At 42.7% G+C, this 71884-nt stretch overlaps 1 long non-coding RNA gene across 2 annotated transcripts; it reads left to right on the forward strand.

The window, feature by feature from the left end:
* The first annotated feature begins 20974 nt into the window (after positions 1-20974).
* LOC133244060 (uncharacterized) lies at positions 20975-56196 on the forward strand. 2 transcript variants are annotated; one of them, XR_009735280.1, is made up of 4 exons: positions 20975-38774; positions 51856-51973; positions 52323-52379; positions 52590-56196. It is a non-coding gene; the product is annotated as an uncharacterized LOC133244060 (long non-coding RNA). The 2 variants fall into 2 exon arrangements; XR_009735279.1 differs by having other exon boundaries at positions 51856-56196.
* The last annotated feature ends 15688 nt before the right edge of the window (positions 56197-71884 follow it).

The raw sequence follows: 71884 nt of genomic DNA on the forward strand, positions 1-71884 counted from the left end.
GCACCACTCACGGCTCCCACACTCCCGCAGCCTGCTCCTTCCCGGGCGCGAACGCTAGAAGCTGGGCAGGGCTTGGGGAGGCTCGCCCAGCACAGAGCAGCCTCTCGGCCGGGGCTCTGTGCTATCGCGCCTGGGCGCAGAGCTGGAGCTCCGCCGGTGTGGAAGCTCACTCGGTCCTTCCCAGTACAGGCTTGCAAGCACCCGCCGGCAGCCAGCCTCTTCTCTCCCGCGTTCCGGGCATTGGGCTCCAAACCTGGGACCAAAGGACTGCCCGGAGCTCACTGACCATGGGCTGGTTCCCCTGCGCTGCGGCTGTGCTAGGGAGCCCAAAGGCACAGGGGAAGCCCGCACAGCACATCCACCTGCCTCTAGGCGGGAGGACAGCTCCAGGGAAGGCCCGGTCTGGCAGGCGCTTTCTGGGCACAAACGGAGCAACACTCTGGCTGTGGAGCTGCCTCCCCAAGCCAGGGGCACCGGGACCCTGATTCCCTCCGTGCGGCGCTTAGTCTGGGCGGGGAAGCACCAGCTTGGGAATGCAGCCTGGGGCGCTTCCTTTCCCTCGGACAGAGCTCTCCCCGCGGGAGGCTTTGGCAGTGTGCACACCCCCAGCCCCTAAGCCCTCTGCAAGGACGCCTGGCTCCTAGGTCCGAAGGGAAGGCGAGAGCTGAGCTGAGGCACCGGTCAGGCACCACTCACGGCTCCCACACTCCCGCAGCCTGCTCCTTCCCGGGCGCGAACGCTAGAAGCTGGGCAGGGCTTGGGGAGGCTCGCCCAGCACAGAGCAGCCTCTCGGCCGGGGCTCTGTGCTATCGCGCCTGGGCGCAGAGCTGGAGCTCCGCCGGTGTGGAAGCTCACTCGGTCCTTCCCAGTACAGGCTTGCAAGCACCCGCCGGCAGCCAGCCTCTTCTCTCCCGCGTTCCGGGCATTGGGCTCCAAACCTGGGACCAAAGGACTGCCCGGAGCTCACTGACCATGGGCTGGTTCCCCTGCGCTGCGGCTGTGCTAGGGAGCCCAAACGCCCAGGGGAAGCCCGCACAGCACATCCACCTGCCTCTAGGCGGGAGGACAGCTCCAGGGAAGGCCCGGTCTGGCAGGCGCTTTCTGGGCACAAACGGAGCAACACTCTGGCTGTGGAGCTGCCTCCCCAAGCCAGGGGCACCGGGACCCTGATTCCCTCCGTGCGGCGCTTAGTCTGGGCGGGGAAGCACCAGCTTGGGAATGCAGCCTGGGGCGCTTCCTTTCCCTCGGACAGAGCTCTCCCCGCGGGAGGCTTTGGCAGTGTGCACACCCCCAGCCCCTAAGCCCTCTGCAAGGACGCCTGGCTCCTAGGTCCGAAGGGAAGGCGAGAGCTGAGCTGAGGCACAGGTCAGGCACCACTCACGGCTCCCACACTCCCGCAGCCTGCTCCTTCCCGGGCGCGAACGCTAGAAGCTGGGCAGGGCTTGGGGAGGCTCGCCCAGCACAGAGCAGCCTCTCGGCCGGGGCTCTGTGCTATCGCGCCTGGGCGCAGAGCTGGAGCTCCGCCGGTGTGGAAGCTCACTCGGTCCTTCCCAGTACAGGCTTGCAAGCACCCGCCGGCAGCCAGCCTCTTCTCTCCCGCGTTGCGGGCATTGGGCTCCAAACCTGGGACCAAAGGACTGCCCGGAGCTCACTGATCATGGGCTGGTTCCCCTGCGCTGCGGCTGTGCTAGGGAGCCCAAACGCCCAGGGGAAGCCCGCACAGCACATCCACCTGCCTCTAGGCGGGAGGACAGCTCCAGGGAAGGCCCGGTCTGGCAGGCGCTTTCTGGGCACAAACGGAGCAACACTCTGGCTGTGGAGCTGCCTCCCCAAGCCAGGGGCACCGGGACCCTGATTCCCTCCGTGCGGCGCTTAGTCTGGGCGGGGAAGCACCAGCTTGGGAATGCAGCCTGGGGCGCTTCCTTTCCCTCGGACAGAGCTCTCCCCGCGGGAGGCTTTGGCAGTGTGCACACCCCCAGCCCCTAAGCCCTCTGCAAGGACGCCTGGCTCCTAGGTCCGAAGGGAAGGCGAGAGCTGAGCTGAGGCACCAGTCAGGCACCACTCACGGCTCCCACACTCCCGCAGCCTGCTCCTTCCCGGGCGCGAACGCTAGAAGCTGGGCAGGGCTTGGGGAGGCTCGCCCAGCACAGAGCAGCCTCTCGGCCGGGGCTCTGCGCTATCGCGCCTGGGCGCAGAGCTGGAGCTCCGCCGGTGTGGAAGCTCACTCGGTCCTTCCCAGTACAGGCTTGCAAGCACCCGCCGGCAGCCAGCCTCTTCTCTCCCGCGTTCCGGGCATTGGGCTCCAAACCTGGGACCAAAGGACTGCCCGGAGCTCACTGATCATGGGCTGGTTCCCCTGCGCTGCGGCTGTGCTAGGGAGCCCAAACGCACAGGGGAAGCCCGCACAGCACATCCACCTGCCTCTAGGCGGGAGGACAGCTCCAGGGAAGGCCCGGTCTGGCAGGCGCTTTCTGGGCACAAACGGAGCAACACTCTGGCTGTGGAGCTGCCTCCCCAAGCCAGGGGCACCGGGACCCTGATTCCCTCCGTGCGGCGCTTAGTCTGGGCGGGGAAGCACCAGCTTGGGAATGCAGCCTGGGGCGCTTCCTTTCCCTCGGAAAGAGCTCTCCCCGCGGGAGGCTTTGGCAGTGTGCACACCCCCAGCCCCTAAGCCCTCTGCAAGGACGCCTGGCTCCTAGGTCCGAAGGGAAGGCGAGAGCTGAGCTGAGGCACCAGTCAGGCACCACTCACGGCTCCCACACTCCCGCAGCTTGCTCCTTCCCGGCCGCGAACGCTAGAAGCTGGGCAGGGCTTGGGGAAGCTCGCCCAGCACAGAGCAGCCTCTCGGCCGGGGCTCTGTGCTATCGCGCCTGGGCGCAGAGCTGGAGCTCCGCCGGTGTGGAAGCTCACTCGGTCCTTCCCAGTACAGGCTTGCAAGCACCCGCCGGCAGCCAGCCTCTTCTCTCCCGCGTTCGGGGCATTGGGCTCCAAACCTGGGACCAAAGGACTGCCCGGAGCTCACTGATCATGGGCTGGTTCCCCTGCGCTGCGGCTGTGCTAGGGAGCCCAAACGCACAGGGGAAGCCCGCACAGCACATCCACCTGCCTCTAGGCGGGAGGACAGCTCCAGGGAAGGCCCGGTCTGGCAGGCGCTTTCTGGGCACAAACGGAGCAACACTCTGGCTGTGGAGCTGCCTCCCCAAGCCAGGGGCACCGGGACCCTGATTCCCTCCGTGCGGCGCTTAGTCTGGGCGGGGAAGCACCAGCTTGGGAATGCAGCCTGGGGCGCTTCCTTTCCCTCGGAAAGAGCTCTCCCCGCGGGAGGCTTTGGCAGTGTGCACACCCCCAGCCCCTAAGCCCTCTGCAAGGACGCCTGGCTCCTAGGTCCGAAGGGAAGGCGGGAGCTGAGCTGAGGCACCAGTCAGGCACCACTCACGGCTCCCACACTCCCGCAGCCTGCTCCTTCCCGGGCGCGAACGCTAGAAGCTGGGCAGGGCTTGGGGAGGCTCGCCCAGCACAGAGCAGCCTCTCGGCCGGGGCTCTGTGCTATCGCGCCTGGGCGCAGAGCTGGAGCTCCGCCGGTGTGGAAGCTCACTCGGTCCTTCCCAGTACAGGCTTGCAAGCACCCGCCGGCAGCCAGCCTCTTCTCTCCCGCGTTCCGGGCATTGGGCTCCAAACCTGGGACCAAAGGACTGCCCGGAGCTCACTGATCATGGGCTGGTTCCCCTGCGCTGCGGCTGTGCTAGGGAGCCCAAACGCCCAGGGGAAGCCCGCACAGCACATCCACCTGCCTCTAGGCGGGAGGACAGCTCCAGGGAAGGCCCGGTCTGGCAGGCGCTTTCTGGGCACAAACGGAGCAACACTCTGGCTGTGGAGCTGCCTCCCCAAGCCAGGGGCACCGGGACCCTGATTCCCTCCGTGCGGCGCTTAGTCTGGGCGGGGAAGCACCAGCTTGGGAATGCAGCCTGGGGCGCTTCCTTTCCCTCGGAAAGAGCTCTCCCCGCGGGAGGCTTTGGCAGTGTGCACACCCCCAGCCCCTAAGCCCTCTGCAAGGACGCCTGGCTCCTAGGTCCGAAGGGAAGGCGAGAGCTGAGCTGAGGCACAGGTCAGGCACCACTCACGGCTCCCACACTCCCGCAGCCTGCTCCTTCCCGGGCGCGAACGCTAGAAGCTGGGCAGGGCTTCGGGAGGCTCGCCCAGCACAGAGCAGCCTCTCGGCCGGGGCTCTGTGCTATCGCGCCTGGGCGCAGAGCTGGAGCTCCGCCGGTGTGGAAGCTCACTCGGTCCTTCCCAGTACAGGCTTGCAAGCACCCGCCGGCAGCCAGGCTCTTCTCTCCCGCGTTCCGGGCATTGGGCTCCAAACCTGGGACCAAAGGACTGCCCGGAGCTCACTGATCATGGGCTGGTTCCCCTGCGCTGCGGCTGTGCTAGGGAGCCCAAACGCCCAGGGGAAGCCCGCACAGCACATCCACCTGCCTCTAGGCGGGAGGACAGCTCCAGGGAAGGCCCGGTCTGGCAGGCGCTTTCTGGGCACAAACGGAGCAACACTCTGGCTGTGGAGCTGCCTCCCCAAGCCAGGGGCACCGGGACCCTGATTCCCTCCGTGCGGCGCTTAGTCTGGGCGGGGAAGCACCAGCTTGGGAATGCAGCCTGGGGCGCTTCCTTTCCCTCGGAAAGAGCTCTCCCCGCGGGAGGCTTTGGCAGTGTGCACACCCCCAGCCCCTAAGCCCTCTGCAAGGACGCCTGGCTCCTAGGTCCGAAGGGAAGGCGAGAGCTGAGCTGAGGCACCAGTCAGGCACCACTCACGGCTCCCACACTCCCGCAGCCTGCTCCTTCCCGGGCGCGAACGCTAGAAGCTGGGCAGGGCTTGGGGAGGCTCGCCCAGCACAGAGCAGCCTCTCGGCCGGGGCTCTGTGCTATCGCGCCTGGGCGCAGAGCTGGAGCTCCGCCGGTGTGGAAGCTCACTCGGTCCTTCCCAGTACAGGCTTGCAAGCACCCGCCGGCAGCCAGCCTCTTCTCTCCCGCGTTCCGGGCATTGGGCTCCAAACCTGGGACCAAAGGACTGCCCGGAGCTCACTGATCATGGGCTGGTTCCCCTGCGCTGCGGCTGTGCTAGGGAGCCCAAACGCCCAGGGGAAGCCCGCACAGCACATCCACCTGCCTCTAGGCGGGAGGACAGCTCCAGGGAAGGCCCGGTCTGGCAGGCGCTTTCTGGGCACAAACGGAGCAACACTCTGGCTGTGGAGCTGCCTCCCCAAGCCAGGGGCACCGGGACCCTGATTCCCTCCGTGCGGCGCTTAGTCTGGGCGGGGAAGCACCAGCTTGGGAATGCAGCCTGGGGCGCTTCCTTTCCCTCGGAAAGAGCTCTCCCCGCGGGAGGCTTTGGCAGTGTGCACACCCCCAGCCCCTAAGCCCTCTGCAGGGACGCCTGGCTCCTAGGTCTGAAGGGAAGGCGAGGGCTGAGCTGAGGCACCAGTCAGGCACCACTCACGTCTCCCACACTCCCGCAGCCTGCTCCTTCCCGGGCGCGAACGCTGGAAGCTGGGCAGGGCTTGGGGAGGCTCGCCCAACACAGAGCAGCCTCTCGGCCGGGGCTCTGTGCTCTCGCGCCTGGGCGCAGAGCTGGAGCTCCGCCGGTGTGGAAGCTCACTCGGTCCTTCCCAGTACAGGCTTGCAAGCACCCGCCGGCAGCCAGCCTCTTCTCTCCCGCGTTCCGGGCATTGGGCTCCAAACCTGGGACCAAAGGACTGCCCGGAGCTCACTGATCATGGGCTGGTTCCCCTGCGCTGCGGCTGTGCTAGGGAGCCCAAAGGCACAGGGGAAGCCCGCACAGCACATCCACCTGCCTCTAGGCGGGAGGACAGCTCCAGGGAAGGCCCGGTCTGGCAGGCGCTTTCTGGGCACAAATGGAGCAACACTCTGGCTGTGGAGCTGCCTCCCCAAGCCAGGGGCACCGGGACCCTGATTCCCTCCGTGCGGCGCTTAGTCTGGGCGGGGAAGCACCAGCTTGGGAATGCAGCCTGGGGCGCTTCCTTTCCCTCGGAAAGAGCTCTCCCCGCGGGAGGCTTTGGCAGTGTGCACACCCCCAGCCCCTAAGCCCTCTGCAAGGAGGCCTGGCTCCTAGGTCCAAAGGGAAGGCGAGAGCTGGGCTGAGGCACCAGTCAGGCACCACTCACATCTCCCACACTCCCGCAGCCTGCTCCTTCCCGGGCGCGAACGCTAGAAGCTGGGCAGGGCTTGGGGAGGCTCGCCCAACACAGAGCAGCCTCTCGGCCGGGGCTCTGTGCTATCGCGCCTGGGCGCAGAGCTGGAGCTCCGCCGGTGTGGAAGCTCACTCGGTCCTTCCCAGTACAGGCTTGCAAGCACCCGCCGGCAGCCAGCCTCTTCTCTCCCGCGTTCCGGGCATTGGGCTCCAAACCTGGGACCAAAGGACTGCCCGGAGCTCACTGATCATGGGCTGGTTCCCCTGCGCTGCGGCTGTGCTAGGGAGCCCAAACGCACAGGGGAAGCCCGCACAGCACATCCACCTGCCTCTAGGCGGGAGGACAGCTCCAGGGAAGGCCCGGTCTGGCAGGCGCTTTCTGGGCACAAACGGAGCAACACTCTGGCTGTGGAGCTGCCTCCCCAAGCCAGGGGCACCGGGACCCTGATTCCCTCCGTGCGGCGCTTAGTCTGGGCGGGGAAGCACCAGCTTGGGAATGCAGCCTGGGGCGCTTCCTTTCCCTCGGAAAGAGCTCTCCCCGCGGGGGGCTTTGGCAGTGTGCACACCCCCAGCCCCTAAGCCCTCTGCAAGGACGCCTGGCTCCTAGGTCCGAAGGGAAGGCGGGAGCTGAGCTGAGGCACCAGTCAGGCACCACTCACGGCTCCCACACTCCCGCAGCCTGCTCCTTCCCTGGCGCGAACGCTAGAAGCTGGGCAGGGCTTGGGGAAGCTCGCCCAGCACAGAGCAGCCTCTCGGCCGGGGCTCTGTGCTATCGCGCCTGGGCGCAGAGCTGGAGCTCCGCCGGTGTGGAAGCTCACTCGGTCCTTCCCAGTACAGGCTTGCAAGCACCCGCCGGCGGCCAGCCTCTTCTCTCCCGCGTTCAGGGCATTGGGCTCCAAACCTGGGACCAAAGGACTGCCCGGAGCTCACTGATCATGGGCTGGTTCCCCTGCGCTGCGGCTGTGCTAGGGAGCCCAAACACACAGGGGAAGACCGCACAGCACATCCACCTGCCTCTAGGCAGGAGGACAGCTCCAGGGAAGGCCCGGTCTGGCAGGCGCTTTCTGGGCACAAACGGAGCAACACTCTGGCTGTGGAGCTGCCTCCCCAAGCCAGGGGCACCGGGACCCTGATTCCCTCCGTGCGGCGCTTAGTCTGGGCGGGGAAGCACCAGCTTGGGAATGCAGCCTGGGGCGCTTCCTTTCCCTCGGAAAGAGCTCTCCCCGCGGGAGGCTTTGGCAGTGTGCACACCCCCAGCCCCTAAGCCCTCTGCAAGGACGCCTGGCTCCTAGGTCCGAAGGGAAGGCGAGAGCTGAGCTGAGGCACCAGTCAGGCACCACTCACGGCTCCCACACTCCCGCAGCCTGCTCCTTCCCGGGCGCGAACGCTAGAAGCTGGGCAGGGCTTGGGGAAGCTCGCCCAGCACAGAGCAGCCTCTCGGCCGGGGCTCTGTGCTATCGCGCCTGGGCGCAGAGCTGGAGCTCCGCCGGTGTGGAAGCTCACTCGGTCCTTCCCAGTACAGGCTTGCAAGCACCCGCCGGCAGCCAGCCTCTTCTCTCCCGCGTTCCGGGCATTGGGCTCCAAACCTGGGACCAAAGTACTGCCCGGAGCTCACTGATCATGGGCTGGTTCCCCTGCGCTGCGGCTGTGCTAGGGAGCCCAAACGCACAGGGGAAGCCCGCACAGCACATCCACCTGCCTCTAGGCGGGAGGACAGCTCCAGGGAAGGCCCGGTCTGGCAGGCGCTTTCTGGGCACAAACGGAGCAACACTCTGGCTGTGGAGCTGCCTCCCCAAGCCAGGGGCACCGGGACCCTGATTCCCTCCGTGCGGCGCTTAGTCTGGGCGGGGAAGCACCAGCTTGGGAATGCAGCCTGGGGCGCTTCCTTTCCCTCGGAAAGAGCTCTCCCCGCGGGAGGCTTTGGCAGTGTGCACACCCCCAGCCCCTAAGCCCTCTGCAAGGACGCCTGGCTCCTAGGTCCGAAGGGAAGGCGAGAGCTGAGCTGAGGCACCAGTCAGGCACCACTCACGTCTCCCACACTCCCGCAGCCTGCTGCTTCCCGGGCGCGAACGCTAGAAGCTGGGCAGGGCTTGGGGAGGCTCGCCCAGCACAGAGCAGCCTCTCGGCCGGGGCTCTGTGCTATCGCTTCTGGGCGCAGAGCTGGAGCTCCTCCGGTGTGGAAGCTCACTCGGTCCTTCCCAGTACAGGCTTGCAAGCACCCGCCGGCAGCCAGCCTCTTCTCTCCCGCGTTCCGGGCATTGGGCTCCAAACCTGGGACCAAAGGACTGCCCGGAGCTCACTGATCATGGGCTGGTTCCCCTGCGCTGCGGCTGTGCTAGGGAGCCCAAACGCACAGGGGAAGCCCGCACAGCACATCCACCTGCCTCTAGGCGGGAGGACAGCTCCAGGGAAGGCCCGGTCTGGCAGGCGCTTTCTGGGCACAAACGGAGCAACACTCTGGCTGTGGAGCTGCCTCCCCAAGCCAGGGGCACCGGGACCCTGATTCCCTCCGTGCGGCGCTTAGTCTGGGCGGGGAAGCACCAGCTTGGGAATGCAGCCTGGGGCGCTTCCTTTCCCTCGGAAAGAGCTCTCCCCGCGGGAGGCTTTGGCAGTGTGCACACCCCCAGCCCCTAAGCCCTCTGCAAGGACGCCTGGCTCCTAGGTCCGAAGGGAAGGCGAGAGCTGAGCTGAGGCCCCAGTCAGGCACCACTCACGGCTCCCACACTCCCGCAGCCTGCTCCTTCCCGGGCGCGAACGCTAGAAGCTGGGCAGGGCTTGGGGAGGCTCGCGCAGCACAGAGCAGCCTCTCGGTCGGGGCTCTGTGCTATCGCGCCTGGGCGCAGAGCTGGAGCTCCGCCGGTGTGGAAGCTCACTCGGTCCTTCCCAGTACAGGCTTGCAAGCACCCGCCGGCAGCCAGCCTCTTCTCTCGCGCGTTCGGGGCATTGGGCTCCAAACCTGGGACCAAAGGACTGCCCAGAGCTCACTGATCATGGGCTGGTTCCCCTGCGCTGCGGCTGTGCTAGGGAGCCCAAACGCACAGGGGAAGCCCGCACAGCACATCCACCTGCCTCTAGGCGGGAGGACAGCTCCAGGGAAGGCCCGGTCTGGCAGGCGCTTTCTGGGCACAAACGGAGCAACACTCTGGCTGTGGAGCTGCCTCCCCAAGCCAGGGGCACCGGGACCCTGATTTCCTCCGTGCGGCGCTTAGTCTGGGCGGGGAAGCACCAGCTTGGGAATGCAGCCTGGGGCGCTTCCTTTCCCTCGGAAAGAGCTCTCCCGGCGGGAGGCTTTGGCAGTGTGCACACCCCCAGCCCCTAAGCCCTCTGCAAGGACGCCTGGCTCCTAGGTCCGAAGGGAAGGCGAGATCTGAGCTGAGGCCCCAGTCAGGCACCACTCACGGCTCCCACACTCCCGCAGCCTGCTCCTTCCCGGGCGCGAACGCTAGAAGCTGGGCAGGGCTTGGGGAGGCTCGCGCAGCACAGAGCAGCCTCTCGGGCGGGGCTCTGTGCTATCGCGCCTGGGCGCAGAGCTGGAGCTCCGCCGGTGTGGAAGCTCACTCGGTCCTTCCCAGTACAGGCTTGCAAGCACCCGCCGGCAGCCAGCCTCTTCTCTCCCGCGTTCGGGGCATTGGGCTCCAAACCTGGGACCAAAGGACTGCCCGGAGCTCACTGATCATGGGCTGGTTCCCCTGCGCTGCGGCTGTGCTAGGGAGCCCAAACGCACAGGGGAAGCCCGCACAGCACATCCACCTGCCTCTAGGCGGGAGGACAGCTCCAGGGAAGGCCCGGTCTGGCAGGCGCTTTCTGGGCACAAACAGAGCAACACTCTGGCTGTGGAGCTGCCTCCCCAAGCCAGGGGCACCGGGACCCTGATTCCCTCCGTGCGGCGCTTAGTCTGGGCGGGGAAGCACCAGCTTGGGAATGCAGCCTGGGGCGCTTCCTTTCCCTCGGAAAGAGCTCTCCCCGCGGGAGGCTTTGGCAGTGTGCACACCCCCAGCCCCTAAGCCCTCTGCAAGGACGCCTGGCTCCTAGGTCCGAAGGGAAGGCGGGAGCTGAGCTGAGGCCCCAGTCAGGCACCACTCACGGCTCCCACACTCCCGCAGCCTGCTCCTTCCCGGGCGCGAACGCTAGAAGCTGGGCAGGGCTTGGGGAGGCTCGCGCAGCACAGAGCAGCCTCTCGGCCGGGGCTCTGTGCTATCGCGCCTGGGCGCAGAGCTGGAGCTCCGCCGGTGTGGAAGCTCACTCGGTCCTTCCCAGTACAGGCTTGCAAGCACCCGCCGGCAGCCAGCCTCTTCTCTCGCGCGTTCGGGGCATTGGGCTCCAAACCTGGGACCAAAGGACTGCCCGGAGCTCACTGATCATGGGCTGGTTCCCCTGCGCTGCGGCTGTGCTAGGGAGCCCAAACACACAGGGGAAGCCCGCACAGCACATCCACCTGCCTCTAGGCGGGAGGACAGCTCCAGAGAAGGCCCGGTCTGGCAGGCGCTTTCTGGGCACAAACGGAGCAACACTCTGGCTGTGGAGCTGCCTCCCCAAGCCAGGGGCACCGGGACCCTGATTCCCTCCGTGCGGCGCTTAGTCTGGGCGGGGAAGCACCAGCTTGGGAATGCAGCCTGGGGCGCTTCCTTTCCCTCGGAAAGAGCTCTCCCCGCGGGAGGCTTTGGCAGTGTGCACACCCCCAGCCCCTAAGCCCTCTGCAAGGACGCCTGGCTCCTAGGTCCGAAGGGAAGGCGAGAGCTGAGCTGAGGCACCAGTCAGGCACCACTCACGGCTCCCACACTCCCGCAGCCTGCTCCTTCCCGGGCGCGAACGCTAGAAGCTGGGCAGGGCTTGGGGAGGCTCGCGCAGCACAGAGCAGCCTCTCGGCCGGGGCTCTGTGCTATCGCGCCTGGGCGCAGAGCTGGAGCTCCGCCGGTGTGGAAGCTCACTCGGTCCTTCCCAGTACAGGCTTGCAAGCACCCGCCGGCAGCCAGCCTCTTCTCTCCCGCGTTCGGGGCATTGGGCTCCAAACCTGGGACCAAAGGACTGCCCGGAGCTCACTGATCATGGGCTGGTTCCCCTGCGCTGCGGCTGTGCTAGGGAGCCCAAACGCACAGGGGAAGCCCGCACAGCACATCCACCTGCCTCTAGGCGGGAGGACAGCTCCAGGGAAGGCCCGGTCTGGCAGGCGCTTTCTGGGCACAAACGGAGCAACACTCTGGCTGTGGAGCTGCCTCCCCAAGCCAGGGGCACCGGGACCCTGATTCCCTCCGTGCGGCGCTTAGTCTGGGCGGGGAAGCACCAGCTTGGGAATGCAGCCTGGGGCGCTTCCTTTCCCTCGGAAAGAGCTCTCCCCGCGGGAGGCTTTGGCAGTGTGCACACCCCCAGCCCCTAAGCCCTCTGCAAGGACGCCTGGCTCCTAGGTCCGAAGGGAAGGCGAGAGCTGAGCTGAGGCACCAGTCAGGCACCACTCACGGCTCCCACACTCCCGCAGCCTGCTCCTTCCCGGGCGCGAACGCTAGAAGCTGGGCAGGGCTTGGGGAGGCTCGCGCAGCACAGAGCAGCCTCTCGGCCGGGGCTCTGTGCTATCGCGCCTGGGCGCAGAGCTGGAGCTCCGCCGGTGTGGAAGCTCACTCGGTCCTTCCCAGTACAGGCTTGCAAGCACCCGCCGGCAGCCAGCCTCTTCTCTCCCGCGTTCGGGGCATTGGGCTCCAAACCTGGGACCAAAGGACTGCCCGGAGCTCACTGATCATGGGCTGGTTCCCCTGCGCTGCGGCTGTGCTAGGGAGCCCAAACGCACAGGGGAAGCCCGCACAGCACATCCACCTGCCTCTAGGCGGGAGGACAGCTCCAGGGAAGGCCCGGTCTGGCAGGCGCTTTCTGGGCACAAACGGAGCAACACTCTGGCTGTGGAGCTGCCTCCCCAAGCCAGGGGCACCGGGACCCTGATTCCCTCCGTGCGGCGCTTAGTCTGGGCGGGGAAGCACCAGCTTGGGAATGCAGCCTGGGGCGCTTCCTTTCCCTCGGAAAGAGCTCTCCCGGCGGGAGGCTTTGGCAGTGTGCACACCCCCAGCCCCTAAGCCCTCTGCAAGGACGCCTGGCTCCTAGGTCCGAAGGGAAGGCGAGAGCTGAGCTGAGGCCCCAGTCAGGCACCACTCACGGCTCCCACACTCCCGCAGCCTGCTGCTTCCCGGGCGCGAACGCTAGAAGCTGGGCAGGGCTTGGGGAGGCTCGCGCAGCACAGAGCAGCCTCTCGGCCGGGGCTCTGTGCTATCGCGCCTGGGCGCAGAGCTGGAGCTCCGCCGGTGTGGAAGCTCACTCGGTCCTTCCCAGTACAGGCTTGCAAGCACCCGCCGGCAGCCAGCCTCTTCTCTCCCGCGTTCGGGGCATTGGGCTCCAAACCTGGGACCAAAGGACTGCCCGGAGCTCACTGATCATGGGCTGGTTCCCCTGCGCTGCGGCTGTGCTAGGGAGCCCAAACGCACAGGGGAAGCCCGCACAGCACATCCACCTGCCTCTAGGCGGGAGGACAGCTCCAGGGAAGGCCCGGTCTGGCAGGCGCTTTCTGGGCACAAACGGAGCAACACTCTGGCTGTGGAGCTGCCTCCCCAAGCCAGGGGCACCGGGACCCTGATTCCCTCCGTGCGGCGCTTAGTCTGGGCGGGGAAGCACCAGCTTGGGAATGCAGCCTGGGGCGCTTCCTTTCCCTCGGAAAGAGCTCTCCCCGCGGGAGGCTTTGGCAGTGTGCACACCCCCAGCCCCTAAGCCCTCTGCAAGGACGCCTGGCTCCTAGGTCCGAAGGGAAGGCGAGAGCTGAGCTGAGGCACCAGTCAGGCACCACTCACGGCTCCCACACTCCCGCAGCCTGCTCCTTCCCGGGCGCGAACGCTAGAAGCTGGGCAGGGCTTGGGGAGGCTCGCGCAGCACAGAGCAGCCTCTCGGCCGGGGCTCTGTGCTATCGCGCCTGGGCGCAGAGCTGGAGCTCCGCCGGTGTGGAAGCTCACTCGGTCCTTCCCAGTACAGGCTTGCAAGCACCCGCCGGCAGCCAGCCTCTTCTCTCCCGCGTTCGGGGCATTGGGCTCCAAACCTGGGACCAAAGGACTGCCCGGAGCTCACTGATCATGGGCTGGTTCCCCTGCGCTGCGGCTGTGCTAGGGAGCCCAAACGCACAGGGGAAGCCCGCACAGCACATCCACCTGCCTCTAGGCGGGAGGACAGCTCCAGGGAAGGCCCGGTCTGGCAGGCGCTTTCTGGGCACAAACGGAGCAACACTCTGGCTGTGGAGCTGCCTCCCCAAGCCAGGGGCACCGGGACCCTGATTCCCTCCGTGCGGCGCTTAGTCTGGGCGGGGAAGCACCAGCTTGGGAATGCAGCCTGGGGCGCTTCCTTTCCCTCGGAAAGAGCTCTCCCCGCGGGAGGCTTTGGCAGTGTGCACACCCCCAGCCCCTAAGCCCTCTGCAAGGACGCCTGGCTCCTAGGTCCGAAGGGAAGGCGAGAGCTGAGCTGAGGCCCCAGTCAGGCACCACTCACGGCTCCCACACTCCCGCAGCCTGCTCCTTCCCGGGCGCGAACGCTAGAAGCTGGGCAGGGCTTGGGGAGGCTCGCGCAGCACAGAGCAGCCTCTCGGCCGGGGCTCTGTGCTATCGCGCCTGGGCGCAGAGCTGGAGCTCCGCCGGTGTGGAAGCTCACTCGGTCCTTCCCAGTACAGGCTTGCAAGCACCCGCCGGCAGCCAGCCTCTTCTCTCCCGCGTTCGGGGCATTGGGCTCCAAACCTGGGACCAAAGGACTGCCCGGAGCTCACTGATCATGGGCTGGTTCCCCTGCGCTGCGGCTGTGCTAGGGAGCCCAAACGCACAGGGGAAGCCCGCACAGCACATCCACCTGCCTCTAGGCGGGAGGACAGCTCCAGGGAAGGCCCGGTCTGGCAGGCGCTTTCTGGGCACAAACGGAGCAACACTCTGGCTGTGGAGCTGCCTCCCCAAGCCAGGGGCACCGGGACCCTGATTCCCTCCGTGCGGCGCTTAGTCTGGGCGGGGAAGCACCAGCTTGGGAATGCAGCCTGGGGCGCTTCCTTTCCCTCGGAAAGAGCTCTCCCCGCGGGAGGCTTTGGCAGTGTGCACACCCCCAGCCCCTAAGCCCTCTGCAAGGACGCCTGGCTCCTAGGTCCGAAGGGAAGGCGAGAGCTGAGCTGAGGCCCCAGTCAGGCACCACTCACGGCTCCCACACTCCCGCAGCCTGCTCCTTCCCGGGCGCGAACGCTAGAAGCTGGGCAGGGCTTGGGGAGGCTCGCCCAGCACAGAGCAGCCTCTCGGCCGGGGCTCTGTGCTATCGCGCCTGGGCGCAGAGCTGGAGCTCCGCCGGTGTGGAAGCTCACTCGGTCCTTCCCAGTACAGGCTTGCAAGCACCCGCCGGCAGCCAGCCTCTTCTCTCCCGCGTTCGGGGCATTGGGCTCCAAACCTGGGACCAAAGGACTGCCCGGAGCTCACTGATCATGGGCTGGTTCCCCTGCGCTGCGGCTGTGCTAGGGAGCCCAAACGCACAGGGGAAGCCCGCACAGCACATCCACCTGCCTCTAGGCGGGAGGACAGCTCCAGGGAAGGCCCGGTCTGGCAGGCGCTTTCTGGGCACAAACGGAGCAACACTCTGGCTGTGGAGCTGCCTCCCCAAGCCAGGGGCACCGGGACCCTGATTCCCTCCGTGCGGCGCTTAGTCTGGGCGGGGAAGCACCAGCTTGGGAATGCAGCCTGGGGCGCTTCCTTTCCCTCGGAAAGAGCTCTCCCCGCGGGAGGCTTTGGCAGTGTGCACACCCCCAGCCCCTAAGCCCTCTGCAAGGACGCCTGGCTCCTAGGTCCGAAGGGAAGGCGAGAGCTGAGCTGAGGCCCCAGTCAGGCACCACTCACGGCTCCCACACTCCCGCAGCCTGCTCCTTCCCGGGCGCGAACGCTAGAAGCTGGGCAGGGCTTGGGGAGGCTCGCCCAGCACAGAGCAGCCTCTCGGCCGGGGCTCTGTGCTATCGCGCCTGGGCGCAGAGCTGGAGCTCCGCCGGTGTGGAAGCTCACTCGGTCCTTCCCAGTACAGGCTTGCAAGCACCCGCCGGCAGCCAGCCTCTTCTCTCCCGCGTTCGGGGCATTGGGCTCCAAACCTGGGACCAAAGGACTGCCCGGAGCTCACTGATCATGGGCTGGTTCCCCTGCGCTGCGGCTGTGCTAGGGAGCCCAAACGCACAGGGAAGCCCGCACAGCACATCCACCTGCCTCTAGGCGGGAGGACAGCTCCAGGGAAGGCCCGGTCTGGCAGGCGCCTTCTGGGCACAAACGGAGCAACACTCTGGCTGTGGAGCTGCCTCCCCAAGCCAGGGGCACCGGGACCCTGATTCCCTCCGTGCGGCGCTTAGTCTGGGCGGGGAAGCACCAGCTTGGGAATGCAGCCTGGGGCGCTTCCTTTCCCTCGGAAAGAGCTCTCCCCGCGGGAGGCTTTGGCAGTGTGCACACCCCCAGCCCCTAAGCCCTCTGCAAGGACGCCTGGCTCCTAGGTCCGAAGGGAAGGCGAGAGCTGAGCTGAGGCACCAGTCAGGCACCACTCACGGCTCCCACACTCCCGCAGCCTGCTCCTTCCCGGGCGCGAACGCTAGAAGCTGGACAGGGCTTGGGGAGGCTCGCGCAGCACAGAGCAGCCTCTCGGCCGGGGCTCTGTGCTATCGCGCCTGGGCGCAGAGCTGGAGCTCCGCCGGTGTGGAAGCTCACTCGGTCCTTCCCAGTACAGGCTTGCAAGCACCCGCCGGCAGCCAGCCTCTTCTCTCCCGCGTTCGGGGCATTGGGCTCCAAACCTGGGACCAAAGGACTGCCCGGAGCTCACTGATCATGGGCTGGTTCCCCTGCGCTGCGGCTGTGCTAGGGAGCCCAAACGCACAGGGGAAGCCCGCACAGCACATCCACCTGCCTCTAGGCGGGAGGACAGCTCCAGGGAAGGCCCGGTCTGGCAGGCGCTTTCTGGGCACAAACGGAGCAACACTCTGGCTGTGGAGCTGCCTCCCCAAGCCAGGGGCACCGGGACCCTGATTCCCTCCGTGCGGCGCTTAGTCTGGGCGGGGAAGCACCAGCTTGGGAATGCAGCCTGGGGCGCTTCCTTTCCCTCGGAAAGAGCTCTCCCCGCGGGAGGCTTTGGCAGTGTGCACACCCCCAGCCCCTAAGCCCTCTGCAAGGACGCCTGGCTCCTAGGTCCGAAGGGAAGGCGAGAGCTGAGCTGAGGCACCAGTCAGGCACCACTCACGGCTCCCACACTCCCGCAGCCTGCTCCTTCCCGGGCGCGAACGCTAGAAGCTGGGCAGGGCTTGGGGAGGCTCGCGCAGCACAGAGCAGCCTCTCGGCCGGGGCTCTGTGCTATCGCGCCTGGGCGCAGAGCTGGAGCTCCGCCGGTGTGGAAGCTCACTCGGTCCTTCCCAGTACAGGCTTGCAAGCACCCGCCGGCAGCCAGCCTCTTCTCTCGCGCGTTCGGGGCATTGGGCTCCAAACCTGGGACCAAAGGACTGCCCGGAGCTCATTGATCATGGGCTGGTTCCCCTGCGCTGCGGCTGTGCTAGGGAGCCCAAACGCACAGGGGAAGCCCGCACAGCACATCCACCTGCCTCTAGGCGGGAGGACAGCTCCAGGGAAGGCCCGGTCTGGCAGGCGCTTTCTGGGCACAAACGGAGCAACACTCTGGCTGTGGAGCTGCCTCCCCAAGCCAGGGGCACCGGGACCCTGATTCCCTCCGTGCGGCGCTTAGTCTGGGCGGGGAAGCACCAGCTTGGGAATGCAGCCTGGGGCGCTTCCTTTCCCTCGGAAAGAGCTCTCCCCGCGGGAGGCTTTGGCAGTGTGCACACCCCCAGCCCCTAAGCCCTTTGCAAGGACGCCTGGCTCCTAGGTCCGAAGGGAAGGCGAGAGCTGAGCTGAGGCACCAGTCAGGCACCACTCACGGCTCCCACACTCCCGCAGCCTGCTCCTTCCCGGGCGCGAACGCTAGAAGCTGGGCAGGGCTTGGGGAGGCTCGCGCAGCACAGAGCAGCCTCTCGGCCGGGGCTCTGTGCTATCGCGCCTGGGCGCAGAGCTGGAGCTCCGCCGGTGTGGAAGCTCACTCGGTCCTTCCCAGTACAGGCTTGCAAGCACCCGCCGGCAGCCAGCCTCTTCTCTCCCGCGTTCGGGGCATTGGGCTCCAAACCTGGGACCAAAGGACTGCCCGGAGCTCACTGATCATGGGCTGGTTCCCCTGCGCTGCGGCTGTGCTAGGGAGCCCAAACGCACAGGGGAAGCCTGCACAGCACATCCACCTGCCTCTAGGCGAGAGGACAGCTCCAGGGAAGGCCTGCTCTGGCAGGCGCTTTCTGGGCACAAACGGAGCAACACTCTGGCTGTGGGGCTACCTCCCCAAGCCAGGGGCACCGGGACCCTGATTCCCTCCGTGCGGCGCTTAGTCTGGGCGGGGAAGCACCAGCTTGGGAATGCAGCCTGGGGCGCTTCCTTTCCCTCGGAAAGAGCTCTCCCCGCGGGAGGCTTTGGCAGTGTGCACACCCCCAGCCCCTAAGCCCTTTGCAAGGACGCCTGGCTCCTAGGTCCGAAGGGAAGGCGAGAGCTGAGCTGAGGCACCAGTCAGGCACCACTCACGGCTCCCACACTCCGGCAGCCTGCTCCTTCCCGGGCGCGAACGCTAGAAGCTGGGCAGGGCATGGCGAGGCTCGCGCAGCACAGAGCAGCCTCTCGGCCGGGGCTCTGTGCTATCGCGCCTGGGCGCAGAGCTGGAGCTCCGCCGGTGTGGAAGCTCACTCGGTCCTTCCCAGTACAGGCTTGCAAGCACCCGCCGGCAGCAGGCCTCTTCTCTCCCGCGTTCGGGGCATTGGACTCCAAACCTGGGACCAAAGGACTGCCCGGAGCTCACTGATCATGGGCTGGTTCCCCTGCGCTGCGGCTGTGCTAGGGAGCCCAAACGCACAGGGGAAGCCCGCACAGCACATCCACCTGCCTCTAGGCGGGAGGACAGCTCCAGGGAAGGCCCGGTCTGGCAGGCGCTTTCTGGGCACAAACGGAGCAACACTCTGGCTGTGGAGCTGCCTCCCCAAGCCAGGGGCACCGGGACCCTGATTCCCTCCGTGCGGCGCTTAGTCTGGGCGGGGAAGCACCAGCTTGGGAATGCAGCCTGGGGCGCTTCCTTTCCCTCGGAAAGAGCTCTCCCCGCGGGAGGCTTTGGCAGTGTGCACACCCTCAGCCCCTAAGCCCTTTGCAAGGACGCCTGGCTCCTAGGTCTGAAGGGAAGGCGAGAGCTGAGCTGAGGCACCAGTCAGGCACCACTCACGGCTCCCACACTCCCGCAGCCTGCTCCTTCCCGGGCGCGAACGCTAGAAGCTGGGCAGGGCTTGGGGAGGCTCGCGCAGCACAGAGCAGCCTCTCGGCCGGGGCTCTGTGCTATCGCGCCTGGGCGCAGAGCTGGAGCTCCGCCGGTGTGGAAGCTCACTCGGTCCTTCCCAGTACAGGCTTGCAAGCACCCGCCGGCAGCCAGCCTCTTCTCTCCCGCGTTCGGGGCATTGGGCTCCAAACCTGGGACCAAAGGACTGCCCGGAGCTCACTGATCATGGGCTGGTTCCCCTGCGCTGCGGCTGTGCTAGGGAGCCCAAACGCACAGGGGAAGCCCGCACAGCACATCCACCTGCCTCTAGGCGGGAGGACAGCTCCAGGGAAGGCCCGGTCTGGCAGGCGCTTTCTGGGCACAAACGGAGCAACACTCTGGCTGTGGAGCTGCCTCCCCAAGCCAGGGGCACCGGGACCCTGATTCCCTCCGTGCGGCGCTTAGTCTGGGCGGGGAAGCACCAGCTTGGGAATGCAGCCTGGGGCGCTTCCTTTCCCTCGGAAAGAGCTCTCCCCGCGGGAGGCTTTGGCAGTGTGCACACCCCCAGCCCCTAAGCCCTTTGCAAGGACGCCTGGCTCCTAGGTCCGAAGGGAAGGCGAGAGCTGAGCTGAGGCACCAGTCAGGCACCACTCACGGCTCCCACACTCCCGCAGCCTGCTCCTTCCCGGGCGCGAACGCTAGAAGCTGGGCAGGGCTTGGGGAGGCTCGCCCAGCACAGAGCAGCCTCTCGGCCGGGGCTCTGTGCTATCGCGCCTGGGCGCAGAGCTGGAGCTCCGCCGGTGTGGAAGCTCACTCGGTCCTTCCCAGTACAGGCTTGCAAGCACCCGCCGGCAGCCAGCCTCTTCTCTCCCGCGTTCGGGGCATTGGGCTCCAAACCTGGGACCAAAGGACTGCCCGGAGCTCACTGATCATGGGCTGGTTCCCCTGCGCTGCGGCTGTGCTAGGGAGCCCAAACGCACAGGGGAAGCCCGCACAGCACATCCACCTGCCTCTAGGCGGGAGGACAGCTCCAGGGAAGGCCCGGTCTGGCAGGCGCTTTCTGGGCACAAACGGAGCAACACTCTGGCTGTGGAGCTGCCTCCCCAAGCCAGGGGCACCGGGACCCTGATTCCCTCCGTGCGGCGCTTAGTCTGGGCGGGGAAGCACCAGCTTGGGAATGCAGCCTGGGGCGCTTCCTTTCCCTCGGAAAGAGCTCTCCCCGCGGGAGGCTTTGGCAGTGTGCACACCCCCAGCCCCTAAGCCCTTTGCAAGGACGCCTGGCTCCTAGGTCCGAAGGGAAGGCGAGAGCTGAGCTGAGGCACCAGTCAGGCACCACTCACGGCTCCCACACTCCCGCAGCCTGCTCCTTCCCGGGCGCGAACGCTAGAAGCTGGGCAGGGCTTGGGGAGGCTCGCGCAGCACAGAGCAGCCTCTCGGCCGGGGCTCTGTGCTATCGCGCCTGGGCGCAGAGCTGGAGCTCCGCCGGTGTGGAAGCTCACTCGGTCCTTCCCAGTACAGGCTTGCAAGCACCCGCCGGCAGCCAGCCTCTTCTCTCCCGCGTTCGGGGCATTGGGCTCCAAACCTGGGACCAAAGGACTGCCCGGAGCTCACTGATCATGGGCTGGTTCCCCTGCGCTGCGGCTGTGCTAGGGAGCCCAAACGCACAGGGGAAGCCCGCACAGCACATCCACCTGCCTCTAGGCGGGAGGACAGCTCCAGGGAAGGCCCGGTCTGGCAGGTGCTTTCTGGGCACAAACGGAGCAACACTCTGGCTGTGGAGCTGCCTCCCCAAGCCAGGGGCACCGGGACCCTGATTCCCTCCGTGCGGCGCTTAGTCTGGGCGGGGAAGCACCAGCTTGGGAATGCAGCCTGGGGCGCTTCCTTTCCCTCGGAAAGAGCTCTCCCCGCGGGAGGCTTTGGCAGTGTGCACACCCCCAGCCCCTAAGCCCTCTGCAAGGACGCCTGGCTCCTAGGTCCGAAGGGAAGGCGAGAGCTGAGCTGAGGCACCAGTCAGGCACCACTCACGGCTCCCACACTCCCGCAGCCTGCTCCTTCCCGGGCGCGAACGCTAGAAGCTGGGCAGGGCTTGGGGAGGCTCGCCCAGCACAGAGCAGCCTCTCGGCCGGGGCTCTGTGCTATCGCGCCTGGGCGCAGAGCTGGAGCTCCGCCGGTGTGGAAGCTCACTCGGTCCTTCCCAGTACAGGCTTGCAAGCACCCGCCGGCAGCCAGCCTCTTCTCTCCCGCGTTCGGGGCATTGGGCTCCAAACCTGGGACCAAAGGACTGCCCGGAGCTCACTGATCATGGGCTGGTTCCCTTGCACTGCGGCTGTGCTAGGGAGCCCAAACGCACAGGGGAAGCCCGCACAGCACATCCACCTGCCTCTAGGCGGGAGGACAGCTCCAGGGAAGGCCTGGTCTGGCAGGTGCTTTCTGGGCACACTGACTCCCTTCGTGCGGCGCTTAGTCTGGGCGGGGAAGCACCAGCTTGGGAATGCAGCCTGGGGCGCTTCCTTTCCCTCGGAAAGAGCTCTCCCCGCGGGAGGCTTTGGCAGTGTGCACACCCCCAGCCCCTAAGCCCTTTGCAAGGACGCCTGGCTCCTAGGTCCGAAGGGAAGGCGAGAGCTGAGCTGAGGCACCAGTCAGGCACCACTCACGGCTCCCACACTCCCGCAGCCTGCTTCTCCAGGGGCAGTAAGGACTCTTTTTCCATGTAGGAGGCTCATTTGATTTCCCTCCTATGAACTGCCTTTCCCAACCTGGGTAATAGCGGTTTCTGGAGATCTTTCTCAGGGGCTGTTTCCCCAGAGCTGAGGTGGAGCTCGGAGACCCAAATCACATGGGAATGCAAAACCACATTGATAGTTCTATGTTCTGTACTAAAGCTCTAGTTAACTTTGGTCTGTCAGGAAAATTCTTGGTTCCTACGGAGACACCTCTGTGTGATAAGTACATATTCAACATAAGGGCACAGGGAGCCTGATTTTCTCTGTGGGGTGTTGAAATGCGTGACCATGCACCTTCTTGGGAAACCATCCTCCTAGTCTTCCCTTACCTCTGACACAGGTCTCATTGCTGTAGCCCTTGGCAGTTTGGAAAGAAGAAGACCCTTGCCCTTCACCAAAATGTCCTTTGTCCTAGTATGAATGGAAAGGCAATATCTGAGCTGAAGCCAGTAAGGTACCAGTCATACTGACATATTCCCAAAGCCTAATCCTTCATGGACAACAACTCTAGAATCTAGGAATATCTTTGCAAGGCTGGCAAAAAGCAGGTGAGAATCGATCCAGACTCTGAAATTTCCGTTTTCTGAGCAGATCTAGAGGTCTCCTTCTGGAGAAGCCAACCCATTCCTTCCAAATAGAGGCTTCCAAACACAGGCCAACTGGGTGCCTCTTCTTGCCTGCAGGAGGCTCGCTCTCTGAGCCTCCTGTGAAGTGCACTTCCCAGGCTGGGGGAAAAAGCGGTTCTTGGAGATATTTTCTCAGGGGCTGTTTTTCCCGAGCTAGGCCTGAGCTTGGGGAAGCATACTGACAGGGAAAGGCAAAACCACATGGAGAAGTCTTTGCTCTGTAGGAGAGCTCTAGTGAACCTCAGTCTGTGAGGAATATTCTTGGTTCCTCTGGAGACACCTCTGTGTGTGAAGCTGCATACTGAGCATCTTGGCACAGAGAGCCTGATTCTCTCTGTGCAGCTTTGAAGCTCTCGTTCAAGCCACAGCTTGAGAATCCATACAGTGCTCTCTCTCCCTTGAGATAGTTCTCATTGTTGTAGCCTTTGGCGGTTTGTAAAAATCTGCACCCATATCTTTCTCCAAGTAGGCCTGGGTCATAGTTCCAATGCAATGGCCATAGAAGAACTGAGGCCAGTAAGGCACCGAGGACAGAGCAGCCTCTCGGCTGGACGTGTTGATGTGGTTTGGGGCCTTCCCCTGTGTGTTTGGGCTCCCTAGCACTGAGCCAGCTCAGGGAAACAGCCCCTGAGCAAAGACGTCCAGGAAGCACTTTGCGCCCAGGCGGGAAGCCCAGTTCACAACACGTGGGGAAGCGAGCCTCTTTTCGGGGAGAAGAGGCAGCCCGCCGGGGTGCTTATAAGCCTGTATTGGGAAGGGGAGTGAGCTTCCACACCGGTGGAGCTCCAGATCTGCTCCCAGGCATGATACCGCAGAACCCCGGCCCAGAGGATGCTCTGCCCTGGGTGAGCCTAGCCAAGACATGCCTAGCTTCTAGTGTTCCTTCCTGGGAAGGAGCAGGCTGTGGGAGTGTGGGAGATGGGACTGGCACCTGACTGGCCTCATCTCAGCTATTGCCTTTCCATTCAAAATAGGACCCATGCCTACTTGGACAAGGGTAAGGCTCTAGTTCTTTCCAAACTGAAAAGGGCTACAGCAATGAGACCTCTGTCAGAGTTAAGAGTAAGTGGATGGATTCTCAAACGTTGCTTGGCCACAAAGCTTCAGCACCCCATGGAGAGAATCAGGCTCCCTGTATCCCTATGTTGGGTATGCAGCTTCACAAACAGAGGGCTCTCCATAGGAGCCAAGAATGTTCCTGACAGAGTGAAGTTCACTAGAGCTCTCCTACAGAGGAAAGACTGGTCTATGTGGTTTTGCCTTCCCCTGTGCGTGTGGGTCCCCGGGCTCAGCCCCAGCTTCATGGAAACATCCCCTGAGAAAAGATCTCCAAGATCCGCTTTTGCCCCAGGCTGGGAAGCCGGGTTTGCATAGGCAGGAAAGCGAGCCTCCTTCAGGCAAGAAGAGGCAGCCAACCGGCCTGTGTTTGGAAGCCTCAATTTGGAAGCAATGGGTTAATTTTGCCGAAGGAGACCTCTAGATCTGCTCAGAAGATGGAAATTTCAGAGTTTGGATCGAAATTCTCGTCTGCACTTTGCCAGCCTTGCAATAATATTCCTAGATTCTAGCGTTATTCTTCAAGAAGGAGCAGGCTTCTGGAGTATGGGACATGATTGGTGCCTTCCTGGCCTCAGCTCAGTTATTGCCTTTCCATTTATACTAGGACAAAGGGATACTTGGTGAAGGTTAAGGGTCTGCTTTTTCAAAACTGCCAAGGGCTACAGAAATGAGACATCTGTCAAGGCAAGGGAAGAGTAAGTGGATGGATTCAAAGCAGGTGCGTGGCTGCACATTTCAGCCCCTCACTGAGAGAATCAGGCTCCCTGTGCCCCTATGTTGGGTGTGGAGGTTCACACACAAAGGTGTCTCTATAGGAGCCAAGAATGTTCCTGACAGATGAGGTTCACTAGAGTTCTCCTACAGAGCATAGACATGTCCACATGGTTTTGCATTCCCCTGTGAGTGGGGTCCCCAAGGCCTCAGCTCCAGGGAAACAGCCCTGAGAAAAGATCTCCAATATCCGCTTTTCTCCCAGGCTGGGAAGCGGGGTTCGTAGGAGGCGGGAAAAGCAAGCCTCCTTCAGGCAAGAAGAGGCAGCCAACGGGACTACGTTTGGGCCTCTATTTGGAAGGAATGGGTTAGCATCTCCAAAAGGAGACTTCCAGATCTGCTCAGAAGACAGAAATTCCAGAGGCAGGGTCGAGGTTCCTGACTGCCCTTTGGCAGCCTTGCAAACACATTCCTAGATTCTAGCGTTATTGTCCATGAAGAAGCAGGCTTCGAGAATATGTCAGACTTGACTGGCGCCTTCCTGGCCTCAGCTCAGCGATTGCCTTTCCATTCAAACTAGGACAAAGGCCTACTTGGTGAAGGGTAAGGGTCTGCTTCTTTCCAAACTGCCAAGGGCTACAGCAATGAGACCTCTGTCAGGTCGAGGAAGCATAAGTGGATGGATTCTCAAGCAGGTGCTTTGCCACAAAGCATCAGCACCCCACGGAGAGAATGAGGCTCCCTGTGCCCCTATGTTGGGTGTGTAGCTTCACACACAGAGGTGTCTCTATAGGAGCCAAGAATGTTCCTGACAGATGAGGTTCACTAGAGCTCTCCTATGGAGCATAGACCTGTCCACGTGGTTTTGCCTTCCCCTGTGAGTGGGGTCCCCGAGGTCCGCCCCGCGTCTGGGGAAACAGCCCCTGAGAAAGATCTCCAGGAACCGCTTTTCCCCCAGGCTGGGAAATGCAGTTCACAGGAGGCAAGGCAAGCGAGCCTCCTGCAGGGAAAAGAGGCCTTACTGTCCCTGGACAAGCAGGCTGCCAGAGTGTGTGAGACCTCACTGGTGCCTTACTGGCCTCAGCTCCGCCATTGCATATTCATCTGAACTAGGACCCGGGCCTACTTGGAGAAGGGTTTGGGTGCGGATTTCTACAAACTGCCAAGGGCTACAGCAATGAGAACTCTCTCAGTGGTAAGGGAGAGCACTGTATGGATTCTCAAGCTGTTTTGAATGACAGCTTCAAAGCTGCACAGAGTGTATCAGGCTCTCTGTGCCCCTATATTTGCTATGCAGCTTCACACACAGAGGTGTCTCCGTAGGTGCCAAGAACGTTCCTGACAGAGTGAGGTTCACTAGAGCTCTCCTAGAGATCAAAGACTTGTGCATGTGGTTTTGCCTTCCCCTGTGCGTGTCGGTCTCTGGGCTCAGCACCAGCTCCGTGGAAACAGCCCCTGAGAAAAGATCTCCAAGCACCGCTTTTCCCCCAGGCTGGGAAGCGGAGTTCGCAGGAGGCGGGACAAGCAAGCCTTCTTCGGGCAAGTAGAGGTAGCCAGCCAGTCTGTGTTAGGAAGCCTGTATTTGGAAGGAATGGGTTAGCTTCTACTATGGGAGAACCTCAAATGTGATCAGGGGACTGAAAAACTAGATTCAGGGTCGAGGTTCTCCCCTGTCCTTTGCACGCCTTGGAAAGACATTCCTAGCTTCTAGCTTTAGTGTACTTGAAGTAGCAGCGCATGTGATAAATGACTGCCACGTTTCTGTCCACAGCTCCCCTATTGCCTTTCTATTCGAACCAGAATCCAGGCCTACTTAGAGAGGGGTTAGGGTACAGTGTTTCCAAGCTGCCAAGGGCTACGGCAATGCGAGCTCTGTCAGAGGTAAAAAGAGAGCAATTGGTTGGATTTTCCAGCTGCTGTTGGGCCGCACAGCTTCCGTGCCGCATGAGGCTCCTTGTGGCCCTATTTTGGGTATGCAGCAACATGCACACAGAGTGTCTGTGTTCCCGCCAAAAACTTCCTGACAGACTTAAGTACACTAGAGCTCTCCTACAAAGCAAAGACGTGGATGTGGTTTTGCCTTTCCCTATGAGTTTGGGGCCCTTACCTTGGCCCCAGCCCCGGGGAAACAGCCCCTGAGAAAATACTTACAATAAGTGGTTTGTCCGTCAGCTGGGAAGCGAAGTTCACAGAACGCGGGTAAATGAAGCCTCCCTTGTGGAAGGAGAGGCAGCCAACTGGTGTGTGTTTGCAAGCATGTATTTGGAAGGAACGGGTTAGCTTCTACAATGGGAGACGTCCAGATCTGCTCAGAGGACCGAAACTCAGGGTCAGGGCTGAGCTCAGTGTCAGGGCCGAGCATCTCGCATGCCATTTGTGAACCTTGTAATGACATTCCTAGGTTACAGTGGCATGGCCCATGAAGGAGCAGGCTGCGGCACTGTGTCAGACATGTTTGGGTGCCTTACTCTGGTCAGCTCCAGTATTTCCTTTCATGTACATTTTGGTCTCTAAGCCTGGTATCGAGGGGCGCACACAGGGTATTTTCCTGCAGGATCCAAGAATGTTCCAGACAGTCCTAGGCTCACTAGCTGTTGCTAGGTCGCACATTATGCTATACTTATTGCTAACAGTAAAAACACTATTGGAGCTCTAATTAATTTTTTTCTTTTTATTTGCAATGCTAGTGATAGAATCAAAAGCTGATATCTATATCAAACAGGAGAAACGTAAAGGAAACTAAACAATTTTATGTAATCACATTGCCATGATCCTATATAATAAAATGAAAATTCAAAGGACATGATTTTTCTGAATGCAGGAGACTCCGGTTTCATTCCTGGGTCAGGAAGATTCCCTGGAGAAGGGACAGGCAACCCACTCCAGTATTCTGGCCTAGAGAATGCCATGGACTCTATAGTCCATGGCGTCACAAAGAGTCAGGCACCACTGAGCCACTTTCACCTTCACATGTGAATATTATTTTTAAAAAATGTGGTAACAGATCTAGAACCTTTGGCAAGCTAACGAATGAGTAATATAAATATGAATAATCAACTTTGTCCATCATGGTGATTACCGTCTGGTATTTGCTTTGAGAGCAGTTGAACTCCTTATTGTTAAAGAGAAAGAATCCTTTCCTCTCTGAAACTTTTGTGAACCATTCAGTTGGGTGTGGTGAATAAAATACTTAAGGATCTAATACATAAAAATGCAATAGGCAAAGCACATTATTTTTTAGCTCCCTTTCTCAAAGGATGGAATATTTTGTATTTGCCCTGATTTTGTGTCTTGACTTCATGTACCATTGTATAGTGACATTTTAAGTTGAAAGACAGTAGGACTAAAAATATTGATATAATACTAATAAATCATGTTGGTATGTGTGGTTGTCACATAGGATTCACAGGAGATTTAAATTCACAGTTGTCAACGTAAAGGATTCATGCTATTTAGCTTCTTCATGAATCTATACCATGAAGGAAGAGCTTTTCGCAACATATTTCACTGAGGGAACTACAAGGATGATAGGCTTAATACTATGTGTCAACTCATGGATTTCTAAGCATTGCTCACAATACAGATCTGATTTTCAACATCAGGGTTCTTTCAGTGTCCTTGAACAGCATTTGTTTTTCTGTTCAGTTCAGTTCAGTCGCTCGGTCGTGTCTGACTCTTTGCGACCCCCATTGAACCACAGCACGCCAGGCCTCCCTGTCCAACACCAACTCCCAGAGTTTACCCAAACTCGTAACCATTGGGTCGCTGGTGCCATCTAACCATCTCATCCGCTGTCGTCCCCGTCTCCTCCTGTCTTCAATCTTTCCCAACATCAGGGTCTTTTCAAATGAGTCAGCTCTCCAAAAATTGGAGTTTCAGCTTCAACATCAGTCCTTCCGATGAACACCCAGAACGGATTTCCTTTAGGATGGACTGGTTGGATTTCCTTGCAGTCAAGGGACTCTCAAGAGTCTTCTCCAACACCACAGTTCAAAAGCATCCATTCTTCTGTGCTCAGCTTTCTTTATAGTTCACCTATATATTCTGTATACAGAAGAAAAACGCTCATGAGTATAAAACTTGTTCACATAAAACGAGTGTATGAATTGTTATCTTCCCGACCCAGGGATCAAACCCACATCACTTCCATATTCTGCACTGGTAGGCAGATTATTTACTGACTGTGCCACCTAGGAATCGATACACATTTCAAGAACTACTGCCATCAGCTTCTCCTGTTCATGACTGAAGTAGGAGAAAGAACACTGGAAGAAGTACCTGTAAGCATATTATTTAGTCAAGGAACTGTTGTTATGCTGGGTACTCCAGTTACTGCTGGGACAAGTCAGTTCCTCCAATGATGATGGGTATACCTGAAAAATTCTTACAAATTCATGGGATGCAATGTCTACATGATCAATGTGTTCATCTTATGCTACTGCTTCAGGTAGACCTGCTTCAGCATGAAGGACTGCACTTAAAGGGATGCATACTATTCCAGCTCAAGCAACAGATACTGAAGTGCAGATCACTGTCCTTTGTTGAAAAGGATCAGCAGTTTGTCAACATAGGTAACACGCCAGAGCAAGCCTTGGGATGCAACTCTGAAAACAGGTTAGGCCCTCTTTTTCCCAAGCCCTGCAATAAAATACAAACCCAAAAAAGAAAAATAGCAACGATTTTGTCAGGACTTCCTCACTTTTTCTTTCTGGATAGCAGGAAGCACACACTGAGGCCAGATGATTGCAGGATTTAACTGTGAGCTAACATTGGGTGGGGTGGAAGCTCATCACTTTAGGAAGAATGTGGCTCAGTTAAACCGTTTCACTTTCATTCACTTCATGTACATAGAGTTCCATAATCCTTCGTTAAGGAATTCAGTAAGTTATACTTTCTTACATCTTCACCATCTCTTGGTTTACACAAATGTCAATTCCTAGTCCAGCACTTATTTATAAAATGAGTGTTACAGGTAGTAATAGTGCATAAATGATGATGAGCAATGACAGGAAGTTTATTTCCTCTCTGTTTGACTTCTCTATTTTTATACAACCAAGCAGTGAAATATACTTACGGATGTGAATATTTTAGTGGCGTGTAGAAATACATAGTGTTGGCACAATAATTATCAGGGTATCGTGTCTTTTTCATATATTCCTTTGGAGATTCTGTTCCATTATACATTATCATAAGATATTCAATACAGTTTCCAAAACTATAGAGTAGGTCCTTGTGGTTTCTTTCATACATAGTACTATGTAGTTGTTAATAATTCAAACAAAAACTGGTACACAAATATTCATAGCGACCTTATTCACAATAGCCCAAAGGTAGAACCCATTCAAGTGTCCATCGGTGGGTGAATGAATATGCAACACAGGGTATATTCAAAAGCTTGAACAGTATTCTACCATACAAAAAGATAAACTGAAATGGTTCTGCAACTGTGCAAGACACTACAGAAATTACTCCAAAACTAACACATGAAACAAACAGATATTTCAATTCTAATTCATGCTATGTACCCAATGCATATTTCTGCAAAGTCACAACAGCATGATTCACACTGGCCAACAAACAGAGGCAATCTAAATGTCCATGGACAGCCAATTCCATAAACAAACTGTGGTAGACACACAATGGAATCTGATTCGGCCCTTCAAAGTTGGTAATTCTGACAATGCCACAATGTGGACGAACCTTATGGTTATTATATTAAGTGAAATAAACCAGACCAAAAAAGGAGAAACGTTCTGTGACTCCACTGGTCAAATCCAAAGCCAGAAGAAGCAGAAAGTGATTACCAGGGATTGAAGACAGTTCATGTTTCACAGAACCTGCCCAGTTTCCCTTGGGGAAAGTGACTTCTCATGACATCTCCAAAACCAATTATACAAATAACTGGAAGCCATATCCAGTCAAATGAATGTAGACATAATTTTACAATGTACACCAACCTCACTCAAACTTCTCAACAGACAAAAGGCAAAATTGTATCTATGGTACCTCAGCTTTGCTTAAAACTGTATCTACAGTACCTTAGTTTTGCTTATGAAATTTAACCAAAACAAAACAAAACACTAAAGTCTATCCAAAAAAGGACATAAAATTTACAATATTAACTTTAAAAATTATAAATTTAAACTGTGAAAAACCTCATTCACAAAACTTAAACACAAGCCACAGAAAAATATATTGACAAAATACATATATGATAAAGGATTGTGCTCCAAATATACAAAATATCTGGAACAAACAACCTCATTAAAGGCGTATAAATCTGAACACCTGGCCAAAGAAAAGATACACATAGTAAATCAGCATATCAAAAATACTCAAAATCATATATCATTAGGAAATTACAATCTAAAACAGCAATGAAGTAGCACTGCACACCTATTAGATCCAGTAAGCTCAAAAAAATTCTCTGGTGGCTCAGTGGTAAAGAATCTGCGTGATGATGCAAGACACTCAAGTTCGATCTCTTACCCAGGAAGATACCACGTGCCAGAGAAATTTAGCTGGATTTTTCCACAGCTAAACAAGGCTCACCTGTGACCTGAACACTACACGTCTAGCACTTAGTGAACAGCTTTGAAAAAGTGTCCAGACAAAAAGTATCACACAATTATACACAGCAGCTCTACTTCTAACAGCTAAAAAGTTTCAAATATCAGGATGTCTTTGGTAGATGATTGTGTAAGCAAATTGGGATACATCCAAAGTGAAGAGGAGCAAATGCTACCCCAAAATATACCTCTTCAGCATGAGAATTAGTTGGACTTAATTAACTTTCTTTTTTTAAGAGGACACATGCTCATCTTTGAAACCCAAGTTCAAGACGGCTCTTCTGTGAGTCACATTTGCAAGACAAATCTCATTTTAAAGGAATCCTTGGTATATACCAGATAGAAGGATGACAGTCTTGTGAAACTTTTTTTTATCAATAGGGAAAGCTAAGATGTAAATCTGTACAACAACCATACCCTGCCTTTCCTTTGTTTTTTTTTTTAATATTGATTTTTTTTTTGTATTTGGCTGCACCAGATCGACCTTCGTTGAGGCAGGCCAGATGTTCAGAACTTGGTGGCCTCCTTCTTTGGGAGTGTCCAGTCTTAGCTACTGAACCACCAGGAAGCCCCTGATTTGGTTTTAGATGAAGATGGTATCTAAGGTGATATCTTGGGCCATTTAAGTCACTGACTCAGTTTCTTGAGTTTCTTCAAAGCATGCACAAGGTACATATTATTAAACCGGTTTGCAAAACAAGGAAAGGTAGTTCATACTACAACACTGTATGCTTACAAATATCTAAATGGTAAATAGCATGTTATTTATTTTTAATTACTATGCAGAAAAAAAAGAATGCAGGATTCACACATTTTACAACATGAATAAACATTAAAACCATCTTTAGTGAAAAATATCCATAGAGAAAAGGCCACGCAGATCCCATAGTCACTGTCTGCTTTAAATCCATCAAGTTTGTCCAAATCACTGAAAATCTCAGTAACATTCTTAAAAAAAAAAAAAAAGATGGGAAGAAAAGTTATATTCATACAATTGAACAACTGCTGAAAGGAAATGGGGCTGTGGATTACATTATACTGTAGAAACCATATGATGTCCTGATTTTGGAGATTATGTGCAGGTTCTGCAGGAGAATGCACCCATTTTGGATAAAACACATAGACTGTTTTAGATGATGTGGCAAATGTGAGCACTTTTCCCCTTTGCTAGGAGTTTTCTGTACATTTTACCTGGAAAGGAAATTACGTTTCAAAACAAACAAGTCAATACCATAAAAGAAAATCAGATTAGACAGGCATGAAAATTTTCTATAGAGTTCAGACTTACCCAGACGAAGTTCAAGGGAAGCTGTGATGCTCCACTGCCCTTGAAGGAGTCCACATGGAATGAAGAACTACTGTGGGAAGTCTGTTAGTAACCACCATGCCTTGGGTCTGTGGGAGAAACAGATTTTATAAATAAAATTTTCCCCATAACTACAAAAAGTTGTTAGACTACATTCAGTAAAATTTAAAAATTTCCGATCAATTGACAATCATATAAAATACTACAACTTAGAATCGCAATCAATATACAAAATTCACTTGCGTTTGTATACACTAACACCAATCAGAAACAAAAATTAAGAAAATCCCACTTATAATTGCATCCAAAAGAATAAAACATCTGGCAACAAACTTAATCAAGGACATAAAAGACCAGTAGTCAGAAAACTAGAAAGCACTGATAAAGAAACCAAAGAAAACACAAACAAACAGAAAACTATTCCACGCTCACGCACAGGAACAATGAGGAATTAAAATGTCCATTCCAACAAAAGTCATCAACAAATACACTGACTGCAATCACAAAATAATATTCAATGGCATGTTTCACAGAAATAGAAATATTCCCAATATTAGACTGCTAATATTGAACGGACCTTAAACGGCCAAAAGACTCTGAGAAAGAAGAACACAGCTGGAGGCATCTTCCTCTCCCACTTCAAGCTACATCACGGCCCTGTAGTAACCACCACAGTGAGGAACTGGCAGGAACACAGACACATGGACTCCAGGAAAGAAGAGAGAGGCCAGGAATGAACCCAGATGGACATGGTCAGTTCATGAAAATCAAACCAGGAACGAGCCAAGAGGAAAGGACAGTCTTCTGAAGAAACAGGGACAGGAAAACTGGCCACCTACTCGGAAGAACATCCATGAAGGTCATCCTCTAGGCCATCAAACAGAAATCAAACTGAAAACCCGCCATTTGCACATGGAATTCTCCCCACGCCCCCCCCCCTCACCTCCGAGTGCTCTGAGATGGACCTCCAGTCAGCGCTCAGCTGGACACAGGAAACTTCTACTTCATCCTCATTTTCTCCTGTTGCAGCGCCTCCCTGCTGGCGGGCACAAAGGCAACCCTGCTCCTCTCAGCCGGGACGCAGCCCCGTGACCCCAGAGCCCGAGCCCTGAGGGCCCTGAGGAGACAAAGCTCCCGCCAGGGAAGAGTGGGCAGCCCCATGCTCGCAGACCTCAGAGGGCTCATCCAGAAGCAGCTCTGCTGTGAGCACTCAGACTGGAAGCCCAAACTGAAATGGAGCACAATGGCTCCATGACCCTCCTCAAAACATGGCTAGGGAACAGTCAGAGCCTGGATGGAATGCAGCCATAAAAAGGAACACATTTGAGTCCGTTCTAAAGAAGGGGATGAACCGAGAGCATATTAAACAGGCAAGTCAGTCAGAAAAAGAAAAACATAGAATCGAGAAGGATGGGTCTGACGAATCTGTTCACATAGCAGCACTGGAGATGCAGACATAGAGGACAGACTCACGGACCAGGGTGGGGAACAAGAGAGAGAGGGTGACATGAATGGAGAGAGCAGCATGGATGCATGTACACCAACATTTGTAAATAGACAACCAGTGGGAATTTGCTGTTAGGACTCAGGGAACTCAAACTCGGGCTCTGTAATAACCTAGAGAGTTGGGGATGGATGGGATGTGGGAGGGAGATTCCAGGGTGAGGCAACACATCTATGGTTCGTTTGTGTGGATGTATGACAAATCAAACTGATATTGTAAATCAATCAACTATAAATAAATAACTGTTTATAAAAAAAATGAAGTGAACAGAAGCACAAACTTTACAACTAACACCAGAATTCCATTTAAAAAACTATACAATTTGAGAAAACAACAAAAGATCTACATGACCTTTGGTCTGGTGATGAGTTCTAACACACAACAAAAAAGCCAACTTACCAAATTAGGAATATACATTATTTCAAACACTGACATTTACAGTTTTATACATTTACTCTGTGAAGGACCTTATTCCAGAGAACCAAAAGACACTCTGTTAAATAAACCAGTGACCACCCATCCTTGCCAGGCAACAGAGAAGAGAAAACACTTGCAGGAGTCATCTTACAACAGGAGGTCCTGGTAAGGAACAAGGAACTAACAAGCTCCCACCAACCAGGATTCTGAAGAGGTCAACAAGAGGTCAACAAAAGATGGGAGACTGCAGTCCAGAGGTCCTAGCAACTTCCATCTAGCAACAAAGACCCAGCATAGTCAAAACTAATTCAATGTTAAAAAAAATAAATAAAAGGACAGAAGTTCTTTGAACACATGACTGAGATTAGGGGTGAGGCAGTACATATATGAACCAGGATAATCTTAAAGTATGAGAAAGTAAAGAAAGTAAAGACAACTATCAAGCTGTCCAAAGTGATAAAAATGAATGATTACACAGTTTTATCTGTATACACTAGCAGATAATAATCTGAAAAGGAATTTAAAAAATTCCCTTTCAATAATGTCAACATGAATAAAATACTTTGCCATGGATGTAACGAGGATGACAAGACTGGCACACTGGAAATTATACACCATGGCTGAAAAATATCCTGAATACATGGACAGATATTCCATAGCGATGGAAATATTTAAGATGGCAATACCATGGAATGCATCTTCAATCTGAAATGAAGATTCCATATGACTTGATCGCTCAGAGCTTTTGTGTCATCAAGTGTTATTAAAGTAAAAAGAGATAGAAAGCTGCTGACATAGACTTGCGTGGGGGCGGGTGCCTAAGACTACCACCTGCTGGTCTTTAGCCAGAAATTATACAGCCAGTAGCAGTCTGCTAAGGAAAGAAAGGCAGTGTCTCAGAGAATGGCACCAGGCCCCTCAGCCACGACATGCCTTGAGAGAACATTGGCTGCAGGTGAGTCATCCAGGGCCAAAAAATGATGGATATGAATCTTGAAGAAAGGCAGATTTCCAGGCAAATATATTGTTTCCTTAACACAGATTAGGAGAACAAGGTATGAGTAAAACATACTGTTTTGTTCAAGTCGCTTCTGAGCCTTTTGGGGGAAACGACCTGAAGTCAGAGTCTAGCAGATATTAACATCGCTTAAGACAAACATTTCCTTAGGAAAAAATGCATTGCTTAGCTCAAAGTTTGTCTGGGAAATTCTTACACATCAGGAGATGGCTCTGAGCTGGATTTCCACAAACAAGAACATCCATGCAAAGGACAAGCCTGCACAGCTCTGTGCCCATCTGCCTCCCCACAGCCAGCAGCATTTCCAAGTGACTTCTTAAGGCCTTCACCAAACTACAGGGGCACCTCTGGGTTTCCTGTTTCCCTAATTTTTTGGACTCTTTTCTTAAAAAAAAAAAAAAAAAAAAAAACCAAACAAAAAACACGCACATTTATTCATAGAATTCCACAGTGGAAGGAAAACTGGCCTTCAATTTTTAGAGCCCAATTTGCAAAAAACTTGGAGCTTGTTTTTTTTTTTTAATTAAACCACCACATAATTTAAAATTTTTACACGTTCTAATTATTCAGTAACAAAACATCAAACTTTAATTGCACACGGTCCCCATGGAAAGGCCCCCTCAGCAGGACAGCCACAGATTCTGCCAAGAAAGGGCAGCAAGGTGCCCTCCTCCCTTCTTTTCTGCCTTGGCGGCCACCAGGTTTTAAAATCCATGCACCCTACTAAGTTTCTAGGGTGCAATACATGGACCCTCCCCTTTCCCATCCCAGCAGGTGGTCAAGGGCCCGCTGGCCTACAAAGTGACAGAAGCAGGGCTGGGCCAGCCGGCCAGAGTTCAGGGTTCTGGCCCTTGGACTTCCAGTGGACACTACGCTGCTTGGGAAAACTGTGTGGCTCTGAGCTTTCCACAAAGGGGTAAAGCGGTAAAGGCCTTGACCCCAAAGGTGAGGCCTTTCTGCGACCGCCAGGTTGGGGAGCTCCGAGAATGGAATATGTGGTTCCCTGCTCTACGCAGTCCCAGTTCCCTTACCTGTGGTCCGCACTCCTCCAGTCCGCTCACTGGATGCCAATCCATGGGGACCCAGGAGTGCACGAAATGGGCATTCCCAGCCGCAATGGTGCCCCCCGAGAGCACAACTGGGAACCCCCCCCACCCCCGCCACGATCCGACCCCCGCCCCTCGCCACGCAGGTTCGCTCCTCCCCTGGAGCCTTCCCAGCTGCAAAGGTGACCCGAGAGCACAACTGGGACCCCAGTCCCCGCTCCACGACACGACCCCGACCGTGCCTCCCGGGTTGGCCCCGCCCCTGGCGCGCTCCGGGTGCTTCACCAGGGCTCCCGGTGAGCCCTGCCCCCACGCCCGTTTCCAGGAGAGGCTCTCGGACCTCTTTCACCTACTTCCGCCAGGTGAAACACGAGGACAAGTAAATCTTCCCAGGTGGTTCAGTGGGTAAAGAATCTGCCTGAAAAGCAAGAATAGACGTGGGTTCGATCCCTAGGTCAGAAAGATCCCTGGAGAAGGGCATGGCAATCCACGTCAGTATTCTTGCTTGGAGAATCCTATGGCCAGAGATGCCTGGTGGGCTACAGTCCATGGGATCACAAAGAATCAGACATGAAGTGACTGAGCAACCCAGGCCTCACAGTAAGACTGCTCTTTGGTTTGCTTTTCTCTGTGTGTCCTAACATTTTCCTACTTCCTTTACTTTCTTTCAGTATTTGCTCTGCTCTTTACTTGTGTTAAACGACAGACTCCTTTTTATTTCTCACACTGTTCCTAATGCCTACCTATCATTTGGAGGGTGGCAGCAAAGATGTTGGAGTCCCCAAGCTTTATTTTCCTCTTCAGAAAGCTATCTCTCTTCAGATAACTCCACTGAATTGAAGTTGCCCAATAAAACCTGATGAATATTAAGGCCAGAACTGACACCCAAAGAACTTGAACGTGGGTAAACAATAACCCAATAGTAGCTGTCTCTTTCAATAGCCTTTTTAAAAATTTCGTTTTGTTCTCTTTCAGAGTTCTTCTCTATTTTTTGAACAAAAGTTTTAATGTGGAAACTTACAGATATGTATGTAGGGAAAGCAGATTTCCCATAACCTAGCTCCAGTAATTATTAACAGTTTGTTCATCTTTTTTTGTTTGGTTGGTTTGGGGTGTGTGTGTGTGTGTGTGTGTGTGTGTGTGTGTGTGTATTTCACACACCCCAACGAGGATAAATCCTGAAACCCCTGCAGTGGAAGCACAGAGACTTTTTTTTAAGCATTTAAAGAATATGACCCAGCAGTACCTCGCTTTATTTATTCGTTTATTTGGCTGTGCTGGGTTGTAGTTGGTGGCCCATGGGTTCTTTGTTGCCACACACAGGATCTTCCTTGTGGCATGTGGGATCTAGTTCCCTGACTAGGGATGAAACCTGGGCCCCCTGGGAGCGTGGAGTCTTAGCCACTGGACTGGACCACCAGGGAAGTCCCACACTTTGCCAATCTTGTTCCATTCCACACCATATTTTTCCCAATTTTTATTATGAAAATTATTATTATTATTGTTATTTTTGGGCATGCCACACAACTTGTAGGATTTTAGTTCCTCAACCAGGGATTGAACCTGGGCCACAGCAGTGAAGGTGCAGTCCTAGTCACTGGAGTGAAAGGGGATTCCCTGAAAATTATTTTTTAAAAGTCTGAAGAACAGTACAATGATCACCTATAAACCTACCATCTATACTCAACAACTGTCAACATTTTTACCAAATTTGCTTTATTGATTTAATCATGTGAAATATTTGAATCTGTTCCCATGCATCACGACACTTCACTTTAAATAGTTCATTATGTACCTCTTAGAACAGCATTTCTCTTGGATAGCCATAATTCCATTACCACACTTAAGAAAATTAACAATACCTCCTAATATTAGCTAATATTCACGTCTGAATTTCCTCCGTTGTCTCCAAAATGTCTTACATAGCTATAAAAAAACAACCAGAATCCAAACAAGATCCACACGTTATATTTGATTATTATTGTCTTTTGAATTTATCCTCTCTTTCATCCCGCTCTGTTCTATTAAATTTTCATTTTGATGAGAACAGGCTAGTTGTCTTGTTGAATGTGTTGGATTCTGGATTTGCTGATTATCTCCATGATGTGTTTAACTTTTTCCTTGGTCCCTTGTAAATTTCCTGTAAATTGCAAGTTGGGTCTGAAGGTTTAATTCGATTAAGATTAAACACTTGAGAAGAATACTTAATAGATGATGCTATGTACTTACTGCATCTCATCAAGGACTATGTCAGAGTTGTACTATTAGTGATACAAGGTTTGATCACTTGGATAAAGTGGTGACCTATCTGATCTTTCCATTTAAAACTTTTGGTTCCTTTCTTTTCTTTTTTTGGCAAATAATCATGTGGTGATATTTGTCACCAGGTTTGTTCCCTTTTCCCTAACACATTTTCCCTTAAAGCTTTGATGATTGATGACACTTGCTTAAGTCAATTATTTCATTTTGGGTTGGAGAATGAATGATTTTCTAATTTTTAAATTTCTCTACATTCATTATATGGAATTCTAGAAAAAAAGTTTTCCCTTGTGGACTAAAGATGAACTACAGTTCTTCCTAAAAGAAAAAGTTCTTCTTTCATTTTAATTACCAATTTTCAGAGTAAAGAGTTGGTGTAAAAGTGACCTCCAAGGTGGCAAGTTAGCTTTTTTTCCTATTTGTATTACTATAGACTAGGGGTTTGTCCCAGTAGTCTCTTCTCACACATCCCATTTTCCTGTCTGATTTATCCATGACGATTGCCAAGTCTCTCCACACTTAAACGTCTGGGCTTTCGAACCAGCCCGCTAGGGGTCACTAGTTTCCTCCCTGCCCCCACGCTGCCGCTCTATCATGCTCTTCGCCATTTGCTACCGGTTGTTCTCTCGCTGGTGCCAACGCTGTCCACGGAGCCGCTCTAGGCTGTTGGGAGGCCGTCCGCATTGCGTGGGGAAGATTTGGACGACACAGTCGCCTCGCCGTCCCGGGGCAGCTAGCGCTTCCAGGGTCGGAGGGTGCGCGGGGTTGAAAGCGGGCCGCTCCGCCCCGTCCCCCTCCCAGACCAGCAGAGGCAGCAGCCAGAGCAGCCGCAGCCTGCGCCCTCTCCCGCCTGCCCTTCACTCGCCCCGGGGTCTCTTTCCCCCTTCCTCCTCCACCCCCTCCCCTTCCTCCTCCGCCCACCCCTATTGTTCCGCCCCGGCCTCCCGCACTTCCCCTTCCCGCCCGCTCCCCTTTGTCCCTCAGTCGCCTTGCGCCTGCAGGTAAGCTTCAAATTTTTCCCTCCGCCCGCGGCATGGCTCTGTTTCTACTCTTGCCATCTTCTTGGCGGGCTCCGGTGCTCGTCACGAGCCCGGCCTCGCGTAGTCCCGCGTGGCGCCGCCCCCTCCCTCTGCCTGGCCGGCCGCTCACCGGGAGGCCCCGCTGCTGTGTTGGTTGGGGGGGTGGGGGAGGCGATGGCCGGCTTGCTGGCCTGGCGGGTGAGGCGGCTCCCGGCGGGGTTAGGGTTAGGGTAGGGGTTAGGGTAAGGGTTAAGTGTTAGGGATTAGGGTTAGGGGTTAGGGGTTAAGCTTTAGCGTTTAGGTTAGGGGTTAGGGTTCGGGTTATGGTTCGGGTTCCGGGACCCCCTCCCCCCGAAATCGACAGGGTCAGGGGCAAGGTTTGGGTTTGGGCAAGGTTCGGGTTAGCATTCAGGTTAGGGTACGGGTTCGGGGACCACCTCCCCCTGAAATCCACACCCTCAAGGGTTTGGGTTAGGGTTAGGGGTTAGGGTTAGGGGGTTAGTGGGTTAGGGTTGGAGTTAGGGTCAGAGTCAGGGTTAGGGTTAAGGTTAGGGTTCGTGCACCCCTCACCCCAAAACTCCGCACCCCCCTAATTCGAGTTCGAGTTAGCTCAGGCTTAGGGTCAGGCTTAGGGTTATGGTTTGTGTACCCCCTCATTCCAAAACTCCGCACCCCCAAATCGAGTTCGAGTTAGCATCAGGCTTGGGTCAGGGTTAGCATTAGGGTTAGGGTTAGAGTTCATGCATCCCCTCACCCTAAAACTCCGCACCCCCAAATTCGAGTTCCAGTTAGCGTCAGGCTTAGGGTAGGGTTAGCGTTAGGTTTAGGGTTAGTGTTCGTGTACCCTCTCACCCCAAATCTCCGTGCCCCCAAATTCGAGTTCCAGTTTGCATCAGGCTTAGTGTAGGGTTAGCGTTAGCGTTAGGGTTAGTGTTCGTGTATCCCCTCACCCCAAAACTCCGCACCCCCAAATTTGAGTTCCAGTTAGCGTCAGGCTTAGGGTAGGGTTAGCGTTAGGCTTAGGGTTCATGTAACCCCTTACCCCAAAACACTGCACCCCCAAATTCGAGTTCGAGCTAGCGTCAGACTTAGGGTCAGGGTGAGGGTTTTGGTTAGCGTTAGGATTAGGGTTCGTGCACCCCTCACCCCAAAACTGCAGACCCCCAAATTCGAGTTCGAGTTAGCATCAGGCTTAGAGTCAGGGTGAGCATTAAGGTTAGGGTTCATGTACCCTCACCCCAAAATTCCTCACCCCCAATTTCGAGTTCGAGGTAGAGTCACGCTTAAGGTCAGGGTGAGCGTTAAGGTTAGGGTTCATGTACCCCTCACCCCAAAACTCCGCACCCCCAAATTCGAGTTCAAGTTAGCGTCAGACTTAGGGTCAGGTTGAGGGTTTGGGTTAGCGTTAGGATTAGGGTTCGTGCACCCCACCCCAAAACTCCGCACCCCCAAATTCGAGTTCGAGTTAGCATCAGGCTTAGGGTGAGCATTAGGGTTAGGGTCATGTACCCCTCACCCCAAAACTCCGCACCCCCAAATTCGAGGTAGCACCAGGCTTAGGGTCAGGGTGACCGTTAGGGTTAGGGTTAATGTTAGGGTTAGGGTTTGTGCACCCCTCACCCCAAAACTCCGCACCCCCAAATTCGAGTTTGAGTTAGCGTCAGACTTAGGGTCAGGGTGAAGTTTGGGTTAGCATTAGGATTAGGGTTCATGCACCCCGTCACCCCAAAACAGCGTACCCCCAAATTCGAGTTCGAGTTAGCGTCAGGCCTAGGGTCAGGGTGAGCATTAGATTTAGGGTTCATGTACCCCTCACCCCAAAACTCCGCACCCCCAAATTCGAGTTCGAGGTAGCGTCACGCTTAGGGTCAGGGTGAGTGTTAGGGTTAGGTTTAACGTTAGGGTTTGGGTTTGTGCACCCCTCACCCCAAAACTCCGCACCCCCAAATTCGAGTTCGAGTTAGCGTCAGGCTTAGGGTCAGGGTGAGCTTTAGGGTTAGGGTTAACGTTAGGGTTAGGCTTTGTGCACCCCTTCACCCCCAAACTCCGCACCCCCAAATTCGAGTTCGAGTTAGCGTCAGGCTTAGGGTCAGGGTGAGCGTTAGGGTTAGGGTTAGGGTTATGATTCGTGTACCCCTTCACCCCAGAACTCTGCAACCCCAAACTCGAGTTCAAGTTAACGTCAGGCTTATGGTCAGGGTTAGCGTTAGGGTTAGGGTTCGTGTACCCCCTCACCCCAAAACCCCACACCCCCCCATTCTGGCTTGTGAGCCTCTGCTCCAACCATGCGGCACTGGATGGGAAGGTAGGGAGGGAAAGACGTCTGGAAGGTGGTGCACCCCGGGCGGGTGTGGGGCCCAGTGGCCTTTCCAGTGGTAGGGGTTGAGGGGCCGCGTGAGAAGGTGGGGTCAGTGTGCAGAGTAGGGGTCGGGTGGGAAAGGCGGCTCTCCTTGTTCTGCCCGCCCCCACGCCACGTTCCTTTGAGGTTGGGTCTGAGGGTTTGGGGCAGGGGAGGGGGTGCTCAGCGGCGCCTTGCCCCTGGCGCCAGCCACGACTGCCTTCCTCCCAGCTGTGGACCTCATGGCGCGGATCCTCCGGTCGCATCTCGCGGGCTGTGCGGCGTGATGGGTGGTGGTTCCCGCCTCGGCCGGTCGTCAGTCGTCCGCTGCTCTGGGCCTGCTGTGCGGTCGCCAGTCACCTCCCCATGCCCTCCGAGCCTCGGGGCTTGCTCCCAACCCTGCTTCCCCACGCGTGCCGCGGCTGTCTTGTCTGGTTCTCTCGCCCTCTCGCCTCCTTACCTCTGTTGTGTCCCTTGCCCGCTTGGCACCACACTTCCTTTCGGAGCCCCTTCCCTCTGCCCTTGGTGATCGGGGCCTGTAGGGGACCCAGGTGGTTGAGGGAGAGGTCGTGGGTGGGGGTGCGGCTGTATGGGTGGAGATTTTTTTAATTAAAAGTTTAATTAAAAAATTTATACCTTCTATTTATTCAGTTCTAAAACACCACACTTATTGCACAGGGTCCCCATGGAAAGGCCCCCCTCTCAGCAGGACAGCCACAGATTCCACCATGAAAGGGCAGCAAGGTGCCCTTCTCCCTTCTTTTCTGCCTGGGTGGCCACCAGGTTTTAAATACCCACCAGTTGATGGGGGACTGCCCCGTTTCGGGGGGACGTGGGGGTGGTCGTCTGGGGTCAGCAGGGACCTCTGGGGGGCGGTCTACCAGTGCACGGCCGGGGCCCCCAAGCATCACAGCTGGCAGCGCCGAGGCTCGCAGACGGCCGAGATCGAAGATGTAGTGGTGGTTGATGTAGGGGCAGTGGCCCGTTGGGCGCGCTGTGCCACTCGCTCGCCTCCCCCTTTTTAGGTACTTAGCATGTGGCTCAGATGGTAAAGCATCTGCCTGCATTGCAGGAGACCCGGGTTTGATCCCTGGGTGGAGAAGGAAATGGCAACCCACTCCAGTACTCTTCCCTGAAAAATGCCATGGACAGAGGAGCCTGGTAGGCTACATCCATGGGGTCACAAAGAGTTGGACACGACTGAACGACTTCACAGCTGATAAAAAGCTTGGGTTACCTTGGTGGGGTGGATTTGCTCCTGGATGGATTTCACCCCGCAGCAATAGCGAGGCTTGCGGGCCTCTCTTGGAAGTGGGCGTATGGGCGGAGCACACCTGGCCCACGTTGGAGGCGGGGTGCGCGTCGGGGGGCTGAGCGCACCTCCTCTGAGCTCCTAGGCTGTGGGTCTTGGGGGTCGCCATTGTGGCTGGGAACGCATATTTAGTGGGCTCCTGGGTCGCCATTGATCGGCATCCAGTGAGTGGAGTGGAGGGGTGTGGACCACAGGTTAAGGAACTGGGGCTCCATGGCACAGGATGGAGCAGGGATCCATGTATTCCACCCTCTCTGTTGGCACAGTCTCAGAGCCCCCTTACCTGGCAGTTGCAGAAAGGCCTCACCATTGGGGTCAAGGCCTTTACCACTTTACCCCTTCGCATAAAGCTCAGACCCACGCGGTTTCCAAAGCAGCCTAGTGCCTTCAGCGAGGTCCCCAGGAAGTCTAAGGGATTTATCCAGCCTGGTGATTTCACCTGCTGGTACTCCAAAACCCTTACTCTGGCCAACTGGCCCAGCCCTGCTACCAGCAGTTTGCAGCCCAGTGGGCCGTTGACCACCTGCTGGGATGGGAAAGGGAAGGGTCCGATTGCTCCCTAGCTACTTAGTAGGGTGCATGGATTTAAAAGCCACCCAGGCAGAAAATAAGGGTAGGGCACCTTGCTGCCCTTTCATGGTGGAATCTGTGGCTGTCCTGCTGAGAGGGGGCCTTTCCATGCGGACCCTGTGCAATAAGTGTGGTGTTTTAGAACTGAATAAATAGAACATGTACAGTTTTTTTTTTTTAAATTATGTGGTGCTTTAATTTAAAAAAAATCTCCAATTTTTTTTTTTTTGCAAATTGAGGTCTAAAAATTGAAGGCCTATTTTCCTTCCACTGTGGCATTCTATGAGGAAATGTGTGTGTCTGTTTTTTTTTTTTAAAGAAAAGAGTCAGAAAAGTGAGGAAACAGAAAGCCCAGAGGTGCCCCTGTAGTTTGGTGAAGGCTTTAGGAGGTCACTTGTAAATGCTGCTGGCTGTAGGGAGACAGTCTCTTTTATGGAGTATTTCATTTCCTCCCAACCCTTGGAAAGTGCTGGCCACAGGGCAGATGCTTCATCATTTTTATTGAACAAGTTCAACTTCACACAATTATATCCATAGTGTCAGCAACACCATGAGGTATATTAGAACAGTGATCATCATAGTTGGTACTTCATGGATCAGTAAAGATAGAAAACTTTTTCTTAGGAAGGCTGTAACAATTGCTAAGTTTTATGTTTACCCCACAAGGATATTAAAACAAAAAGTGAAACAAATCTCTCCCATCATCACCAAGGCCATTGGAGGTCTGTTGAGGACCCCACACAAGGGAGGGTCTACCTCTTGGGACACCCCTGCTTCAGCATCTCCCTAAGCCAGCAACCTGGGACAGCTGAGTACACTTGAAGTTCCTTCCTTGACCTCGGGAGTTTTTTGGAAGACAATTTTTTTGACAGGCAGGGTGGGGGAAGGTTTTGGGATGTTTCAAGTGCAGTCCATTTATTGTGCACTCTTTCTGTTCCCTGGTGGCTCAGTCGGTAGTCTACCTGCATTGCAGGAGACCTGGGTTCAATCCCTGGGTCGGGAAAATCTCCTGGAGAAGGAAATGACAGCCCACTCCAGTATTCTTGCCTGAAGAATTCAATGGACTGTGGAGTCTTGTGGGCTACAGTCCATAGGGTCACAAAGGGTTGGACATGGCTGAGTGACCGAACACTTATTTCTATTATTTGATCAGCTCCACCTCAGATCATCAGGCATTAGATCCTAGAGGTTGGGGGCCCCTGCTTTAGTTCCCTCTTTCATCTTCTACACAGCTCCAGCCTGCTTCCTCCTCCTCTTCCACCTGCAGAACTACCTGCAGGGCTTCTCTGAATGTGGCTAAGAATCTCCTTCCCTCACTTCCTTGTCTCTGAGTCCGTTCTCCTAACTTGGTTTCCCTGATCTCCATTTAGGCACTTTTGCCCCAGGTGGTGCTAGTGGTAAATAACCTATCTACCAATGCAGGAATTCGATCCCTGGATTGGGAAGATCCCCTGGAGGAGGACACGGCAACCTACTCCAGTATTCTTGCCTGGAAAATTCCCATGGACAGAGGAGCCTGGCAGGCTCGGACAGTCAGACGTGACTGAAGCGACTTAGCACAGCATACCAAAGGACATTTGAACTGCAGACTCATGTGATTGTTTTGGCTCCTTGGAGTCCCTTGTCATTGCACGTGTATGTTAGGGTCAGCTTGTGTATTGCTTCCTACAGGCCTGGAGAGGGTTACAGGCAGGAAGGCCAGGGGTCTCCAGACAGAAAATAGGCTGCAAGTGTCAGACATTTTTTTTTTATCTCTCTCTTAAGAGAAGGCAATGGCAACCCACTCCAGTACTCTTGCCTGGAAAATCCCATGGACAGAGGAGGCTGGTAGGCTGCAGTCCAAGAGATCACTAAGAGTTGGATACGACTGAGCGTCGTCACTTTCACTTTTCACTTTCATGCATTGGAGAAGGAAATGGCAACCCACTCCAGTGTTCTTGCCTGGAGAATCCCAGGGACGGGGAGCCTGGTGGTCTGCCTTCTATGGGGTTGCACAGAGTCGGACACGACTGAAGCAACTTAGCAGCAGTGAAATGATTAGATGAATTTTATACTTAATATCACGTAAAAAGCAATGGCAACCCACTCCAGTACTCTTGCCTGGAAAATCCCATGGACGGAGGAGCCTGGTAGGCTGCAGTCCATTAGGTCGCTAAGAGTCCGACACGACTGAGCGACTTCACTTCACTAAGAGACAGGAGGAAAGAAACTAGTGTTGCAATTTTTCTCCATCTCGATACAAATTTAAAAGGAGGTTGCTCTGAAAATTGTGTTGCCATGACGACTCCTGGGTCCACCTGAATTTAACTTTTGTCAAACCTTGAGCTAAGCAATGCACTTTTCTTATGGAAATGTTTGTCTTAAGCTATGTTAATGTACTATGTATTTACCCAAGACCCTGTCTTCAGGTTGGTTCCCCATAAAGGCTCAGAACTGACTCGACAAACCAGTGTGTTTTACCTTATTCTCCTAATCTATGTTAATGAAACTATATATTTGCTTGGAAATCTGCCTTTCTTCAAGATTCATGTCAATCATTTTATGGCCTGGGATGACTCACCTGCTGCCAATGTTATCTCAATGCATGTTGTGGGTGAGGAGCCTGGTGCCATTCTCTGAGACATTGTCTTTCTTTCATTAGCAGACTGCTAGTGGCTGTATAACATCTGGCTAAAGGCTAGCAGGGGGTACTCTTTCTTCCCCCTTCTGATGTCTACGTCAGCAGCTTTCTCTATCTCTTTTGTAGTTTTATAAAACTTTATAACACAAAACCTCTGAGCGATCAAGCTTCGTCACTGGCCCTGGATTGAACTCTTCTCCTCTGGAGGCCAAGAATATTGGCATCGTTGGTGGTTTAGCAACAACCTTTCAGCCTTTTATAATTCATATTGAATCTTCATTTCAGATTGAAGATGCATTCCATGGTATTGCCAACTTAAGTCTTTGCATCGCTATGGAATATCTGTACATGTATTTAGGGTATTTTCAGCCATCATGTATAATTTCCAATGTGCCAGTCTTGTCATCCTCATTACATCCATGGCAAAGTATTTTATTCATGTTCACAAATTTCCTTTCAGATTGTTATTTGCTAGTATATACAGATAAAACTGTGTAATCATTCATTTTTATCAGTTTGGACAGCTTGATAGTTGTCTTTACTTTTTTTACTTTCTCATAATTTAAGATTACCCTGGCTCATATATTTACAGTCTCACCCCTAGTCTCGGTCATTTCTTCAAAGAACTGTCCTTTTTTTTTTTTAAACATTAAATTATTTTTGACTGTGCTGGGTCTTTATTACTAGTCTGTCTAGTTGTAGTGAGCAGAGGCTGCCCTCTAGTGGCCGTGAATTACTTTTGACTGTGCTGGGTCTTTATTGCTAGTCTGTCTAGTTGTAGTGAGCGGAGGCTGCCCTCTAGTGGCCGTGAATTACTTTTGACTGTGCTGGGTCTTTATTGCTAGTCTGTCTAGTTGTAGTGAGTGGAGGCTGCCCTCTAGTAGCCGTGAATTACTTTTGACTATGCTGGGTCTGTATTGCTAGTTTGTCTAGGTGTAGTGAGCAGAGGCTGTCCTCTAGTTGGCCTGCCATGGCTTCTCATTGCAGTGCTTTCTCTGGTTGCAGAACTTGGGCTCTGGAGCATGCAAACTTCAATAGTTGTTCGGGGGCTTAGTTGCCCCTGGGCATGTGGAATCTTCTAGGACCAGGGATTGAACCCGTGTTCCCTGCATTGGTAGGCAGATTCTTTACTGTTAAGTAGGTAGAATAGGGAAAAGGAGTCCAAAATGTGGTGGCTAAAAGACAAGGAAGGGAAAAGCCCACGAAAATAGAACAAAGGAGGGTCAAAGGAAGGTCCGAGGACCAGAGTGAAGACCTCAGGTAGAACAAACAGCACTCCTGGCTAAGCCCAATTTGCATAGGGCAGGCCCAGGTGGAGGAACAAACATATAAAAGGAGGAGCCAAAGTCCTTTCTCGCTCTTTCTCTCCCACATGTGTATGCTCTTTCTCTCTCTCTCCTCTCTCCCTCACTCTCTCACTCTCTCCCTCCCCTGCGTGCTCCTCCACTCTCTTCTATTCGAGTCTTTGGGTTGGCATGCCCTCACGCTTCGAGGATGGATTCTCCTGCTATCTTCTAAATAAAATAGAGCTGTAACACTGATTTGCCTAAGAACTATAACACGGTTTGTCCAAGAGCCAAGAGCTGTGACGCACCAAGGGCTTTAATGTCCATCGCTCCAAATCTTTGTTGTGACGAGACAAAGAACCGAGGAACATACACTTGCGTGACATCTATGGTGCTGTGACTCGGGTTTAACCTGGCTGAAACAACCTCCGCCCGAAAGGCCAAGCACAGCAGGACCCCAACTCAGTGAAGCTCCCCGCTAGAAGCGGAAGGCAAAGAAACCCAGCACGGGGAAGGCCCATCGTGCTGGAAACCAGGACAGTGAAAAACGAACTCACCAGAAAGCTCATGCAGCCCAGTCAGATTCCAGAAGACCTCAGGTTAAGGTAATCGGTCCTCAATCCTATAGCTGGAGGGACGTTTACAATCTCCCGTTTATTGTTTCCTTGAACCTCCCGTGAACAGGCGGGCAGCAGGGGGCACAATTAGGGACTCTGGAGAGGCTACTCCTCAGCATTTCCCAAAGGTGCTATCTGCTGAGCCCCAGTAGCTGTTACACAAGTCAGTGGGGGTTTTTCTGTCTTTTCTCTTCTCTGTGCCAAGGATCAGACCAGTGAAACTGTGGCACCGGTCAGATATTTAGCAAATTTTCCGGTGGGCTATGAAAGCGATTCCTTGGCACGTTTTTCCTACTGCTTTTTCTTCCTGTCCTTCAGCTCTCTCCTGGGACTCAAGGATGGCCAAAACTAATGAAACTCAGGCTCTAATGTCTCATTGCAAAAATTCATTGAGAGACAAAATGATAAGAGGTGGATTTGTTAGGATCCAGAGAGAAGCCACTGTTGAGGGTGTGAACCATTGCTGAGAGCAAGGGCTGGGGCATGTAATTAGGCCTGGCTACGTTTTGTGAGGGGTGGAATTCATATGCTAATGAGTGGGAGGATCATCCCAGCCTTTGGGGAACTACCCACTCCTCCCTCTATTGACCGTGCCTTGGAGCTGTCCTGCCACCTCTGGGTGTGTCTGTTGGCTTATAGATTGGGGATTAAGGTTTACTTGAATTTGACTTGTCATCTTTTGGACCTAATTGATTTTAATTGGTTTACATTATACCCTTGTGTTTTGTCATTCTTTCAAAGGTTGTGCTCTGCCCCCATCTCTCCTGTTTCATGCTCTTTTCCTGAGCCCCATCCAGACCCACAAGGTTGCCTCTACAATCTTCTGGAGAGACAACCAGAAATTAGCTGGCCTTGGGAGGGAAGTACTCTATAATATCCGACCCCCTAATCCTACGCAATACTGGTCACACTGGAGATCTTGGGGATGCCCAACTCCAGTCCGGGGGTCCCAGGAGGTCATCACGCCTTGACCTGCCTAGGGATCTGGTCCTCGAAAGGTTGTCATGCGTCAACCTGCTCGGGGATCCTCTAGTCCCAGGGGTCTCAGGAGGTTGTCATGGCTCGAGCTGCCCAGGGATCCAATTCTCGGGAGACCGTCATGCCTCGACCTGCCCGGGGTTCGATCTCTAGGAGGGTGTCACGCCTCAGCCTGCCTGGGGATCTGCACCCAGACTCGGGGATGCCTGGCTCTCGGGTTGCAACAGTTCCCATAGCAGGGATCACACCTGTATCTCCAGCACCGGCAGGTGGATTCTTTACTACGGAGCCACCAGGGCATATTTTAGATTTTAGTTTTCCACACATGTATCTAGTGAAAGAGGCCAGGATCAAGAGGCCTGGCAGCTGGGAATCCTCAGCCACAGTTCTGGCTGTGCTATAAAAAACTCTCGGGCTTTTGGTGAGTGCCTCAACTTTCCTGGGACTGTTTCCTCCCCTGAGAAATGCCCTGCTGTTGGACTGTAGCCCACCAAGCTCCTCTGTCCCTGGGATTTCTGAGGCCAGAATACTGGAGGTGGTGGCATTTCCTTCTCTGCTTCTAAGTCGCTTCAGCCGTGTCTGACTGTGTGACCCCATACACGGCGGCCTACCAGGCTCCTCTGTCCCTGGGATTCTCCAGGTAAGAACATTGGAGTGGGTTGCCATGTCCTCCAATGCGTGAAAAGTGAAGTTGCTCAGTGAAGTCGTGTCCAACTCTTAGCGACCCCAGGGTTGCAGCCTTTCAGTCTCCTTTGTCCATGGGATTCTCCAGGCAATAGTACTGGAGTGGGCTGCCATTGCCTTCTCCGATTTCCTTCTCTGCAAGATAGTGTTTTTAAGATATTTTCTCCTGGGTATTGCTTTTGACGAAGGAAGGGGGATCCCTTCCAGGGCTTGAGAGTGGGTTCTTGTCTGATACTTGGAAATGCGTTGTCTGAGGAGAGGAGTGCCGTCCAAGCAAGAGGCTTTATTGGGAAGGGATGCTGGGGTGGAGGGCAGGAGGGTGAGGAAATGGAGAGAACTGCTCTGCCACGTGGCTCACAGTCTCAGATTTTATAGTCATTGGGTTAGTTTCTGGTTTGTCTCTTGCCAGTCATTCTGAATTGGGATCCTTCCTGGGGGCACATGCATCATTCAGCTGAGGTGGATTCCAGTGAGGAGGATCCTGGGAGGTTGGTAGGACCTCTGAACTGGAGTCTCCCATCTCCTTTTGACCTCTCCAGAATTCTGGTTGGTGGTAACTTGTTAGTTCCTTGTTCCTTACCAGGACCTCCTGTTGTAAGATGACTCCAGCAAGTGTTTTCTTTTCTCTGTTGCCTGGCAAGGGTGGGTGGTCAGTGGTTCATTTAACAGTTTGTTTTTGGTTCTCTCGAGTAAGGTCCTCCACAGAGTAAATGTATAACATTATAAAAGTCAATGTTTTAAATAATTTATATTTATAATTCGGTAAGTTGGCTTTTTTGTCGTGTGTTAGAACTGATCACCAGACCAAAGGTCATGTAGATCTTTTGTTGTTTTCTAAAATTTTTATAGTTTTTTAAATGGAATTGCCTTGTTGCAGTTTGTGTTTATGTTCATTTCATATGTTTTATTTTTAACAGTTATTTATGTTTAGTTGGTTGATCATTGCTTTACAATATTGGTTTGATTTGTCATACATCAATATGAATTAACCATAGGTGTACCTTTGTCCCCTTGCTCTTGAATCTTCCTCCCACGTCCCACCCATTCCCACCTCTCTAGGTTATTACAGAGCCCCAGTTTGAGTTCCCTGAGTCATACAGCAAATTCCCACTGGTTGTCTGTTTACAAATGTTGGTGTACATGCATCCATGCTGCTCTCTCCATTCATTTCACCCTCTCCCTCTTGTTCCCCACCGTTGTCTGTAAGTCTGTTCTCTATGTCTGCATCTCCATTGCAGCTATGTGAACAGACTCGTCAGACCCATCCTTCTCGATTCCATGTTTTTGTCTTTTTGACTGACTTTCCTGTTTAAATACGCTCTAGGTTCATCCCCTTCATTAGAAGTGACTCAAATGGGTTCCTTTTTATGGCTGCATTCCATCCAGGCTCTCATTGTTCCCTAGCCATGTTTTGAGGAGAGTCATGGAGCTATTCTGCCCCATTTCAGGTTGGGCTTCCAGTCTGAATGCTCACAGCAGAGTTGTTTCTGGGTGAGCCCTCTGAGGTCTGTGAGCGCGGGGCTGCCTGCTCTTCTCTGGCAGCCTGCAGGGGGCGCCAGAACCCACTCTGACCCACGGGTGCAGGACGCTTTGCCTTCAGACTGGGCTCGGTGACCAACTGACGGGAGCTGTGTCTCCTCAGGACCGCCAGGACTCGGGCTTCTGGATAATGGGGCTGCATCCAGGCTGAGAGGAGCAGGGTTGCCTCAGTGCCCACCAGCAGGGAGGTGCTGCAAGAGGGGAAAAATGAGGACCAAGTAGACGTTTCCTGTGTCCAGCTGAGGGCTGACTGGAAGTCCATCTCAAAGGACTCAGCAGGGAAAGAGCTCCATGTGCAAAACGGTGGGTTTTTAGTTAATTTCTGTTAGATGATCTAGACGATGACCAGTGATGTTCTTTAGTGTAGGTGGCCAGTTTTCCTGTCACTGTTCCTTCAGGAGACTGTCCTTTCCTCATTGCTCGTTCCTGGTTTGATTTTCATGAACTGACCACGTACATATGGGTTCATTTCTGGGCTCTCTATTCTTTCCTGGAGTCCATGTGCCTGTGTTCCTGCCAGTTCGTCACTGTGGTGGTTACTACAGGTCCGTGATGTAGTTTGAAGTGGGAGAGGAAGATGCCTCCAGCTGTGTTCTTCTTTCTCAGAGTCTTTTTGGCCGTTTAAGGTCCGTTCAATATTAGCAGTCTAATATTGGGAATATTTCTATTTCTGTGAAACATGCCATTGAATATTATTTTGTGATTGCAGTCAGTGTATTTGTTGATGACTTTTGTTGGAATGGACATTTTAATTCCTCATTGTTCCTGTGCGTGAGCGTGGAATAGTTTTCTGTTTGTTTGTGTTTTCTTTGGTTTCTTTATCAGTGCTTTCTAGTTTTCTGACTACTGGTCTTTTATGTCCTTGATTAAGTTTGTTGCCAGATGTTTTATTCTTTTGGATGCAACTATAAGTGGGATTTTCTTAATTTTTGTTTCTGATTGTTATTAGTGTATAGAAACGCAATTGAGTTTTGTATATGGATTGGGATTGTAAATGATAGTATTTTATATGATTGTAAATTGATCTGAAATGATTCAGCTTTACTGAATGTAGTCTAACAACTTTTTGTGAAGTTATGTGAAACATTTTATTTGTTAAATCTGTTTCTCCTGCAATAGGTCATTCAGAGGACCCAAGACATGGTGGTTACTAGTAGACTTCCCACAGTAGTTCTTCATTCCATGTGGACTCCTTCAAGGGCAGTGAGCATCACAGCTTCCCTTGAACTTCGTCTGGGTAAGTCTTGGCCTGTATAAGAAAGTTTCATGCCTGTCTACTCTAAATTTCTTTTGTGGTATTGACATGGTTGTTTTGAAACATAATTTACTTTCCAGTAATTTCAAATATATGGAAAACTCCTAGCAATGGGAAAAAGTACTCACATTTGCCACATCATCTAAAATAGTTTATGTATTTTATCCAAAGGTGCCTTCTCCTGCAGAACCAGCACATAACCTCCAACATGAGGAAATCATATGGTTTCTACATTATAATATAATCCACAGCCCCACTTCCACTTTTAGCAATTGTTCAAGTATATGAATTTATCTTTTTTTTCCATCCTCATCGTTTTTTCTTTGTTTAGAGTGTTACTGAGATTTTCAGTTATTTGGACAAACTTGATGGATTTAAAGCAGACATGGTGAGTATGGGATCTGGGTGGCCTTTTCTATATGGATTTTTTTTTGCCACTAAAGATTGTTTTCATGTTTATTCATGCTGTAACATGTATGAATCCTGCATTCTTTTTTCCCCCATAGTAATTAAAACCAAATAATATGCCATTTACCATTTAGATATTTGTAAGCATACAATATTGTAGTAAACAACCTTTCCTTGTTTTGCAAACCAGTTTAATAATGTGTACCTCGTGCGTGCTTTGGAGAAACTCAGGAAACTGAGTCAGTGACTGAAGTGGCCCAAGAGATCACCTTAGATACCATCTTCATCTAAACACAAAACAGGGGCTTCCTGGTGGTCCAGTGGCTAATACTGGACACTCCCAAAGAAGGAGGCCCAGGTTCATTCCCTGATCCGAGAACTAGATCTCCCATGCCACAATGAAGAGTTTGCATGCTGTAGCTAAATATCTGGCTTGCCTCAACGAAAGTCCACCTGGAGCAGCCAAATAAAAAAAAAAAAACATTAAAAAATAAAACCAAAGGAAAAGAAGGATATCATTGTTGCAGAGATTTATGTCTTAGCTTTCCCTATGGATTAAAAAAAAGTTTCACAAGACTGTCTGTCATCCTTCTATCTGGTATATACAGAGGATTCCTTTGAAATGAGATTTCTCTGGTAAATGTGATTCACAGAGGAGCCGTCTTGAACTTGGGTTTCAGAGATGATCATGTGTCCTCTTAAAAAAAAAAAGTTAATTAGGTCCAACTAATTCTCATGCTGATGTGGTATATTTTGGGGTAGCATTTGCTCCCCTTCACTTTGGATGTATCCCACTTTATTTACACAGTCATCTACTGAAGACATCCTGATATTTGAAAGTTTTTAGTTATTACAAGTAGAGCTGTTGTGTGTAATTGTGATACTTTTTGTCTGGACACTTTTTCAAAGCTGTTCACTAAGTGCTAGACGTGTAGTATTCAGGTCACAGGTGAGCCTTGTTTAACTGTGGAAAAATCCAGCTATGTTTCTCTGTGGCATGTGGGATCTTCCTGGGTAAGACATCGAACTAGCGTGTCTTGCATCGTCAGGCAGATTCTTTACCACTGAGCCACCAGAGAAGCCCTGCCCCCACCCCTTTTATGAGTTTACTGGATCTAATAGGTGTGCACTGTTACTTCAGTGTTGTTTTAGCTTGTAATTTCCTAATGATATGTGAATTTGAGTATTTTTGATATGCTTATCTACTATCTTTATATTTTCATAGGCCCGGTGTTTAGATTTATACATTTTTAATGAGACTGTTTGTTTTAGATTTTTTGGTATAGTTGTAGTACAATCCTTTATCAGATATGTATTTTGTAAATATATTTTTTCTGTGGCTTGTGTTTAAGTTTTGTGAATAAGGTTTTTCACAGTTTAAATTTCTAATTTTTTAAAGTTCATGTTATATATATTTTATATCCTTTTTGGATAGACTTTAGTTTTTTTTTGTTAAATTTGATTAACAAAACTGAGGTACTGTAGACACAGTTTTAATCAAAGCTGAGGTACCATAGATACAGTTTTGCCTTTTGTTTATTGAGAAGTTTGAATGAGGTTGGTGTAAACTGTAAAATTATGTCTACATTCATTTGATTGGATATGGCTTCCAGTTATTTGTATAATTGGTTTTGGCGATATCATAGGAAGTCAGTTTCCCCAAGGAAACTGGGGTCCATGAAACATGAACTGTCTTTGATCACTTTCTGCTTTTTCTGGCTTTGGATTTGACTTGTTTGGATATCTCATACTAGTGGAATCACAGAATGTTTGTCCTTTTTTGGTCTGGTTTATTTCACTTCCTATAATGACCATAAGGTTCGTCGACATTGTAGCGTTGTCAGAATTACTGACTTTGAAGGGCTGAATCATATTCCATTGCGTGTCTACCACAGTTTGTTTATGGAGTGGGCTGCCATGGACACTTAGATTGCTTCTGTTTGTTGGCCAATGTGAATCATGCTGTTGTGACTATGACTGCAGAAGCATGCATTTTTTCAGCCCCTTTCCCCATACCTTTTGGGTACATAGCATGAATTAGAATCGAACTATGAATTTATTCCGTGTGTTAGTTTTGGAGTAATTTCTGTGATGTCTTGCACAGTGGCAGCACCATTTAATTTTTTTGGTATGGTAGAATACTGTTCAAGCTTTTGAATATACCCCGTGTTGCATATTCAGTCACCCACCTATGGACACTTGAATGGGTTCTACCTTTGAGCTATTGTGAATAATGTCACTATGAATATTTGTGTGCCAGTTTTTGATTGAATTATTAACAAATACATAGTACTGTATATGAAAGAAACCACAAGGACCTACTGTAGAGTTTAGGAAACTGTATTGAATATCTTATGATAATGTATAATGGAACAGAGTCTCAAAAGGAATATATGAGAAAGACGTAATAACCATGATAATTATTGTGCCAACACTGAGTTATCATAGCACTACTCAACGTGTCTTTATACATGCCACTAAAATATTCACATCTGTAAGTATATTATAAAAAATTATATAAAAAAATCAAGAATTGAAACAGAGAATAAATAAACTTCCTGTCATTGCTCATCATCATTTATGCACTGTTACTACCTGTACCACTGATTGTATAAGTGCTGGACTAGGAATTGACATTCGTGTAAACCAAGAGATTGTGAAGGTGTAAGGAAGTATAACTCATTGAATTCCTTAACGAAGGATTATATAACTCTATGTACATGAAGTGAACGAAAGTCTGTTTAATTGAGCCACATTCTTCCTAGAGTGATGAGCTTCCACCCCACCCAATGTTAGTTCACAATTAAATCCTGCAGTCATCTGGCTTCAATGTCTGCTTCCTGCCATCCAGAAAGAAAAGATGAGGAAGTCCTGACAAAACCGATGCTATTTTTCTTTTTTTGATTTGTATTTTATCGCAGGGCTTGGCAAAAAAGAGGGCCTAACCTGTTTCTAGAGTTGCATCCCAAGGATTGCTCTGGAATGTTACATATGTTGACAAACTGCTGATTATTTTCAAGAAAGGACAATGATCTGCACTTTAGTATCTGTTGCTTGAGCTGGAATAGCAGGCATCCCTTGAAGTGCAGTCCTTCATGCTGAAGTAGGCACACCTGAAGCAATAGCATAAAAGGAACACATTTATCATGTAGATATCACATCCCATGCATTTGTAATAATTTTTCAGTTGTACCCCTCATCATTGGAGGAACTGACTTGTCCCAGTGATAACTAGAGTACCCAGTATAACAGTTCTTTGACTTATGAGTACTTCTTATGAATACTTCTTCCAATGTTCTTTCTCCTACTTTGGTCATGAACAGTAGAAGCTGATGGCAGTGGTTCTTGAAATGTATATTGATTCCAGGTGGCACAGTCGGTAAATAACCTGCCTACCAGTGCAGGAGATGGAAGTGATGTGGGTTTGATCCCTGTGTCAGGAAGATAACAATTCATACACTTGTTTTATGTGAACAAGTTGGATACCCATGAGTTTTTTCTTCTGTATATGGAAAAACAAATGCTGTTCAAAGACACTGAAAGAACCCTGATGTTGAAAATCAAATCTGTATTGTGAGCAATGCTTAGAAATCCATGAGTCGAAGCGTAGTATTATGCCTATCATCCTTGTATTTCCCTCAGTGAAATACTTTGAGAAAAGCTCTTCATTCATGGTGTGGATTCATGAAGAAGCTAAATAGCATTAATCCTTTACATTGACAACTGTGAATTTAAATCTCCTGTGAATCCTATGTGACAACCGCACATACCAACATGATTTATTAGTATTATATCAATATTTTTAGTTCTGTTGTATGTCAAGTAAAAAACTCTGTATGTAATTGTACATGAAGTCAAACCATAAAATCAGTGCAAATACAAAATATTCAATCCTTTGAGAAAGGGAGCAAAAAATCTATGTGCTTTGCCTATTGCATTTTTATGTATTAGATCCTTAAGTATTTTATTCACCACACCCAACTGAATGATTCACAAACTTTCAGAGAAGAAAGGATCATTTCTCTTTAACAATGAGTAGTTTGACTCCTCTCAAAGCAAAGTCATAAGTGAGTCTAATTTTGTGTGAGACTATGAAAACTCAGTGTTTTTATTATGCTTTTGCTTATTATGGGAGGTCTGAGCAGGCACTTTTGAAGGTTTATTCATACCAGTCATTCTCATATTTATCAAGTCTTTAAAGGTTGAATCACTGAGGTGTTGCTTCTACACTTGTACTAGGCTGAGTAGCAACATGCCTTTCTCCCTAAGTGCAGTAGAAGTCTTCCCAACCTGTCTGTCTTCTGTCCTCTGGAGTATGTATTGCTTGAGCTCACCACAGCCTAGTAGATGGAAATCGCCAGGATATTCTGGAAACCATTGTTATTGCAGTCTCTTCAGGAGGTTACAACTGCTGCAAACCTCAGGATTTTACGAAGAGCTTTTTACCACCTCAGATGAAGGATAAAAGTCAACACTCGTGACATCACAGGCTTCCATGGCCTGTACATGATTGTTGGCTTTGCTTTCATAATCATCCTGTTTTTTATACCAACTAAGATGTCATTGTATTTTTTTAATCATGATTTTATCTTTCATGGTTTTTAGATCTATTATGGATTTTCCTATGTATCTTCACTTATTGGTGAGGGTCTTATGTTAGTAGTGGTTTCTAAAACTGACTTCCAGTTAGTTAGCTGTGGTAGAATAGGAAAAAGAATGACCAACTGTATATATCAATATATCAATATATTATTAGTTTCATTGTTTGCAGTCATCCAATTCTAACTTTCTGAAATAAACATTCAGAAAAATCATATCCTTTTGAATGTCCATTTGACTGTATAGGTATTACATAAACTTGTTTAAAGTTTCCATTATGTTTCTTCTGTTTGATGTAGATATTAGCCTTTGGTTCTATCACTAGCATTGCAAGAAAAAAAATAATTAGAGCTCCTATGGTAATTTTACCGTTAGCAATAAGTATAGCATCAAGTGAACACAGAAGAGTGGACCAAATATGAAAGTTAGTTTAGAAGAAAACATACAGTGTTGAATGATTACAGTAGGAATATAGTTATGAAGTTTCCTTATTATTATTCTATCCTTTCAGTTTCCTTTGCAGGGGTGTTACTGTGCAGATTCCAGTACTATGGCTAAGTGAATAATAGTGTCATTATTTGTGAGAGCAACTCTGCTAAGTCTTAACGATCATGTCACTCAAGGCTTTTTAATAAAGTAGTGTTTGTAGTTTGTGAAGTCACATAAGTTGTATTCATTCAAGCAATAGTATCAAACAGCTATGGCATCAATTATAAATGTGAATGGATATAGAATGTGAATCCATTTCACTGTGATAAGTTATTATTGAAGGTATTCTATTAATGCCAGTAACAAAGCTGTGTAGAAATAATACAATGTTTATTAAGAAAAGAAGATGTACAACTTTGTTTTATTATTCCATTCCTTTTAAACCAGTTTAATGACAACAGGCTTAACTTTTCATTAAATGATTTTCTCTCATGATTTAATTATGTAGGGTTAGGGTTAGGGAAGGGTTTAGGGTTTAGGGTTAGGGTTAGGGTTAAAATTAAATTAAAATTAAATTAAAATTAAAATTAAAATTAAAATTAAAATTAAAATTAAAATTAAATTTAAAATTAAAATTAAAATTAAAATTAAAATTAAAATTAAAATTAAAATTAAAATTAAAATTAAAATTAAAATTAAAATTAAAATTAAAATTAAAATTAAAATTAAAATTAAAATTAAAATTAAAATTAAAATTAAAATTAAAATTAAAATTAAAATTAAAATTAAAATTAAAATTAAAATTAAAATTAAAATTAAAATTAAAATTAAAATTAAAATTAAAATTAAAATTAAAATTAAAATTAAAATTAAAATTAAAATTAAAATTAAAATTAAAATTAAAATTAAAATTAAAATTAAAATTAAAATTAAAATTAAAATTAAAATTAAAATTAAAATTAAAATTAAAATTAAAATTAAAATTAAAATTAAAATTAAAATTAAAATTAAAATTAAAATTAAAATTAAAATTAAAATTAAAATTAAAATTAAAATTAAAATTAAAATTAAAATTAAAATTAAAATTAAAATTAAAATTAAAATTAAAATTAAAATTAAAATTAAAATTAAAATTAAAATTAAAATTAAAATTAAAATTAAAATTAAAATTAAAATTAAAATTAAAATTAAAATTAAAATTAAAATTAAAATTAAAATTAAAATTAAAATTAAAATTAAAATTAAAATTAAAATTAAAATTAAAATTAAAATTAAAATTAAAATTAAAATTAAAATTAAAATTAAAATTAAAATTAAAATTAAAATTAAAATTAAAATTAAAATTAAAATTAAAATTAAAATTAAAATTAAAATTAAAATTAAAATTAAAATTAAAATTAAAATTAAAATTAAAATTAAAATTAAAATTAAAATTAAAATTAAAATTAAAATTAAAATTAAAATTAAAATTAAAATTAAAATTAAAATTAAAATTAAAATTAAAATTAAAATTAAAATTAAAATTAAAATTAAAATTAAAATTAAAATTAAAATTAAAATTAAAATTAAAATTAAAATTAAAATTAAAATTAAAATTAAAATTAAAATTAAAATTAAAATTAAAATTAAAATTAAAATTAAAATTAAAATTAAAATTAAAATTAAAATTAAAATTAAAATTAAAATTAAAATTAAAATTAAAATTAAAATTAAAATTAAAATTAAAATTAAAATTAAAATTAAAATTAAAATTAAAATTAAAATTAAAATTAAAATTAAAATTAAAATTAAAATTAAAATTAAAATTAAAATTAAAATTAAAATTAAAATTAAAATTAAAATTAAAATTAAAATTAAAATTAAAATTAAAATTAAAATTAAAATTAAAATTAAAATTAAAATTAAAATTAAAATTAAAATTAAAATTAAAATTAAAATTAAAATTAAAATTAAAATTAAAATTAAAATTAAAATTAAAATTAAAATTAAAATTAAAATTAAAATTAAAATTAAAATTAAAATTAAAATTAAAATTAAAATTAAAATTAAAATTAAAATTAAAATTAAAATTAAAATTAAAATTAAAATTAAAATTAAAATTAAAATTAAAATTAAAATTAAAATTAAAATTAAAATTAAAATTAAAATTAAAATTAAAATTAAAATTAAAATTAAAATTAAAATTAAAATTAAAATTAAAATTAAAATTAAAATTAAAATTAAAATTAAAATTAAAATTAAAATTAAAATTAAAATTAAAATTAAAATTAAAATTAAAATTAAAATTAAAATTAAAATTAAAATTAAAATTAAAATTAAAATTAAAATTAAAATTAAAATTAAAATTAAAATTAAAATTAAAATTAAAATTAAAATTAAAATTAAAATTAAAATTAAAATTAAAATTAAAATTAAAATTAAAATTAAAATTAAAATTAAAATTAAAATTAAAATTAAAATTAAAATTAAAATTAAAATTAAAATTAAAATTAAAATTAAAATTAAAATTAAAATTAAAATTAAAATTAAAATTAAAATTAAAATTAAAATTAAAATTAAAATTAAAATTAAAATTAAAATTAAAATTAAAATTAAAATTAAAATTAAAATTAAAATTAAAATTAAAATTAAAATTAAAATTAAAATTAAAATTAAAATTAAAATTAAAATTAAAATTAAAATTAAAATTAAAATTAAAATTAAAATTAAAATTAAAATTAAAATTAAAATTAAAATTAAAATTAAAATTAAAATTAAAATTAAAATTAAAATTAAAATTAAAATTAAAATTAAAATTAAAATTAAAATTAAAATTAAAATTAAAATTAAAATTAAAATTAAAATTAAAATTAAAATTAAAATTAAAATTAAAATTAAAATTAAAATTAAAATTAAAATTAAAATTAAAATTAAAATTAAAATTAAAATTAAAATTAAAATTAAAATTAAAATTAAAATTAAAATTAAAATTAAAATTAAAATTAAAATTAAAATTAAAATTAAAATTAAAATTAAAATTAAAATTAAAATTAAAATTAAAATTAAAATTAAAATTAAAATTAAAATTAAAATTAAAATTAAAATTAAAATTAAAATTAAAATTAAAATTAAAATTAAAATTAAAATTAAAATTAAAATTAAAATTAAAATTAAAATTAAAATTAAAATTAAAATTAAAATTAAAATTAAAATTAAAATTAAAATTAAAATTAAAATTAAAATTAAAATTAAAATTAAAATTAAAATTAAAATTAAAATTAAAATTAAAATTAAAATTAAAATTAAAATTAAAATTAAAATTAAAATTAAAATTAAAATTAAAATTAAAATTAAAATTAAAATTAAAATTAAAATTAAAATTAAAATTAAAATTAAAATTAAAATTAAAATTAAAATTAAAATTAAAATTAAAATTAAAATTAAAATTAAAATTAAAATTAAAATTAAAATTAAAATTAAAATTAAAATTAAAATTAAAATTAAAATTAAAATTAAAATTAAAATTAAAATTAAAATTAAAATTAAAATTAAAATTAAAATTAAAATTAAAATTAAAATTAAAATTAAAATTAAAATTAAAATTAAAATTAAAATTAAAATTAAAATTAAAATTAAAATTAAAATTAAAATTAAAATTAAAATTAAAATTAAAATTAAAATTAAAATTAAAATTAAAATTAAAATTAAAATTAAAATTAAAATTAAAATTAAAATTAAAATTAAAATTAAAATTAAAATTAAAATTAAAATTAAAATTAAAATTAAAATTAAAATTAAAATTAAAATTAAAATTAAAATTAAAATTAAAATTAAAATTAAAATTAAAATTAAAATTAAAATTAAAATTAAAATTAAAATTAAAATTAAAATTAAAATTAAAATTAAAATTAAAATTAAAATTAAAATTAAAATTAAAATTAAAATTAAAATTAAAATTAAAATTTAAATTAAAATTAAAATTAAAATTAAAATTAAAATTAAAATTAAAATTAAAATTAAAATTAAAATTAAAATTAAAATTAAAATTAAAATTAAAATTAAAATTAAAATTAAAATTAAAATTAAAATTAAAATTAAAATTAAAATTAAAATTAAAATTAAAATTAAAATTAAAATTAAAATTAAAATTAAAATTAAAATTAAAATTAAAATTAAAATTAAAATTAAAATTAAAATTAAAATTAAAATTAAAATTAAAATTAAAATTAAAATTAAAATTAAAATTAAAATTAAAATTAAAATTAAAATTAAAATTAAAATTAAAATTAAAATTAAAATTAAAATTAAAATTAAAAATTAAAATTAAAATTAAAATTAAAATTAAAATTAAAATTAAAATTAAAATTAAAATTAAAATTAAAATTAAAATTAAAATTAAAATTAAAATTAAAATTAAAATTAAAATTAAAATTAAAATTAAAATTAAAATTAAAATTAAAATTAAAATTAAAATTAAAATTAAAATTAAAATTAAAATTAAAATTAAAATTAAAATTAAAATTAAAATTAAAATTAAAATTAAAATTAAAATTAAAATTAAAATTAAAATTAAAATTAAAATTAAAATTAAAATTAAAATTAAAATTAAAATTAAAATTAAAATTAAAATTAAAATTAAAATTAAAATTAAAATTAAAATTAAAATTAAAATTAAAATTAAAATTAAAATTAAAATTAAAATTAAAATTAAAATTAAAATTAAAATTAAAATTAAAATTAAAATTAAAATTAAAATTAAAATTAAAATTAAAATTAAAATTAAAATTAAAATTAAAATTAAAATTAAAATTAAAATTAAAATTAAAATTAAAATTAAAATTAAAATTAAAATTAAAATTAAAATTAAAATTAAAATTAAAATTAAAATTAAAATTAAAATTAAAATTAAAATTAAAATTAAAATTAAAATTAAAATTAAAATTAAAATTAAAATTAAAATTAAAATTAAAATTAAAATTAAAATTAAAATTAAAATTAAAATTAAAATTAAAATTAAAATTAAAATTAAAATTAAAATTAAAATTAAAATTAAAATTAAAATTAAAATTAAAATTAAAATTAAAATTAAAATTAAAATTAAAATTAAAATTAAAATTAAAATTAAAATTAAAATTAAAATTAAAATTAAAATTAAAATTAAAATTAAAATTAAAATTAAAATTAAAATTAAAATTAAAATTAAAATTAAAATTAAAATTAAAATTAAAATTAAAATTAAAATTAAAATTAAAATTAAAATTAAAATTAAAATTAAAATTAAAATTAAAATTAAAATTAAAATTAAAATTAAAATTAAAATTAAAATTAAAATTAAAATTAAAATTAAAATTAAAATTAAAATTAAAATTAAAATTAAAATTAAAATTAAAATTAAAATTAAAATTAAAATTAAAATTAAAATTAAAATTAAAATTAAAATTAAAATTAAAATTAAAATTAAAATTAAAATTAAAATTAAAATTAAAATTAAAATTAAAATTAAAATTAAAATTAAAATTAAAATTAAAATTAAAATTAAAATTAAAATTAAAATTAAAATTAAAATTAAAATTAAAATTAAAATTAAAATTAAAATTAAAATTAAAATTAAAATTAAAATTAAAATTAAAATTAAAATTAAAATTAAAATTAAAATTAAAATTAAAATTAAAATTAAAATTAAAATTAAAATTAAAATTAAAATTAAAATTAAAATTAAAATTAAAATTAAAATTAAAATTAAAATTAAAATTAAAATTAAAATTAAAATTAAAATTAAAATTAAAATTAAAATTAAAATTAAAATTAAAATTAAAATTAAAATTAAAATTAAAATTAAAATTAAAATTAAAATTAAAATTAAAATTAAAATTAAAATTAAAATTAAAATTAAAATTAAAATTAAAATTAAAATTAAAATTAAAATTAAAATTAAAATTAAAATTAAAATTAAAATTAAAATTAAAATTAAAATTAAAATTAAAATTAAAATTAAAATTAAAATTAAAATTAAAATTAAAATTAAAATTAAAATTAAAATTAAAATTAAAATTAAAATTAAAATTAAAATTAAAATTAAAATTAAAATTAAAATTAAAATTAAAATTAAAATTAAAATTAAAATTAAAATTAAAATTAAAATTAAAATTAAAATTAAAATTAAAATTAAAATTAAAATTAAAATTAAAATTAAAATTAAAATTAAAATTAAAATTAAAATTAAAATTAAAATTAAAATTAAAATTAAAATTAAAATTAAAATTAAAATTAAAATTAAAATTAAAATTAAAATTAAAATTAAAATTAAAATTAAAATTAAAATTAAAATTAAAATTAAAATTAAAATTAAAATTAAAATTAAAATTAAAATTAAAATTAAAATTAAAATTAAAATTAAAATTAAAATTAAAATTAAAATTAAAATTAAAATTAAAATTAAAATTAAAATTAAAATTAAAATTAAAATTAAAATTAAAATTAAAATTAAAATTAAAATTAAAATTAAAATTAAAATTAAAATTAAAATTAAAATTAAAATTAAAATTAAAATTAAAATTAAAATTAAAATTAAAATTAAAATTAAAATTAAAATTAAAATTAAAATTAAAATTAAAAATTAAAATTAAAATTAAAATTAAAATTAAAATTAAAATTAAAATTAAAATTAAAATTAAAATTAAAATTAAAATTAAAATTAAAATTAAAATTAAAATTAAAATTAAAATTAAAATTAAAATTAAAATTAAAATTAAAATTAAAATTAAAATTAAAATTAAAATTAAAATTAAAATTAAAATTAAAATTAAAATTAAAATTAAAATTAAAATTAAAATTAAAATTAAAATTAAAATTAAAATTAAAATTAAAATTAAAATTAAAATTAAAATTAAAATTAAAATTAAAATTAAAATTAAAATTAAAATTAAAATTAAAATTAAAATTAAAATTAAAATTAAAATTAAAATTAAAATTAAAATTAAAATTAAAATTAAAATTAAAATTAAAATTAAAATTAAAATTAAAATTAAAATTAAAATTAAAATTAAAATTAAAATTAAAATTAAAATTAAAATTAAAATTAAAATTAAAATTAAAATTAAAATTAAAATTAAAATTAAAATTAAAATTAAAATTAAAATTAAAATTAAAATTAAAATTAAAATTAAAATTAAAATTAAAATTAAAATTAAAATTAAAATTAAAATTAAAATTAAAATTAAAATTAAAATTAAAATTAAAATTAAAATTAAAATTAAAATTAAAATTAAAATTAAAATTAAAATTAAAATTAAAATTAAAATTAAAATTAAAATTAAAATTAAAATTAAAATTAAAATTAAAATTAAAATTAAAATTAAAATTAAAATTAAAATTAAAATTAAAATTAAAATTAAAATTAAAATTAAAATTAAAATTAAAATTAAAATTAAAATTAAAATTAAAATTAAAATTAAAATTAAAATTAAAATTAAAATTAAAATTAAAATTAAAATTAAAATTAAAATTAAAATTAAAATTAAAATTAAAATTAAAATTAAAATTAAAATTAAAATTAAAATTAAAATTAAAATTAAAATTAAAATTAAAATTAAAATTAAAATTAAAATTAAAATTAAAATTAAAATTAAAATTAAAATTAAAATTAAAATTAAAATTAAAATTAAAATTAAAATTAAAATTAAAATTAAAATTAAAATTAAAATTAAAATTAAAATTAAAATTAAAATTAAAATTAAAATTAAAATTAAAATTAAAATTAAAATTAAAATTAAAATTAAAATTAAAATTAAAATTAAAATTAAAATTAAAATTAAAATTAAAATTAAAATTAAAATTAAAATTAAAATTAAAATTAAAATTAAAATTAAAATTAAAATTAAAATTAAAATTAAAATTAAAATTAAAATTAAAATTAAAATTAAAATTAAAATTAAAATTAAAATTAAAATTAAAATTAAAATTAAAATTAAAATTAAAATTAAAATTAAAATTAAAATTAAAATTAAAATTAAAATTAAAATTAAAATTAAAATTAAAATTAAAATTAAAATTAAAATTAAAATTAAAATTAAAATTAAAATTAAAATTAAAATTAAAATTAAAATTAAAATTAAAATTAAAATTAAAATTAAAATTAAAATTAAAATTAAAATTAAAATTAAAATTAAAATTAAAATTAAAATTAAAATTAAAATTAAAATTAAAATTAAAATTAAAATTAAAATTAAAATTAAAATTAAAATTAAAATTAAAATTAAAATTAAAATTAAAATTAAAATTAAAATTAAAATTAAAATTAAAATTAAAATTAAAATTAAAATTAAAATTAAAATTAAAATTAAAATTAAAATTAAAATTAAAATTAAAATTAAAATTAAAATTAAAATTAAAATTAAAATTAAAATTAAAATTAAAATTAAAATTAAAATTAAAATTAAAATTAAAATTAAAATTAAAATTAAAATTAAAATTAAAATTAAAATTAAAATTAAAATTAAAATTAAAATTAAAATTAAAATTAAAATTAAAATTAAAATTAAAATTAAAATTAAAATTAAAATTAAAATTAAAATTAAAATTAAAATTAAAATTAAAATTAAAATTAAAATTAAAATTAAAATTAAAATTAAAATTAAAATTAAAATTAAAATTAAAATTAAAATTAAAATTAAAATTAAAATTAAAATTAAAATTAAAATTAAAATTAAAATTAAAATTAAAATTAAAATTAAAATTAAAATTAAAATTAAAATTAAAATTAAAATTAAAATTAAAATTAAAATTAAAATTAAAATTAAAATTAAAATTAAAATTAAAATTAAAATTAAAATTAAAATTAAAATTAAAATTAAAATTAAAATTAAAATTAAAATTAAAATTAAAATTAAAATTAAAATTAAAATTAAAATTAAAATTAAAATTAAAATTAAAATTAAAATTAAAATTAAAATTAAAATTAAAATTAAAATTAAAATTAAAATTAAAATTAAAATTAAAATTAAAATTAAAATTAAAATTAAAATTAAAATTAAAATTAAAATTAAAATTAAAATTAAAATTAAAATTAAAATTAAAATTAAAATTAAAATTAAAATTAAAATTAAAATTAAAATTAAAATTAAAATTAAAATTAAAATTAAAATTAAAATTAAAATTAAAATTAAAATTAAAATTAAAATTAAAATTAAAATTAAAATTAAAATTAAAATTAAAATTAAAATTAAAATTAAAATTAAAATTAAAATTAAAATTAAAATTAAAATTAAAATTAAAATTAAAATTAAAATTAAAATTAAAATTAAAATTAAAATTAAAATTAAAATTAAAATTAAAATTAAAATTAAAATTAAAATTAAAATTAAAATTAAAATTAAAATTAAAATTAAAATTAAAATTAAAATTAAAATTAAAATTAAAATTAAAATTAAAATTAAAATTAAAATTAAAATTAAAATTAAAATTAAAATTAAAATTAAAATTAAAATTAAAATTAAAATTAAAATTAAAATTAAAATTAAAATTAAAATTAAAATTAAAATTAAAATTAAAATTAAAATTAAAATTAAAATTAAAATTAAAATTAAAATTAAAATTAAAATTAAAATTAAAATTAAAATTAAAATTAAAATTAAAATTAAAATTAAAATTAAAATTAAAATTAAAATTAAAATTAAAATTAAAATTAAAATTAAAATTAAAATTAAAATTAAAATTAAAATTAAAATTAAAATTAAAATTAAAATTAAAATTAAAATTAAAATTAAAATTAAAATTAAAATTAAAATTAAAATTAAAATTAAAATTAAAATTAAAATTAAAATTAAAATTAAAATTAAAATTAAAATTAAAATTAAAATTAAAATTAAAATTAAAATTAAAATTAAAATTAAAATTAAAATTAAAATTAAAATTAAAATTAAAATTAAAATTAAAATTAAAATTAAAATTAAAATTAAAATTAAAATTAAAATTAAAATTAAAATTAAAATTAAAATTAAAATTAAAATTAAAATTAAAATTAAAATTAAAATTAAAATTAAAATTAAAATTAAAATTAAAATTAAAATTAAAATTAAAATTAAAATTAAAATTAAAATTAAAATTAAAATTAAAATTAAAATTAAAATTAAAATTAAAATTAAAATTAAAATTAAAATTAAAATTAAAATTAAAATTAAAATTAAAATTAAAATTAAAATTAAAATTAAAATTAAAATTAAAATTAAAATTAAAATTAAAATTAAAATTAAAATTAAAATTAAAATTAAAATTAAAATTAAAATTAAAATTAAAATTAAAATTAAAATTAAAATTAAAATTAAAATTAAAATTAAAATTAAAATTAAAATTAAAATTAAAATTAAAATTAAAATTAAAATTAAAATTAAAATTAAAATTAAAATTAAAATTAAAATTAAAATTAAAATTAAAATTAAAATTAAAATTAAAATTAAAATTAAAATTAAAATTAAAATTAAAATTAAAATTAAAATTAAAATTAAAATTAAAATTAAAATTAAAATTAAAATTAAAATTAAAATTAAAATTAAAATTAAAATTAAAATTAAAATTAAAATTAAAATTAAAATTAAAATTAAAATTAAAATTAAAATTAAAATTAAAATTAAAATTAAAATTAAAATTAAAATTAAAATTAAAATTAAAATTAAAATTAAAATTAAAATTAAAATTAAAATTAAAATTAAAATTAAAATTAAAATTAAAATTAAAATTAAAATTAAAATTAAAATTAAAATTAAAATTAAAATTAAAATTAAAATTAAAATTAAAATTAAAATTAAAATTAAAATTAAAATTAAAATTAAAATTAAAATTAAAATTAAAATTAAAATTAAAATTAAAATTAAAATTAAAATTAAAATTAAAATTAAAATTAAAATTAAAATTAAAATTAAAATTAAAATTAAAATTAAAATTAAAATTAAAATTAAAATTAAAATTAAAATTAAAATTAAAATTAAAATTAAAATTAAAATTAAAATTAAAATTAAAATTAAAATTAAAATTAAAATTAAAATTAAAATTAAAATTAAAATTAAAATTAAAATTAAAATTAAAATTAAAATTAAAATTAAAATTAAAATTAAAATTAAAATTAAAATTAAAATTAAAATTAAAATTAAAATTAAAATTAAAATTAAAATTAAAATTAAAATTAAAATTAAAATTAAAATTAAAATTAAAATTAAAATTAAAATTAAAATTAAAATTAAAATTAAAATTAAAATTAAAATTAAAATTAAAATTAAAATTAAAATTAAAATTAAAATTAAAATTAAAATTAAAATTAAAATTAAAATTAAAATTAAAATTAAAATTAAAATTAAAATTAAAATTAAAATTAAAATTAAAATTAAAATTAAAATTAAAATTAAAATTAAAATTAAAATTAAAATTAAAATTAAAATTAAAATTAAAATTAAAATTAAAATTAAAATTAAAATTAAAATTAAAATTAAAATTAAAATTAAAATTAAAATTAAAATTAAAATTAAAATTAAAATTAAAATTAAAATTAAAATTAAAATTAAAATTAAAATTAAAATTAAAATTAAAATTAAAATTAAAATTAAAATTAAAATTAAAATTAAAATTAAAATTAAAATTAAAATTAAAATTAAAATTAAAATTAAAATTAAAATTAAAATTAAAATTAAAATTAAAATTAAAATTAAAATTAAAATTAAAATTAAAATTAAAATTAAAATTAAAATTAAAATTAAAATTAAAATTAAAATTAAAATTAAAATTAAAATTAAAATTAAAATTAAAATTAAAATTAAAATTAAAATTAAAATTAAAATTAAAATTAAAATTAAAATTAAAATTAAAATTAAAATTAAAATTAAAATTAAAATTAAAATTAAAATTAAAATTAAAATTAAAATTAAAATTAAAATTAAAATTAAAATTAAAATTAAAATTAAAATTAAAATTAAAATTAAAATTAAAATTAAAATTAAAATTAAAATTAAAATTAAAATTAAAATTAAAATTAAAATTAAAATTAAAATTAAAATTAAAATTAAAATTAAAATTAAAATTAAAATTAAAATTAAAATTAAAATTAAAATTAAAATTAAAATTAAAATTAAAATTAAAATTAAAATTAAAATTAAAATTAAAATTAAAATTAAAATTAAAATTAAAATTAAAATTAAAATTAAAATTAAAATTAAAATTAAAATTAAAATTAAAATTAAAATTAAAATTAAAATTAAAATTAAAATTAAAATTAAAATTAAAATTAAAATTAAAATTAAAATTAAAATTAAAATTAAAATTAAAATTAAAATTAAAATTAAAATTAAAATTAAAATTAAAATTAAAATTAAAATTAAAATTAAAATTAAAATTAAAATTAAAATTAAAATTAAAATTAAAATTAAAATTAAAATTAAAATTAAAATTAAAATTAAAATTAAAATTAAAATTAAAATTAAAATTAAAATTAAAATTAAAATTAAAATTAAAATTAAAATTAAAATTAAAATTAAAATTAAAATTAAAATTAAAATTAAAATTAAAATTAAAATTAAAATTAAAATTAAAATTAAAATTAAAATTAAAATTAAAATTAAAATTAAAATTAAAATTAAAATTAAAATTAAAATTAAAATTAAAATTAAAATTAAAATTAAAATTAAAATTAAAATTAAAATTAAAATTAAAATTAAAATTAAAATTAAAATTAAAATTAAAATTAAAATTAAAATTAAAATTAAAATTAAAATTAAAATTAAAATTAAAATTAAAATTAAAATTAAAATTAAAATTAAAATTAAAATTAAAATTAAAATTAAAATTAAAATTAAAATTAAAATTAAAATTAAAATTAAAATTAAAATTAAAATTAAAATTAAAATTAAAATTAAAATTAAAATTAAAATTAAAATTAAAATTAAAATTAAAATTAAAATTAAAATTAAAATTAAAATTAAAATTAAAATTAAAATTAAAATTAAAATTAAAATTAAAATTAAAATTAAAATTAAAATTAAAATTAAAATTAAAATTAAAATTAAAATTAAAATTAAAATTAAAATTAAAATTAAAATTAAAATTAAAATTAAAATTAAAATTAAAATTAAAATTAAAATTAAAATTAAAATTAAAATTAAAATTAAAATTAAAATTAAAATTAAAATTAAAATTAAAATTAAAATTAAAATTAAAATTAAAATTAAAATTAAAATTAAAATTAAAATTAAAATTAAAATTAAAATTAAAATTAAAATTAAAATTAAAATTAAAATTAAAATTAAAATTAAAATTAAAATTAAAATTAAAATTAAAATTAAAATTAAAATTAAAATTAAAATTAAAATTAAAATTAAAATTAAAATTAAAATTAAAATTAAAATTAAAATTAAAATTAAAATTAAAATTAAAATTAAAATTAAAATTAAAATTAAAATTAAAATTAAAATTAAAATTAAAATTAAAATTAAAATTAAAATTAAAATTAAAATTAAAATTAAAATTAAAATTAAAATTAAAATTAAAATTAAAATTAAAATTAAAATTAAAATTAAAATTAAAATTAAAATTAAAATTAAAATTAAAATTAAAATTAAAATTAAAATTAAAATTAAAATTAAAATTAAAATTAAAATTAAAATTAAAATTAAAATTAAAATTAAAATTAAAATTAAAATTAAAATTAAAATTAAAATTAAAATTAAAATTAAAATTAAAATTAAAATTAAAATTAAAATTAAAATTAAAATTAAAATTAAAATTAAAATTAAAATTAAAATTAAAATTAAAATTAAAATTAAAATTAAAATTAAAATTAAAATTAAAATTAAAATTAAAATTAAAATTAAAATTAAAATTAAAATTAAAATTAAAATTAAAATTAAAATTAAAATTAAAATTAAAATTAAAATTAAAATTAAAATTAAAATTAAAATTAAAATTAAAATTAAAATTAAAATTAAAATTAAAATTAAAATTAAAATTAAAATTAAAATTAAAATTAAAATTAAAATTAAAATTAAAATTAAAATTAAAATTAAAATTAAAATTAAAATTAAAATTAAAATTAAAATTAAAATTAAAATTAAAATTAAAATTAAAATTAAAATTAAAATTAAAATTAAAATTAAAATTAAAATTAAAATTAAAATTAAAATTAAAATTAAAATTAAAATTAAAATTAAAATTAAAATTAAAATTAAAATTAAAATTAAAATTAAAATTAAAATTAAAATTAAAATTAAAATTAAAATTAAAATTAAAATTAAAATTAAAATTAAAATTAAAATTAAAATTAAAATTAAAATTAAAATTAAAATTAAAATTAAAATTAAAATTAAAATTAAAATTAAAATTAAAATTAAAATTAAAATTAAAATTAAAATTAAAATTAAAATTAAAATTAAAATTAAAATTAAAATTAAAATTAAAATTAAAATTAAAATTAAAATTAAAATTAAAATTAAAATTAAAATT

This window comes from Bos javanicus, unplaced genomic scaffold (genome assembly GCF_032452875.1).
Source record: "Bos javanicus breed banteng unplaced genomic scaffold, ARS-OSU_banteng_1.0 tig00004404_1, whole genome shotgun sequence".
NCBI lineage: Eukaryota > Metazoa > Chordata > Mammalia > Artiodactyla > Bovidae > Bos > Bos javanicus.